The sequence below is a fragment of the Cryptomeria japonica genome, chromosome 8 (assembly GCF_030272615.1).
Source record: "Cryptomeria japonica chromosome 8, Sugi_1.0, whole genome shotgun sequence".
NCBI classification, from domain to species: domain Eukaryota; kingdom Viridiplantae; phylum Streptophyta; class Pinopsida; order Cupressales; family Cupressaceae; genus Cryptomeria; species Cryptomeria japonica.
Window position 1 is genome coordinate 417,201,577 of NC_081412.1, and position 72,089 is coordinate 417,273,665.

Sequence of the window (72,089 nt, forward strand, 5' to 3'; positions counted from 1 at the left end):
TTGATTACATCATTCCTCCCCAAGGAGAGATAGTATATGAACAAATGCAAAGAGTGGAAGTAGGATCTAACATAGAATCAGAGAAAGCTATCAAACTTGTCTCAAATATCAAAGACATGTTCTCACCCTAAAACATACCAGTTCACAGCACTGCTAGAATCTGGGACAATACCTTTGAGACTAATTCCAATGAATATGAATGGGGCAGTTGTTCTAATGTTACTGAAGATATTTGTGCAAATTACAGTAATACACCCATCTCTCAAGAAGAACGCGACACAGAATCTAGACCACTTGAATTTGGTCCACAAAATATCTATGACGCCAAGGAAAACGAGCAGCGACATTACGAGCAAGTCTATACGAAAAATGATACCATCGAAGACCTCGACGAAATCCTTAACATATTTAACACCCAGGCCAATCACAATCATACCTCTATCCTGACACTTATAGTAGCAGAACTTGATCCACCAAACGACTCCTTACCACTTGTCTTTCCTGACCTCATAAATTGGGACAAGCCTGAAACTCATGATATACCAATTTTTCCAAATGACGAATCCATTATCCATTACTTATGTACCGTTAACTCAGAGATAGACTCTACCAGTGAACAAAATAACAACATCTATAATCAGGGGAATGCCAAGTCCCTCAGTCACAAAAATGAATGAAATAAAGGATCTATTACTAAAAACCAGTCAATGGCAGAAATAGATCACAAAAAAGTAAAAATAAAGGACGCATCTGAGGGTGAAAACCTTTTTAAGGCACCTAAGGATGGGAGACTTGACACTCTTCCTGAGCATTATCATGAGCGATCACCCATATTGGTTGAGCCCACTCAATCAATCAACATTGGTACTACAGAAGCAGCCAAAACTATACACCTTGCAGAATCTTTGACAGAAGAAGAAAAATCAGAGTTTATCAATTTTTTTGAAGAAAAGCAAATCAACTTCGCTTGGTCATATGCAGATATGCCTAGGATTAATCCATAATTGATCATGCATCACCTATCCATTACTCCAGGAGCTAAGCCAGTCAAGCAAAAACTGCGAAAGATGAATCCACATGTGGCACTCATGGTTAAAGCTGAATTGAAGAAACTATTAGATGTCGGGTTCATTTGACCCATCAACTATGCTGAATGGATTTCCAACATTGTATCAGTATCAAAACTAGATGGCATTATTAGAATATGCACTAATTTTAGAGATGTCAACAAAGTTTGTCCCAAGGATGACTTTCCTTTACCCAGTATCAACATAATTTTAGACCTCACAGCAGGCCATGCAATGCTATCACTAATGCACAATTTTTCAGGCTATAATCAAATCAAGATAGCCCTAGAGGATCAAGATAGAACAGCATTTACCTGTCCCTGGGGAACATACTATTGGAATGTCATGCCTTTTGGCTTAAAGAATGCAGGAGCAACTTATCAACGAGCTATGATGATAATATTTCATGACATGATGCATACCTTCATGGAAGACTATGTAGATGATTTACTAGCTAAATCATTCTCCAGAGAAGATCATTTAAACATCTTAGAAAAGATTTTTGATAGATTGGAGAAATTCCAAGTTAGGCTCAACCCTAAGAAGTGTGTCTTCGGGGTTACATCAGGCAAGTTACTAGGTTATATAGTTTCAACTAAGGGTATTGAAGTGGATCTAGCAAAGGTACAAGCCATTATGGAGATGCCACCACCAAAGAACATCAGTCAGCTTAGATCTCTACACAGACGGCTCCAATCAATCAGGCAATTCATCACTCAATTAGTAGATAAAGTTCTCCCGTTCAATCATTCGCTACATAAAAATGTACCATTCGGATGGGAAGCCAAATGTGTAGAATCATTTTATCAAATCAAGCAGTATTTAATTAACCCACCAGTTCTAGTACCACCAATAGCAGGGAAGCCACTTATTCTCTACATTTCAACAACAGACATATCATTGGGGGCATTGTTAGCACAAGAAGATCAATAGGGCAAAGAACGAGCTATCTACTACATCAGCAGGACATTGAACGAATATGAACTCAACTATACATTCATTGAGAAGGCTTGTCTAACAGTGGTATTTGCCTCTCAAAAGTTTTGGCACTACATGCTAGCACACACAATTAAGCTAGTTACAAAAATTGATCCTCTCAAATATTTACTCAACAAGGTAGCTCTTACAGGCAGATTGGCTAAATGGGTCATGATTCTTAGTGAGTTTGATATCCACTACACAAAATGATGAGCTATCAAAGGACAAGCAATTACAGATCAACTAGTTGAAGCACCCCTGCCTAGAAAATAACCTATGGAGATCAAATTTCTAGACAAAGATGTTCTTACTATCTCTACCAAACAATGGACCCTATACTTTGATGGATCCTATACTCAACATGGCTCAGGTGTTGGCATTTTGTTCATCACTCCTGAAGGGCACACCATACCAAGATCATATCGGCTTATATTTCCATGCACAAATAATGTTGTTGAATATGATGCACTGGTTATAGGCATCAAAATGGACGTAGAATGGAAAATCACATAATTAAAAGTTGCTATCAACAATGACTATCAGACAAAGGACGACAAGTTGTTACCATACAAGTGAATGGTGGATGATTTTAAACAATATTTTGTACACATCACCTTCGAGCAAATACCAAGGTTGGATAACAGAGCAGTTGATGCAATGGCTACTATCACTTCACTATTGCAAATTCCAGAGCAATAGAATCGTTATGAGTTTCTAGTAGAGCAATTGTTCTCCCCAACCTATGACCATTCTAATTCCCACGTTATCTATGCCTTGACCAGTTCGGACTCTCCATTATATGGACCGATATATGACTATCTTAAGAGTAATATCCTACCCATTGACCTATCCCAAAACCAAAAATGCAAATTTATCTGGCAAGCCGCCCATTATACTCTTACTGCTGATACTTTGTACCATCGAGGTTTAGATGGTACTCTTCTTCATTGCCTCGATCGTAATGAATCTGACTCCGCTTTACAAGAGCTTCACAAAGGTATCTGTGGCACACATTCAAGTGGTCCTACTCTTACTAAAAAGCTTCTAAGAATGGGATATTACTGGCCGACAATGGAAAAAGACTCTTACCACTTTTCAAAAAAGTGTCCTAAATGCCAAATCCATGGAAATCTTATACATGCACTAGCACAGGAACTGCAACCATTCACAACATCATGGCCCTTTTGCCAATGGGGACTAGACTTGGTTGGAAAAATCCGTCCTTCATCTTCAAATGGACACAAGTTCATTATAACTGCAACAAAATACTTTACCAAGTGGATTGAAGCGGTCCCCATGACCATAGTAACTAGGAAACAAATAGCCTCTTTTATCCTTAATTATTTGATCTGTAGATATGGCATTCCAAGCTCCATCATCACAGATAATGGATGAACTTTCAAGAACCAAGATGTGTGAGAACTATGTGAAAAATTCAAAATCCAACATCATTTTTCTATACCTTACTACCCATAGGGAAATGGTCAAGCAGAAGCATCCAACAAGACAATATTGAAAATCCTAAAGAAAATAGTGAATGATGTTGGCAAAGATTGGTATGTACAACTCAATCTAGCACTTTGGGTATACAGAACTAGCATCCACACACCAACGGGAGCTACACCATATTCATTGGTATATCGATCCAAAGCAATTTTACCCCTAGAGGTAGAAATTCCATCTCTCAGAGTCTCTTTAAAAGGCCTAATTTCATATGAAGAGTATCAAGTTAACCGACTGCAAGAGCTTGAACTTCTAGATGAAAAACATTGACGTGCCTACACTCATCTCAAAGCATATCAGCAATGTATGTGTAGGAGCTACAACCACAAGGTCATTCCCAAAATTTTTTAAATTGGTGACCTAGTACTCAAGGAAAATCCTAGGAATCAGCAAGATTGGGAAAAGAAAGGGAAATTTGAACCTAATTGGTTAGGTCCCTATGTCATCATATCAGCCTATGGATCAGGCACCTATCAGCTAACAACTTCAAAGGGAGATGTGCTCGATGAACCAACTAATAGCATCCATCTGAAGAAATACTACACTTGAGTAATCTAATGCACGAAAAAGTCAAAAAATCAAAAACATATCAAAAAATCAGGAAAAGGCAAATAAAAAGGTACAATAAAAGCAACTATTGAAAACCTGGAAAATAGGTGCTATTATGAGAGGATGGCTCCTCTATCTATATCCATACCATTATATCCATAGTAAAGTACTATCGGCCATCGCCTGACATTTTTATCATAATATCCATCCAGGACATACTTAGCGTAGTCACTATATTGGTTTATCATCATATCCTTTCACTGCATATCACCATGGCTTGGTAATCCTTGTACATATCCGCATTAAGAGGAACACCCAGCTAGGGGCAGTATTAATCAGAACTTGCAGCACACTCAAGCCGTCAAAAACTTGTCGCAAACTCAGAACATCATATCCAACAAACAAAACTCAAGCAATCACAAACACCACACATTGATCACTTAACGAGATTCACAAAATATGATGGATGATTTTCTGAAGTATGAAATGTTGCATCTTGCATAACATTTTGACTATTCTTGCACTTAAACTTTTTGAACTATTGGATCTTCTACATTCTCTCAATGATGCATCAAGCTAGAGAAAGTCGTGGGGACTCCAATATTTTTTTAGTTTTTTGTCTGTGAGGCAATCATTTGTACTGTGTAAATACTTTTCTTGAGATGTGATTCACAATATATCACTGAAGACGTGATTCCACTTTATGCATACAAATGGTTTAATCTTGTCTGTTTATACGCAATCCGCACTCAGGTCATCCTGGTTCAATTATACCTTGACGCTTGTGCTATCTTGTAAAATCAAAAATCATGTAAATTTTTCTCAAGTCGTTATGGTTCAAATATACCATTATGCTTGTATAAATTTTCAACATATCCCAAAACAAATCAATGCTCAATGATGATACCTATAAAGAAAGCAAACAACATGTGGCTATACAAGGATGACAAATGCAGAATGGGGATGCTCAAAACAATTAGTTGCATATCATTTTACAATTAGTTGCATATCATTTTACAATTAGTCACATATCATTTTAAAATCTTAATCTCACATAATATCATTATCATACATCTCATTTTCAAGATACATCTCACAGCATATCATTATCATACATCTCATTTTCAAGATACATCTCACAACATCATGCACTATCACATCATATTCATCACATATCACATCACATAAATCCATCTAAGCATTGAATCATAAAATAATCACATGCATATAGAAATCACCATCCATAACACATCACATGAGGATCAAAGAAAATGGTGTCATATATATATATATATATATATATATATATATATATATATATATCAAAGAATGATCAATGTCCAAATAATGTCATGTCTGTGCCAATACAACAAAATGATCAAAATACAATAGAGACAACGTCTCTCAGGTATGACTATCTCCTGAGGGAGATGGTCTCGCTACAGATGTCCCAGCACCTAGATCTTCAAGTGGTTCATGTCTAGGAGGTGCTATCACACCTCTGCTCTCTATCCTCGACCCAGTCTCTCAAGATCGACTAGATCTCGATGCTATAAAACTCTGCACTTGACGCTCCCTGGGCATCGCATCCTCATAATGACATCGGTAGTACTCCGCCTCCTTGGCTCTCAAAGCCAACTCTCTCAAGGTGTCTCTCTTCAGGCCACCTGTTGCAGCTCTCTGCAAACTTGTTGCGAGCTCCACTGCTCGACCCCAACGCTCTATCTCAGTATCATGCTTTGTGGTCAGCTAAGTAATCTAACGCTGATGCACCAACAATTGTGTCTGCAACTGTTGCACTGACAGCTGTAGAGATCTAATATGTGCATCCTCCAGATGCGTCAGAATCCACATCTGTAGGGGTACCTATGAAGGGGTACCCCTGTCACTCTGCCTACTCTCGGTGCTAGTGGAGGTAGCACATCTGACCTCCTCCTCTAGGCCTATTGTCTAACGTCATCATACCCTCCCACTACCACTATCACCTCACCAACCCTCTCCTCACCCCCAACTCTAATAGCCAAGCCTCCTCTCCCTCTATCCATCGCAACCCACCGCACTACTCTCTCCACCCCTATCTCCTCTCCTCCCTTGATCCAATCTCCCCCTATCCCCTCACTGACCTCGGCCTCCTCCTCCACCATCTCTGCCATCATCTCCTCCTCCATCATCACCTCCCTCATCTACCTCCTCACCCACCTCTCCTTGTCTCCCTAGCCTCTCAAGCTAATCATCCTCATCATCATCAAAAGCGGGAATCATCTCCGTTGGATCCGATATCCTAGCCACTGCACATGTTGCAAAAAGTCCTGCAAACTTGTTAGTCATCCCTGCATCCACTATCTCAAGGGCATAATCCCAAATTTGGTCGGCTAAATGAAAGAACTCCTCCACAACTTCTGTGCTATCAATCGTAGGTCCCCAATCTGGAATGTCCTATCTCTATCGAGCATATAGGCATGCTCCCTGTGGAATCCCCTATTGTCGACCATACTGCCACAGCACCCGGCTATGTAGAAACCTCTCAATAACAAAGGGCGTCTACCCTATCAGATACCTGGACATGTAAACATAAGGCATCTCCATCCCATCCTCTGCCCATACCTCGCAACCTGTATATGGTCACCAAATGACCGTATCAATATCATCCAACACTCTCCTCCAGTGCTCTAGCTTGCCTAGCTTACACTGGACAACTATCCCTCAGTATTCATATACGTACGCACACCCAACAGGCCTATCTCTATCCGCCAGTGGCCTCGCTGCGGGAATATACTCCCATGCCCATACCTGTAGCAGTGTCACTCTAGCTGATAAACTGCTATAGCCCAGGTATACTACCTAATGCAAATCCATGTATAAGTGGGCCAGCATAGTCGACCCCCATGCAAAGCGGCGACCCTGCGTCACCGTGTCCTCCAAAAATAACCCCCATCCCACTGCTAGTCCCTTTGACCTACGGTAGGCACATAAGAAACCACCTATGAAACCTACTAGCACTAATAGTAGGGGAGCATAATCCAAATCTAAGAAAACCTGTCAAGGGATCTCGTATCCACAAATTGTGTCATCCTGCAGAATCCAGCGAAGTGCCTCTATACTACCCTCCTTAGTCTGCTCATAGGGTAATAGCACCCCTACCACAAGAATCTGCAAAATTTGGTAGCAATCCTCAGGCATGACTATGATCTCTCCTGTCGCCAAATGAAAGATGTTTGTATCACTGTGCCACCTCTCAGCTAATGCTGTCAATAAACCCCAGTTCATGATAAACTGAGGCATCTCTAACAATGAGGACAGACCACACCTCTCAATGATATCTTTGTCTGCTTGTGTCAATCGTGGTATCAATGACCACAGTCTCAAAAATCACTCTCGTGACTAAACCACTCCAATGCGCTCCTGTCACGTAGCAAAACAAGTCCAATATCAGTTTCCTCATCAAAACATAGATATCAAAATCAAATTCATATCAAAACTTGAAACTTTGAAAATCTAATCAAGTTCCACATCATATCAATCCATTTTCATATCAACTCATATCAGCTTGTAACATGACTCAAGTTTCACAATCATATCAGCTTGTAACACAAATCAAGTTTCACATTCATTGCAGCTTGTAAAACAACTCAAGTTTCACATCGATATCAACTTGTAACACAACTCAAGTTCCACAATCATTGTAGCTTGTAAAACAACTCAAGTTCAACATATATATCAACTTGAAACAATTCCTATCAAATCAAGTTCATATTCACCATCCCTATCAAAAACCACATCATATCAATTCAGCATCAAATCAATATTAACTTGAAACATTGCAAAACAAATCAAGTTATATCAAAACTCCTATTGGACAAACTTATCAAAACAAAGACAGCAGGCACGCAGACTGACAATTTTCACCTATCTCGGTAGAACTGGCATCAACACTACTTATTTTCTTCATCCAAAAATCACCCTTTACCAAAAAATTGTCCCCATGCGCTAAACAAGCTTGTCTACGTGCTAAATTGCTTACTATGCGCTACCTTGTCCTCTCAAAGTGCTACCCAATCAATCCTATGCACTAGCCAGCACCTACGCAATATCCTATCCTATTTTTGTGCCACCTAACCTACCCCAAGTGCTAAAACTACCCTATGCACTATCCTACTTGGCTCTTGTGCTATAACCCTTCTCCACTGCACTAGGGTATAACTACACGCTACCTAAGCCTACCAATGTGACACCCTAGAAACCCTATGCGCTAGGGTATACCTACGTGCTACCCATTTTTCCCTCTGCGCTACCCTATCATCCCAGTGCGCTAAACTTATCCTAAGCACTACCCTAATTAACTGCTACGCTACCCTAAACTTTTCAGACACCACCTATTTTATTAAAACCTATCGTATGCGGTGCGCTTTGACCCTGACATGCTAAACTGACAAATCCGCATGACAAAATTAAAAACATGATCAAAAATGACAAAATAAAAAATCCAAAAGGGGTCAAAAAGGTTGACTTACTGGTGGTCCATGCGCAACAGGCCTCTGATACCTCTGAACGCGCTCGAATCGATGAGAAGCATAAGGAACCAGCATGTTGACTTCTCTCCAAAAATCACTTTCTCCAAGGTCAACAAGCACAAATGAGACAAAAGAGATCAGTTTTTCCCTTTATATAGGGTAAATCAAAATTAGGGTTACATGGAGGGACGTGTAAATTACTTGCGGTGTCTCCTACAACCCTACCAAATGTCAATATCGGGAGATGAATCAAATTACCGCATTCAACATAGACAAAATTTTACAATGCAATGAAATTTATCAAATTTATCTAAATCAAATCAAATTTTCAAATTTTTTTGATTCATCTCTCGAGGGGGCATTATCAACATCATTTATCAAATCTGGGGCACGACATGAAAATCTCAAAATGACATAAAAATTGATCATAACTAAATCATGACGACACATCATTTTCTTTGAATCAACATGTGCACACACGTCACTTCAAAGAGGGGTAAAATGTAGACGTATAAAAATGATCATATTCCCTAATGAATAGTTAATGTTCATTTTATTCTCATTCCTCCATTTAGTTAAATTCAATTTAACTAAATAACCCACATTCTTCTATTTAAATAAATAAATTATTCAATTTATTTAGGTAAATTCACTAAAGCCCTTTGCATCATTTAATTAATAGTTTGTCCCAAATTGAATAAATCTAATTTATTCAAATTCCCAAATTGCAACCAAATTAAAATAAAGCAATTTATTTTAATTAAATCTATTTTCCCTCGCCCACTTGCAAAATCCTACATCTCCCACTTGCATCCTAAACCCTATTCCTAATTTCTTCTAGAATCCATCTAATCCTAGTCAATTAGCCCAAACCCATTCATTATCCCCTTTCCCTAAATTTGAGGAGGTCACTTCTCAAATTTGGAGTAAAGTCTTCAAAAGGCATTAAAGCCTTTATCCATTCAACAAGCTAACTTGTTGAATACCCCCAAATTTGGAAGGACTCTTACAAATTTATCCCCAAAGTCTTCAAACCATTAATGGTTAACTAACCCTTAGTGGCATGGTTAGAGACTTTTTGACTAACTTAACCTCCATCTAACCCAAGGGTCTCATCAAGCATTCATTGCTTTGACCATGGTTATCCCTTTAACCTTTGCACAAGAGTTTACCCCTTGAATAAAAGCTTTATCCATTGGATAACCCTAACCTAACCTTAACCCTTTCCTCCTAAGGTAACCATAAGGTCTTCTCAAGCATTTAATGCTTCTTTCATCTCCTCTCAACCAGTCTTATGTTGACAATTGTCACCATTTCATTGGTGAAATTTGTAAACATGGATTGATAACTTTCAATCCTGACCCTTGATTAACTCCTTCAATCTTGACCATCCATTTCCCTATTTTCACTATAAATAGAGCTCCCATTCCTTCATTTTAAGGATCCATGCAAGCTTTTAGTATCTCATTTATGCTCAAATTATCAATACATCTAGCTTCTCTTTGTAATAGGAATTAATTGAATAAGCACTTTAGAGTATTTCCTTTATCATTAGCTTAAATCATTAACTAGTATATCATGTTAGGATAGTATTGCTACTAATCTTGTCATCTTATAATCTAGTTTATTGCATTTTTAGGATCATGCATAGATAGGATGCATTTCATAATTTAAATCAATCATAAGCATCCCTCGTTCTTGCATTCGTCATCCCTAAGCCACTTTGCTCAATGATCTAAGAGAAAAGGCATTGGCTTGAGGGACTTTGTGAGATAGAGAACCATGGAACCAACCTTGGGAAGTTGAGTCATTCTTCATGACTCCATAACTTGCACCAAGAAGTCTCGTGGGTGTCTGAACAAGCCTCTTTGAGACCGCGTTTTGGCATTTTGAGTTTCATCGCCCTACTTTTCCCGCACACAAAACTTATCTCTCAAACATAGTTTCTCATCAAGATCTATCATCCTTTATCACGAAACTACAACGCTTGATCAGACTAACCTCATTCTCTACATAGGATATATCATTCCTATTGAACTTGGTCATATCAAAATCACAAAAAATGCACTCCAAACAAGGATCAAAAAATTGCGCACTCTCAAAATACTTACATGACCATTTCATGTCATTTGAAAAAGAGGAAGCTTAGTCAGAAAGCGATCTTGAGAAAGAGAAGATTTCTCTATATAAACTGCAAACTCTTATTGAAACATCACATATTCTTACACTACTATCATGATTATCTGTGCAATTGTGGAAACGAGTTTGACAATGAACCTCTAAGAATGTGGGCCTTGCAACAAAGATCGGGGTTATCTCAATCTCTGAATAGAGGTGGTCGAATCAATTTATCATATTTGCCTCAACAATTTATCACTTATTGAGACACATTTTAGAAAATCAAAACCTTGCAAAACATTCAAATCACTTGTATGCCCATTTTAACTAGGGCTTAGAGATGAAAATTCAAAGAAAAGGAAATAGAAACACCTAAAATGATAGAAGATAATACTTCCTTCGATACATTTGTACAAGAAGATGAAGTGGAGGAAGAGATAGCTAAAGAATGCATTAGAGAAATCCAAAAAGATCCTAAATTTGATAAATTTATGAAGAAAATATTGGAGTGTGAAAAGAAGAAATACTTCCTAATGTTAGCAAAATCTGGTGCTAAACGTCCTCGAGATTTTGACATAAACAACTTAAGACAAAGGGAAGGATCAAACGGTACTTGCAATAACAATGATAAAAATGATGAAACTCTCAATTGCATCAATAGTGACACAAGGAGGAATCATGATGACATAAGAACTCATGATGATAGGAGAAGAAATTATGTTAATGATCCTCTTTTAAATCTCACCCAATAGATACAAACTCTACAACTCTACAACAACAAATTCAAGATATGCAGAACATAACAAGTGCCAAAAGATATTCATTAGAAGACATTTATCCATATACTTTTGATAGGATTTTGAACATGGTGCCATTTCCACAACATTGCAAAATCCCAAAATATGATAAATATGATGGAAAAACTGATCCACAAGATCACATCAGAGAGTTCTGCACAATGAGCATGAAATTCTCTCATAATGGAACATATCTCATGCAATTATTCCCCAGAAGTTTGAGTAGACAATCAATGGAGTGGTTCTCTAAATTACCACCCGGGATTAGATCATTGTAAGAGCTTGTGAACAAATTCATTTCACAATAATCATATAACATACACCATAAGATAACTATGTTGGATTTGTGCAACATTAAACAAAAGAATGGGGTGTCTTCCATGATCTTCTTACAGAGATGGAGATGTAAATTCAACAAATATCCTAGACCAGTGCCAAATCATGAAAAGATGGACATTCATTGATAATCTCACAAGTGAAATGAGTTATAGGCTCAAATTACAATGTCCTCCTAGTTTGGCAAAGATGATTGGAAATGGTCTCAAAATAGAGGATGCTATGGTTAAGAAAGGAGTATTGAAACTCTACAAAGAAGGAAATAATTCCTCCAACTCCTCCAACAACAACAATCACAATAATGATAAACCAAAATTTTGGACAAGAAATAGAAATGTTGTGAATGATGGAGTAGTTGATGCCAACAATGTTAAACCACAACAACCTATTTTCAATCTATCAAGTCAGGCACCAGTGACTAATCAAGACAATAATGCTAAATCAAAACCATTCTTCCCCACTGCTCGCTAAAAATTTACCAACATTGGTGAACCATTGCAATCAGCTTTAAAAACTCTTCTTGTGAACAAATTAATCACACTGCCAGAAGAAAGAGATTTTGAGCCCAAAGTTAAACCAACTTGGTGGAATGATAATCATTTTTTTGATTTTCATCAAAATCAAGGGTATCAAACCAATGATTGTCAAAGACTTAAACATATTAGTCAAGATTTAATTAACAATGAGGTCATCATAGTCAAGGGGCACAAAACAAATGAATCTCATATGGCCTTCAAAACTCCACTGCCCAACTATGAAAAAGGTGAACCATCAAATACTCAAGATGGCAAAAGGAAAGAAAAGGTTAACTATGCTAACGCCTATGACAACATGGTAAATGTCATTATCGTCAAAGAGAAAACACTAGCAAAACCAGCACACACCATTATTCGAAGTAAGGCTAAGGTAACATTCCCAGGTGTGATAAATAATACAACATCTACCTTGAGGAAGTATCACATAGTGGATCAGTTACAGAAAACCCACGCGTAGATATCGATCCTAGACCTCCTAAAACTCTCACCAATGCATAAGGAAATATTAGAAAAAGATCTAGTTGAAACCACAGTCTCTAAAGACTTTGATGTTGATCAATTCCAAACCATGGTGGGACACCTTATAGCTCCTCATTGCCTTTCATTCATATAACATGATGGCGTGTTATTGCATTATCCCCACAATGCTCCACTACATATTGAAGTGCTTATTCACAAAATGCACGTCAAACATGTTCTCATAGAGAGAGGAGCGAGCTTAAATATTTGTGCATTGATTTTAGTGTGTGCCTTAGGTTTTTCAAAAGAAGTAGTGGATCCCAGAAAGAAAATAACAATCAAAGCATATGGTGAAGAAGAGCAATCCTCTAAAGGAAAACTGGTATTACCATTTAAAAAAGGACCAGTTAAAAGAGATACAATCTATCAAGTCCTAGACATGAATCTATTCTATAACATTCGTCTAGGCAAGTCATGGATCCATGATATGGAGGCAGTCCCTTTGACATATCACCAATGTGTTAAATTCCCCCATAACGGACAAGAGGTAACAATTTCAGCAGATTCAACTCTGTATTGCAGCAATTTAAGGCCAACTCAAGATGCCATAGTTCCTCACAACAGAGAAGCATTCTCTCCTATCACATCATCCTAGGAGAAATTATTGACATCAACCTTAGAAAGTTTTGATAATAAGTTGAAACTGAATGACAAGGGAATGGGAGAGTATTCTCTACAAGCTTTGCCACTTTGCCTAAGATCTTATGGAAAACCAACAATTTCACAACTGCAACTCCCAAAAAAACCTCTTCAAATATTTGATGGAGCATTTGTTAGAGTTGGGACATTATCTGAAGAAACTAAGGACAAAGATGTGCTACAATTTCTATATAAGGATGAATAAGTTCAACAAAAAATAAATAATATCACTACACCCACAAAAAAAATATTGAAAAGGATTCAGCATCCACTAGAAAATGGGATACACTGGAACGGGTCCTATGGGAAAAAGAAAAGAAGGTGTTATAGGACCTATAAAACCTAAATCTCAATGTGCTAAAGACAAATCAGGCTTAGGGTATGGACAAGTTACTCCAAAAGAAGAAACACCTTCTACACGAGAAAAATAGGAACATGATAGAAGACAAGAGGAACTTGCAATCCAAAGAGAGGAAGCATCTGCTAAAAAACAAGAAGCGGAGAACAAGAGAAAACAAGAATAAGAGAACAAGAGAAAACAAGAAGAGGAGAACAAGAGAAAACAAGAAGAGCTGAAAATCCAAAGGGCGGAAGCAGTCATTAATCAACAACAAGAACAAAAGGACATAAGACCACAAGAAGAGAGAATATCTAGTCAGCAAGCAAAACAAAATGATAGAAAATCTCAAGAAGAGTCAGCTTCTAATCAACAAAGACAAGAAATTGGTGTAAGGCAAGAAGACCTGGTAGCAAGACTAGTAGAAGTAACCATCAATCCAGAAGAAGAAGAAGAATGTGAGAGAAGAAAAGCAATGGAAAATAAAACAAAAGAAGCAACTCACAATCTATATGAACAAATATTTAGACTACAAGCTAGTAGTGAAACAGACTCGCATGAGTGGGAATTTGATACATGTTCTGAGACATCTTCTAAAGAGGCTTGTGATGTAAAAGATGTAGATTGTGATGTAGTCCATTTGTATGGGGGGAAAATGTCAGAATATAGGCCACTTGAATGGGGATCACAAATAATCGATTCTAACTTCACTAGGGTTAATCGAAGAGCGATCGAGAGAGTCTATCCTGAGGAGAGTGATATCCTTAAGTCAACTGAAATAACCATAAACTTTGACAAATTTGTCATGACCGTTGAAGTTTTTGAAACCAATCAACCAGACAACCCTTTACCCTTAATGTACCCAGAACTTATTAGCTGGGAGAACATTGGAATCATTGAGATAGATACCTTCCCAAATGACCATGCTATAGCCATATATCTCAATGTCATTGAACCCATAACACCCAAAAGAGCTTCCACTAGTGAATCTAATAACACGTTTTCTATTCAATGGGGTGCCAAATCTTCTAGTCACAAAAGTGAAATTAAAGAATCAAAAAGAAGGTCTAATTCTTAAAACCTAGTGCAGCCATAATCTAGTGGGTCCTCAAAGAGAACTGACCAGATCATGCAGCAAGAGTAACACAATGGAAGCAACAACAAAACATAGATAAAATGCAAAATTAGATATCTACATCATCATATTATCACCATAGAACATTCAGTAATCATCCAGTTACATGTAGGCTAGCATGCCCTATTTTAAACTATATGCCAGATTACAATCCATTCGGACCTCCAAGAGGCATATGAATTACAATTCTAGAAACTAGATACTCATCACCTTCGAACTGCTTCCTAAGTATCATATATAGCAATATATATACCCTCGGGAACAAATCCAAGTTGGCCTTAATAGATTACATTTACCAAGAAAGGAAAATGAAATGTGCAAATAGGTCGGGCACAAGAATGAAAGGAAAATCCTAAGGAAAAGAAAAACCAAGAAGCGTGGATCGAATAGAAGGTTGGCCAAGGACTAAATAATATCAAAAAAGGCACCAAATAGATCCGCAAGCCAAGAAATTGCTCTGCACCAGAAGAAATCACCAACTGGTCATTAAGCTCAAAACTACTCCGACAACCAAGAACAACCAATCTAATAGCAATAACTCACAGGAAAAGAATCCAAATGGACTGAAAGTATGGAATGATGAACAAAAGAAATCCTGAAAACCAAAAATTTGATCCATAATGAAAAAGAACCAACAACCAGAACACGGTGAAAGAGCACAGAAACTGCAATACTAAACTGAACAAGAACAAAGTTGAAAGAAAACATTTTTGGTTGATGCATGATTCCTCATAGACCGGGGATACTCTTGCATCAAAACCATTCTATGGAAATATTAGATCAATCAAAAGATAAAATAAAGGTCATGTCTGAGGGTGAAAATATCCTTGAGGCACCTGAAGATGGAAGATTTGACACCTCCCCCGAAACACTCTCAAGAGAGATCGGCTATCCTGATTGAACCTACAGAAGCAGTCAACATCGATACTCTAGAGAATCCTAAGATTATCCACCCTACAACATCTTTATCAAAACAAGAGAGAAAAGACTACAATGACTTCTTCAAGAGAAGGCAAATAAACTTGCTTGGTCATACGTAGATATATCAGGACTAGATCCAGATCTTTTCATGCATCATCTGAATGTCACTCTAGGAGCTAAGACAGACAAGAAGAAATTTAGGAAGATGCATCCTCACATTGCTCTTTTTGTCAAATCAGAGTTGAAGAAACTATTGGATGGAGGATTCATAAGACTAGTTGCATATCCAGATTGGGTGTCAAATATTGTACATGTGTCAAAACCAGATAAAAGTATCAAAGTGTGCATGGACTTCAGGGACCTGAACAAAGCATTCCCATAGGATTATTTTCCACTTACAAGAATTGATATCATTGTAGATTTAATAGTTGGACATTAAATGTTTTCTATAATGGATGGTTTCTTGGGATATAACCAAATCAAGATCGCCCCTAAGGATCAGGAGAAAACAGCATTCATGTGCCCTTGGGGTACTTTCTATTGGAACGTCATGCCTCTTGGGCTCAAGAATTTTGGGGCTACTTATTAGAGAGCTATGACCACCATTTTCCATGATATGATGCATACCTACATGGAAGATTATGTGGATGATATGTTAGCAAAATCGCACACTAGAGAAGGACACCTAGAAATTCTAGACAAAATATTTGAAAAGTTAGAGAAATACAAGTTGAGACTAAACCCAGAGAAGTGTTATTTTGGGGTTACATTAGGAAAGCTTTGGGGATATATCATTTATACTCACTGAATAGATGTTGATCTAGCAAAGGTAAAATTTATAATGGAAATGGAATCACCAAAGAACATCAGCCAGATGTGTTCTCTACAAGGGAGATCGCAGTCAATAAGAAGGTTCATAGCACAATTGGTTGATTGTTGTCATCCATTCACTCACTTATTGCACAAGAATGTTTCATTCAAATGGGATGAAAAATGTGAGGAAGAATTCACTCAAATCAAGAAATATTTGGTAACTCCACCAGTACTAAAATTGTCGATTGAAGGTAAACCATTGTTGCTTTACTTCTCATCAATAGAAGTATCACTAGGAGCTCTCCTGGCACAACATGACAATGAAGGAAAAGAATGAGCAATCTACTATATCAGTACCACTCTAGTTGGATATGACTTGAACTACACCGCAGTGGAGAAAACATACCTATCAGTAGTGTTCGCATCCCAAAATTTGTGACATTATATGCTCACACACTCAATTAAGTTGATGCAAAGATTGATCATTTGAAGTATCTCCTAAGCAAGGCAACACTGATAGGCCGACTAGCTAAATGGGTCATGGTGTTGAGTGAATTTGGCATTGAGTATGTTGATCGAAAAGCAATTAAAAGGACAAGTAATTGCGGATAAACTAGCTGAAGCATTCCTGCACAATGATACTCCATTACACATTAAATTTCCTAATGCAGATGTTCTCACCGTCAGCAAGAAGAATTGGGATATGTATTTTGATGGCTCTTACACACATGGATCAAGTGTATGAATCCTATTCATAACGCCTCAGGGACACACTATCCCTAAATCATACAGGTTGAGCTTCCCATTTACAAATAATATTGCAGAGTATGAAGCACTAGTCATTGGCCTCAAGATGGCCATTGAATGGAATATCATAAAGTTTCATATCTATGGTGATTCTCAACTAGTTATCAACCAAATAAATGATGAGTACTAAACAAAATATGATAAACTCATGCCCTATAAGAAACTGGTGGATGATTTCAAATAGTACTTTGCTAAGATCACTTTTGCACAGATCCCACAAAATGAGAACAAGGCAGCTGACTCCAAGGCAACAATAGTGTCTCTCCTACAAACTCAAGAGAATCAAGAGTGCAATGAATTCTTGGTGGAAGAACTATTTTCCCCTCTTATGATTCCCTTCACACACAAATCATCTGCAATTATCCGGAACTGATTCCTCATGCTATGACCAAACATATTTTTACTTAAAAGATAATATCCTTCCCCCAGACCTCTCACAAAACCAAAAATGAAAATTTATCTGTCAATCCTCTCGTTATGCCATTATCGTTGATACCCTTTACAGACAAGGTCTGGATAGCACTCTCCTCAGGTGCCTCAAACATTAAGAATTTGATAAATCTCTAAACAAAGTCCATGAAGGTATTTGTGGCACACATTCAAGTGGTCTTATGTTGGCCAAGAAACTCATATGTTTTTCTTATTATTGACCCACTATTGAAAGAGATTCCTTCACATATGCCAAGAAATATAAATAATGTCAAATTCATGGTAATCGGATACATGCACCAGCGCAAGAGTTGCATCCTTTGGTAGGATCATGGTCGTTTTCTCAATGGGGTCTAGACCTGGTAGGAAAGATGCACCCTTCATCTTCAAATGGACACAAGTTCATTTTGACTGCTATAGAGTACTTTACTAAATGGATTGAGGTAGTGCCTCTAACAAAAGTGACAAGAAAGCAAATAGCTTCCTTTATCCTCAACTATATCATCTATCGCTATGATATTCCAATCTCCATTATCATTGATAATGAAAGACCTTTTAAGAATCAAGATGTGCAAGAACTATGTGAGTGATTCTAAATCCAACAAAGATTCTCAACACCCTACTATCCTCAAGGGAATGGTCAAGTTGAGGCATCCAACAAAACAATCCTGAATTTTTGTGAAGAAGACAGTCAATGAAGCTGGTATGGACTAGCACATTCAGTTGAATCTCTCTCTATGGGCTTATCACACTAGCATCTGTACACCCACTAGGGAAACTTTGTATTGCCTTGTGTATGGGTCAGAAGCAATCTTTCCAATTGAAGTAGAGATACCTTCTCTACAGGTATCCTTAAAGGGACTCATTCTAGATGAGGAGCAGAGAGTATCCAAGTTACAAGAACTAGAGTAGCTACAAAAGCGTCACCAAAATGCTTCTGATCACTTAAAATCATATCAACAAAGGATAGAAAGAAGCTACAATGATCAATTCAAGACGAGAGTATTTCAAGTGGGAGATATTGTCTTGAGAGAAAATCCACACAACCAACAAGATAGAGACAAAAAGAGGAAGTTGAACCAAATTGGTTGGGTCCTTTTGTCGTGGTTATTGCATATGGATCTGGAGTCTACAAATTGTCAATGCCAGAAGGCGAGTGGTTTGAAGAACCTATCAACACAATGCATCTAAAAAAAATTTATGTCTGAAAAAGCAGAAAATCTCAAAAAAAAAGTGAAAAGGCATAAGATACAAAAACAACAAAAAACAGTGAAATTTTTTTTTTTTAAATCAAATATGGGAAAAATGCAATAAAAACAGATGGTGAAAACCTAGCAACAGGTGCTATCTATCATCTCAGCTCTTCTATCTATGATTTCATGCTTTCTTTCCACATCCATTCATCACATTTGTATATATCCATCATAAAGCCTTTTTGTACATAATCAGGCACTGTCATCTTACCATGGCTTGGATCATTGTGTGTATCCATAATAAATTTATTTCTATATTGGGGGCAAAATCCTGAACCTAGCTAGGAGCAAAATCCACATTTGATCTTAAACAAAGCAAACAACAAAAACAACACTTGTACAACAAAAACTAAGATACATCCAACGTTTAAGACAAGATCGTAAACTAGCAACATTAACCATCAAACGCAACATTGCAAAACAAATATCAATGGATGATATCTTTTGAATAATGGTTTAAATACTTTAGCATGATTGTTCAACTGTGGTATTCTTGATTTTCATTATCATGTTTCCTGAATGCCTCAAGAATGTCTTGACTAGAGGAACAAGGACGGAATGTGATATTTTATTGTCTGTTTTTTTAAATTAATCATTAATATGTGTAAGTCTGTCTCAAGAAATTATCCACAAGGCATCATCGAGGACATTTCGGATTTAAACATAGAAATGATTAATTCTTGTATGTTTTACACAAGCAACACTCAAGTCATCTTGGTTCAATTATACCAAGATGCTTGTGCTAACTTACAATATCAAAATCCAGGGAAGCGATGCTCAAGTAATCATGGTTGAATTATACCATCAATGTTTGCACTCGCTTGCCATATTTCAAAGGCTCAATGATGATAAAAAGCATGATCAAATAACTGGTCTGATCATAGCATTGCATTCAATAAGTATTTACATATTTAGAATAGCTTGCATTTCATATTGCATTTTGCATAAGCATCTTGCACATCCACTTTTTCAAGGTTGAAGACTTCTAAATGGTGTTATCTCTCTTATTAAGAGATTGTGTACATGTGTACATCAACATAATCAAAGCCTATGAATCTATGCAGTGCTAACCCCCTAGATGAATCAATACATTTAAATCTTCCTCCAACGTGATATCAACAAAATATCAGTTCTTTATTTAATTAGTTGCATTGATCAATCAATCATCTATCCTATTTTCTCACTTGAGATTTCCATCAATCACTTTGAGAGCCCATCAATGATGTTCATTCATCATGAGGTCGTGCATCTAGTAAATCCAATCTTGAGTTTATTTCATTGATGCTCATCAATCATGAAGTCAATCAAACTCATTCTATCAGATCATCAAAGATTCGAGTTTATATCATTGGCCCTCATTGATCAGGAGGTCAATCAAAATCTATCAATCATCACATCAAGCAAAACATCAAAAAAATCAGAGAACTGACACTTTCATCAACCAAAGTTATATAAACCAAATAATTTTATCGAGAAATCAATTTTGCAAAATCCAAACAACCCAAAAAATCGCAAAAATCCTCAATTCTCTCAATTGATCTCCTAAGGGGGCTTCCTCGCATCGTCAATCTATCAATCAGCATCTGAAAAATCATATCGAAACTGAATCCACATCAAATCAAAATTTTCTTTGAATCAATGCACCATCATACATCACTTCAAAGAGGGGCAAAATGTATACACCTAAAAATGGTCTGGGGATAATTGATTAAATACGCAGTTATTTAATTAATATACCCTTCCCTAATAGATTAAATACACAAGTGATTTAATTAATTCCCCTTTTTGTCTACTTGTAAATAAATCTAAGTGATTTATTTATATAGTTAATTCATATCTCCCCTTTGATTAATTATTCTAAATTGATTAATTATTCCCCCCATTAAATTCAATCCTTCTAATCCTATCATTAATTAAATAAATTTAAAGATTTGTTGAAATTAATTTTCCATTTTCCAATTTATTTGAAGTTTTAAATTCAAATGAGCACATGGCTCCTAACTTCTAACCACCTTCTAACCTAACCCATTCATTCTAATCCTAGGTCTAACAAACCCTATCCCTTATTGCATATCCTAACCTCATGTGAGTTGGATATTCCCACTTGAGGATACAAGGCACTTTGGCCACATGTTATCTCCCCTTGGACACTTGCCCTCTCATGAGTAGGATTCCTTGACACTTGTCACCACAGAGATGACATGTGTCCCTCCCTCCAACCTCTTCTCCAACTTCCTCAATCCTAACCCTTGATATCTCTAGATTGAATCCTGACCGTCAATTCCTGCCACCTCGGCCTTGACCTAGGAATTCCTATAATTATCCCTCATTTTGGAGCAATAACATCCATTGCATTCTATCTTTTTGCACTATTATTATAGTCAATTACATCTCTTGAGCACTTTAGCATAGCTAATAATTAGAGCAATTTTTAGCATGTTTAGCATAGTTTTCATAATCATGATAATCTAGCATCTCTTTGATCATTTTTAGCATAATCATCTTAGTTTTAATCTTGCATCAAATCATCCTAGTCTTGAGCATTTGTATAATCATGATCAAATAGCTACTCAACTTTTGAGTTTCCACTTTGGAGGTCATTTCTTGTTGAAAGCCACCTACATATCACCTTCAAGGTCCTCAAAAATAGAGGAGGATGGGACATCTTAAATGAAGCCTTAGTTTGCATTTATTTAGTCTTTTATATGCTTCCTAGTTTGTATTGTTGTCTCATTTATGTGTTTGTTTATTACTAACACTAATTTTAGCAGCACATTTATTGGCGCCCACTATAGGGCCTAGCCACTTTGATCTTTAACAAGTTTTCTAGCAGGAAATTTTCTTGATAGGTTTTCACATAGAGTAGCGTTTCGAAAGCACAGACTGGCTCTTTTGGACTGAAGTTTTGCATTTTTGGTCTCCATTTTAGCATCTCGTCACCTCAAATGGCATTCACATGATTCCCAACAACTAAACACACGGGATTTGGCTCTATTTTTTCCTTTTTCCCTGTTTTAGCATTTTCAGTATATCTTTCAGCATTTTCAGTCTATCTTTCAGCGATTCTCGTTCCCAGAATAGTGTTTTTGGTTCCCAGATAAATGTTTCTAGTTCCTAGAACAGAGTTTATGGTACATAGAATAGTGCTTCTAGTTGATAGAACAGTGTTTTTAGTAGTTATTTCACCATTCTAGGTTTTTAATTATGCTTTTCCATGTATCTTCTGAATTTTTCAATTCTACTTCTAAACTGTCATTTTCCCGAATCTAATTTGCAAATTGTTGATTTGTAGGTACCTATTATGTTGTCAAAGACCAAAGTTATAAACCCTTTTGCCATCAAAGAATGCATGATAAACTACTAACTCTTGGTGCAGCCACGAGATTTTGCATTTACTTTTGATAAATTAGACACATAGACTGATTACAAAGGAAAGAACAAATATGTCTTCTTTTGATAGGCGAGTATTCTCTCACCTTTATTAGGTGATCAAAAATCTAGACTCATATTTTATTTTCAATAGTGCATTTCCTTAGAGGGCCTGCCTCTCGAGTAGCCTAAAAGGTCGGGTGAGAGGGAACGACCCAAGTGGCTAACAACTAACGCTAAGCAATCTGAGACACTATAATCAAAAGTGTTTATGATGAAATTCATAGGCGACGACTGTTACATGTTGTCATAATGGTGTCATGTTTCCCTTAGTACCTTTGTGGTGTGTAAAAACCTGTAGAGCGTAACCTCTACAGGTTGGGAAACCTCGTTTAACAGAGTAGAAAACATTGTTGATTATGACTACTCGAATGGTACCCTTACTATTACCACTTTTTAACTAGAAGCTACCTGGTTCACCTCTGAACAATATTATTCTCTTAGTGTAGAGAGGGGGAAGAATATCTCTCGAAGACACTCACCATATGTCCCTCTTGAAAGTATGTGCAAACTCCCCTTTTGAGTGCTAATTGCTAGGCTCATAACAAGACTCCACTAACTCTCGCAAAGGCAAAAACATGGGCACCCTTTAGTGGGTGACAAATTTGTGTGAGATGATAAGGTACCAAGTTGTGGGCTAAGAAATAATAATGAAACCAATTTCCTTCGAATAGAATTGATTGGTGTGTCTTTTATGTTATATACTCGTGAAAACTTGGGCTTTCTTCAAAGTCTCGAGCATACACTTTATGTGGTCCTTTGAAATGAGGACAACCTTTTGGCAGTGTGTATTATGTGTTTTGAATCAAGTCGAGATATCATCCATTGAAAAATTCAACAAAAATTGCAAACTTAAACTTCAAAACTGTCGAATTTACACTTTTCACAACAGATTAGCTCTTTCGGTCTAAAATTTAGAGTTCCTAGTCTAAACATCAAAGTTCTTGGTCTAAACATTAGAGTTCCTTGTCTAAACATCATATTTCTTGGTCTAAACATCAAAGTTCCTGGTCTAAAATTCAGAGTTCTTGGCCTAAACATCAAAGTTCTTGGTCTAAACTTCAGTGTTCTTGGTCTAAACATTAGAGTTCCTAGTCAAAACATCAGAGTTCTTGGTCTAAACATCAAATTTATTGGTTTAAACATTAGAGTTCCTGGTCTAAACTTCAGAGTTCCTGGTCTAAGCTACAGAGTTCTTGGTCTAAACATTAGAGTTCCTAGTCTAAACAACGGCATTCTTGGTATAAGCATTAGAGTTTTTGTTTTGCAAGTCAGCGTTTTTAGTCTATCAAGTTATCAATATTATCAAAATTTATCTGAGGAGGATGGGACATCTTAAAGGAAGCCTTGGTTTGCATTTATTTAGTCTTTTATATGCTTCCTAGTTTTTATTGTTGTCTCATCTATGTGTTTGTTTATGATTGACACTATTTTTAATAGCACATATCTCTTATAACTAGGGAAAAGGAGATATACCATCATGGGAAAAAACTCCTCTTCAAAAGATAGAAATACAAGATTAAGGACTAAGAAGCCTCTAAAAAAAAATCTCAAAAAGAGTAGGAATGTGAAGTATATCACTAAAGCGCAAAGAATCTAGAAAAAACTATTGAATGATGACTACTATAGTGATAAAATGAAGAACCTACTTTAAAACTAGATCGTGATTAGTATTGAAAAAATAAAAATTTGTATTGGTTCCCCTAATGACACTATTCGAAAAAAGATCGGATGACAAACAAGCCAAAGTATATAAAATTCAAAGATATAGATGGCACATAAATTTTCTCAAGTGGCCCAAATGACACTACTTAACCAATTACAAGCAAAAAATGCAGGTGCTGACAGTCTAAAGAATTGATTAACTAAGGATGAAAGGTCACATCCATAAAACAAAAATACAAGGTTTTATACATGTTAAGTGCTCCATAACACAAAAATTCATGGTTAACTATTCATTGCATCTTCCTAGAACATAAGAACAAAAACTAGATACATATCTCACTCCAAACAGAAATCAAGGAATCATTAGTACCAATAGCAGAAAACCCCCATAATATTTACAAGGAAGGGCCCTGACAACTCCATTAAATGTATGTGTCACTATGTAGTGCATGAAGGCAAATAAAGATCATTTATTTGTGTACTAGAAAGTACCCACAACTAAGAAAGGGTGTGAAAACTAGGGCATGCGTGCATGAGGCGAGAATCACAAGGATTCAACATTGTCATGGAGGGACACTCAATTGAAATAGGTGTGATAAAAAGAACAAAGGCATTACAAAACCCCCATGACACTTTATAACACAATGCGAGAATAAAATATACCACAATATGATGTGAAAAATCTAAAAAATGCATACACAACAATGATATTTTATCTCATTGTGTCTATAAATGAAGAAGTGCATCCACATCATACAAAAATCTATAAATACATGTAGAACACCCCAAATAAAGTCATCTCACACAAAAAAAAGGTTTATAGGTGCTTACAAATCTAAATAATAAACTAAAATGTGAAAACACAAAAAAATGTACCCAAAGAAAAAATTGGAAACTTGTACGGCTAGCCCAGAAAGCTCTGAAATTCTTTTCCAATGCTACAAGAATCATGAAAAATAGAGGAATTGTCAAAAGATACAAACTCAAGAGTGAGAATAGTACATATAACTTAAATAAGAAATAAAATGTACCAATAACAAAATCCAATAAAACCACTAGCACCACTAGAAAGAACATAGAACAAACTTTCTAACAATATCTTGTTCGCAAAAAATTGACACCATATGCCCAAGTTATGGTAAGAAAAAAAATTAAAGTGGCAATATTGAAATGGTTAAGGGGTCAAGTAGGGTACACTGTTGGTGTTAACATGACATTAGTAGATGGAATACTCTCTTCCCCACTAGAATATTCTCTCAAGAAAAAAAAATTATTTAAATTTATCAATTTGTCAGATAATGCATTGAGAAAACTAAAACTCATTAAGGACACAAAAATAGGTCAAAAAATCTATGAATGACAAAAGATGCATGCAAAAGCCAATCAATAAAGAAACTCTTAGTGGTGGAAAAAACCATGGGCTCAAAAAAAAGAATCCCTAATTAAAAACCCAACCAATTGAAATTGTTACCTAGGTTTAAAAAGGCTATCAAGCTAAAATAAAACCGCAAAGTTTAATAGACATCACTAGTAGATATAAATGGTTGGTGATTGGAAAACACTTGCTATGATGAATAATTCATGTGCATGTCAAAAATAAAAGGATTTGATTACAAAATATCAAAAAAAACTATTAGAAAGGATCTCAAGGTGGGAAAAATTTAAGCCTGAAGGGTTTTTGTTAACAAGATTGTACGTGGTCTCTTGAGAGGCATAATAACTAGTGAATTAAAATCACCACAATAACAAAAATCCTTCACCAAATCTAATATCGAACATAGTCAAAAAATAAAACCATCCTACAAAAAATTGGTCATTAATTATAAGTAAATAGTCGCATCAATAAAATGGACAGTGCTAACAATTAAGTCTTCCCAAAAGAATGAAGGCCCACAAGGAAAAGGAGCCTAGTTGGAAGAAATCAATGTCACTCACTACCAAAAAATTGATTCCACATAGAAAAATTAGCCCACCATACAATATATCCTCGTAAACCAAAAAGAAAATATAAGTTTTCGATGATAGATCCAAATATGAATGCACATGTTAAAGACCTACATACTAAATAAATTTTACATATCCAAAATAAACTCCCTAAAAATTGTAAAGTAGGCAGTATAATGGCAATGCCACAAAGATATCAAAATAAGAGCGTGCTCAAGAAAATAAAATCATGTGCATATAAATTAGGTCTTGTAAGAAAACACATGATAAAACAAATGCAAGTTGAAATTCTTATAATCTTTCTGCACCTAGAAAGGCTTATCCAACTTTGAGTTCAAGCTCACCCTCATGCCATGCATCAAATAGGAGCTTGAGCAATTAGTTGGTCATATACCAATAATTCATACAATCAATTCAAAGATAAGTTAGCAAAGCAAGAGGTGGAGTCTCAAATGAAAAGATCAATTTGAGGCCTGAAAAAGAGGAACTTAGAAGGCAAACACATGAGTTAGACCTCAATTAAGGACCCCACATAGGTTGCACATGAGTTGGGACAAATCTAGGACCATTTCAACATGATTTTGCAATAGTTTTAACTCTTGTTTTGAATGATTTTTATCACATCTGACCTAAAATGCAAAATTCATACAAATCAGAGGAAGAACCAAAGGTTAAAGACCAAGTTAGAAGACCAATTGGAGTGGAATTAAAAGATTGAAATTCAAGTTTAAGATCAGTTCAACCCTTTAGTTGAGCAAAGCATCTTCCTATAAATCTTCTTCTAAATCTTCTTTATTCTAGTTCTTTCTCATGGCTTCCATACACAATAACAAAGAGTAATTGTATCTCGTTTAATTTCAGTTTATAGAGAATTTATCAAAATTGTAGTAACAATTCCTTTATTTTTCAATAAAGAAACAGTGTTTCCTTCTCAAAATTTAATTGTTTTGGTGTTATGGATGAGTGATTCGATGAAACTTTTGTGTTTTTATCTACAAATCCCTCAAACAAAAATTAAAATCTAAATCCTTTTTATGAAAAATTAATGTGTTCCATGATTCCAACCAAATTTTGAAAGATTAAACCTTCTTTTGAGTGATATTGTGAGTTAGGCCTGCAAGAAATTCTTAATATTTTAGGTGCATCACCTCCTGATAGTTGTAGTTTTTAGCTTAAGAAATATTTATATCTCCTTTCCCAAGAAAATTCTAGTAGTCTTAGGAGGTATTATAAGGGAATCAACCCATAATCGAGAGATTCACCTTCGTTGTGAGAAACCCACAGGCTCAAAGGTGTTTCCATGTTGCACAAGATTGTTGAGCTTCAAAGCTTGAGCAATTGGGTGAAGTCCTTCATGACAATAATTGTTTTGCCAATTTTCTCCTTCAGGTCAAAATGGCTTACATGAAATGATTTGTATTTGAATTAAATGTAAGGAGATTTTTAATTTTGTTGAAAGAGGAAAAATTTACTTAAAAACCCTTTGAATATGTTTAAATGAGTATAAGATAAATAATACTTTATTTATCAATAGAAACTCTAAAAAAGATAGCCAAATATTCAAAAAATTAAAACTCTCTCACGTGGATAAAGTCAAAGTGAGACTCCTCTTTCAAAAGGAGGGAATTAGAAGCTTTAAATAGCAGTTCTACATGGCATTAGAGCTCTCTTTTAGTTTACACGTTGAGTTTATCCTTTCATCTTGTTGTTCCATGGTGGAAATACAGCTTTTCTATGGAGTGAGCTGCATGCAAACCCTCATACACTTATATTGCATCATCAAGGAGCCATCAATGATCAATCATCTATATCATGCAAAATTTCACACATGATAGGATCATTCCTACAACTACACACTACAGTCAAAAACAAGAAAAGAGGTTTCAGACAAGTTACACGGGGAGAGGTAGGGACCCAATCCAAATCAATGCCCTACATTGAGTTGAAGTGATTCTTTTGTATGCTATTCATTGAATCCTCTTATATTAATGCTTAAAGAAGGACTTGTGGTAATAGACATACAAGGAAATAGAGAGTAATATCATTCATGTTAAGGTCGCATAAAAATCAAGAACATTAAAAAACATAATTTTTGTCAAAAAAGAAAAAACAAAGTTTGAAACAAACTAAAGAAAAGCAATGGTTGAATAGGGACAGTGAGCAATCATAAATGCAGAGGAAAAGGATAGTCCATAGCCATTCAAATTAGAGAATACAGTCCTCCATGTCCTATATGCCATAGTTAGTAGGGTTTCATGGTAATATGAAAACCAAGACTTTTAAAGAGCCTATGTAAAGAAAGGTCATGATCAATCTAGCCCATGAATATTATGGCTAGAACATAAGATCTTGAAAAGATTTTTAGGCTTAGCACATCACAACCTCTTCTTTTGTAGGGTTTTTATAGTTAAATAGGATAGCGATGAAGGTTACTCAAGACAGAGAGCTAATAAGAAGAGTCAAAGAGTTAGGTTTCTCATAGGTGCAAGCATTAAGGGAATATAAAGAGATCAAAATGAAATCATTGTTAAGGTATAACTTAGGCTATTAAAAAGGTTTGAAGATCATTATCTTGTTGTCCTGAGGTTTGGCTCAAATATAGAAGTATGATCAAACCCTAGGTGAATAGAGGTACAAAATAGCAATCATGTTATCCGCAATTTAGAAAAATTGGGGTAACCCTACAAATTTTGTCCAATTTGTTGCTTATATGCTTTATGCATGCCTCTCAAGGTAATCTGTGTCACTTTCCATGTATGATTGCAACCTTCATTTGGAATTTCCTGGTCTTTTGTGTGTCTTGTAAATTCTAAGTGTCTAGGTACAATTTGGGTTTATAAACCCAAATTACACCATTTCTAGTGCAAATCAGATTTACAACCCTGAATTGCACCTCCTTTCTTTTCCCTATGCGTTGAACCATAGTGGATTTCGAGATTGTGAACCCGAAATACAACAAACTTTGGTGGAGTTCGGGTTCACCAACTGGCACTCCACCTCCCTTGTCATCTTGCCTTTCCTTGTGTGGGTGATCCATGTTGGGGTCATAGGCCCGCCATGCATTGAAAGCCATTTATTGGTGCATAGGGGGTCTACAACCATGCCCTGCACTTCTCAGCCCTTTGTGCCATAGCCTTTGTGTATGGCGAGTTTATAAACCCGCCTTACACCAAGTTTGAGTTCTTCCCTTTTCAAGTGCATGGCGAGTTTATAAACCCGCCATACACTTTGATCCTTCCACTTAGGTGTAGATCGGACCTATAGGTCTGACTTACGCCTAGTTTTGATATGCACTCAATTAGTGCAGTTTGGACCTATAGGTCTGATTTACACCAATCACATGTTTCTCCCCAAGGTGTAGTTTGGGTCTATAGGTCTGAGCTACACCTAGCCTTAATTCCAAGTGTAGTCTGGGTCTACAAACCCGAATTACACCTTTTAACCATACTTAGCCTTAAGTATAAATCAGGCCTACGAGCTTGAATTACACCAAATGCAAACACATAAATTGAAGTCATAGACCCGATTTAAACTTATTCTACCATGATACAATGGGGGTTTTGGAAACCCTAATGGCACCAAATTCAGCACATACATGATCCTACTCAGTTCAAATGGTCAATATGGTTGCTGATTGTTCTTCACAAATGTTGATGTTTTCCCAATGTTGTAGTGTCATTCTTGTACAAATGTCAAAATCATCTCCAGGGAAAAGACAATGAAGTTCAAGAAGCAAGACTTATATCTACTCTTCCTTTCATCCTCAGTGGCATCAAACATTGCAAACACCAAATTATTTTGAAATATAGGTTACCTGACAACAATATGAAGATTTTCTAAAGAAGGATGATCATAATAAAGATGTGTCTCAAGATACTTAGTCATTTTTATGCATCTTTAGTGCAATGGCATTTTGTAATTTCAATTGACACTTCAAGTGTCATTTTGTAATTCCAATTAACACCTCGAGTGTCATTCTATGTATACTCTAGTACACATGTACAAATGCACGTGTCGTAATTCAAATAGGACTCTACCTTTGACTTGGTCACAAATTAGTTGTAAGTTTCCTAGTTTCATGTTGCACCTCTCCTCTATATATATATGAGGATTCTCATTGTAATATGGATCTTTTTGAAAAAAAATCCATCATTGTTTATGCAACAAAACTCTGCCAAAGTGAAGAGCAAATTGAGACTTGGGGTTCATTTTGTAAAATTTGCAATTTAATCAAAGAGGAGATAAGCTTGGCATTCAAAATTTATTTTGAGAACAAACTTATGTATGGTATGAATGTTCTTATGTCATTGGTATCATGTTTTCTTGAATGATTAAAATTGAGTAAAGTTTTTGGTGCTAGATATTGAAGAGTTTTTGAGTCTTTGCAAGTCATCTTTGAGTTACTTTGAAAATTCAAGAATTGGAAATTTGTTTAAGAGAGGGTTATTTTAAGTCTTTGAGCTTTTGTAAGTTATCTCTGGAATGTGTATTGGAAAGATAAAAGTAAAGTCTTTTTGTTGTACAGATTATCTCGTTAGAGTAAAATATCTTTTAATATATTTGTAAGTCTTTGAGTTCACAATATATTTGGGTTGTAGTGGTTGATAGGGATTAGGTATTTAAAAGAATCTTTGAGTTCTTAGTGTGCATAATTCCCATCCCCAGGTAATTTTTTCAGAAAAAGGGAAGTAATGAAAGCTTTTGTTCTTTCATTTTTAATTAAGAAAATATGTTCTTAAAATAGAATTAGATATAACTGGTTTTGAAAAAAGAGAACTAAGTTGTTGTTTCACCCTGGAATAGTGTAAAGTTAGTAGGTAAATAGGATAGAAAATAATTGCAATAGAAAGGGGGAGCTTTCCTTACAATTAGGAGAGATCATATCTTGCCTTTTGAGAGATATTATCTCATGTACTATCGTGAATCTCACATTTTGTAAACCTTCATTAGTTTAAAAAAATTTCACCCAACAAGTCAAAAGAGAGAGTATTTGTGTTTTCTTGGTTTACAGTGCTCTATTCAAGTGGATATTAATAGTGGACCTCAAAGATTCTACATAAAAAATGTTCAAGGTTTTGATGTTCAGATTTTATAAGACCAACATAATTTCAATGATAAGCATTGATTCCTATACCAGTGATGTTAAGAAATGGGCCATTCAAGACAAAAGCAAGGATTTTTTAACAAGATTTATTGTCGCATTTAAGAGGAGAGAATTTTTTATAGTTCAAAAGGATCAAGGTTCGGGATAGTGTTTGTAAGAACAAAAAGAGTTGTTACCTTGAATATGTCAAGAAACAAACCCTAGCTTGAACTGGATAGAGATTATAGTGAGAGCTATGCCAGTCTTATTGTCAAAGTCTTAGAAGTGTAGGAGGTATTTGAAGAAGATCAAGGTAAGTAAGATTTGATTTGATAGGACATAAATGCAATCTTAGAATACCCCTAATAGATTCCCAAGGTGCCAAGTGCCAAATTGATAAGATAAAATTAATTGGCAATGATAGGGGTCTATAACAATCATTACAAAAATTGAGCAAGTAAGGTCATGAGATCACTGTCAGAATACCCAAAATGAGAACATTGAACAAGAGATCTGGTACAAACAAGAAAACAAAAAAACACAATCAAAAATCTGAAACCAAAACTAGTGAACAAGACATGAAGAGAGCAAAATAACGATAGTCAAGGTAATTAACTATGTAAAACTACAAAAGACAGACCTAAGCACAATGAGAAACAAAGATCAAATTTATTGTCTAAACATTTGCATCTGAGACAACAACACAGTCAAAACTCATATTTACAGTCCCAAATGATAGCAAAAGAGGATAGAAATAGTGACAGAGCAATAATGGTTATGACATAATATATTAGCAATGTCTAAAGAGAAGGAGAACAACCAGGTTCTAAGTACAAAGTCCTGGTAACAAGACATGCTTCACAATTTTGTCATGGTAAAAAAATTCATGGGTTTGGGATTGATTTTTACACAAAAGAATTCATGGTTATAGTAGTCAAATGATGAGCAACGGAGGTATTAATAAAAACATAATTGTTTTCATAACTTGAGAGGCATGTACAAAGGTCAAAGACTATCAAATCATGGTATAACAACAATGTAAGATAGCTTAGAACCTAAGAGACAATCAAAGAGTAGCAAATTGATAGTATAGGGTAGATCAGAAAAAGTAAACAAAGAATTTGATGTAGTGATGGAGCAAATTTAAAGGGTTTGCCAAAGATGATACATGAAAGAGCAATGGTGCAAGTATTTGAGGATCTAGACCAACAAGATATGATGAAAGAAATAAATAAAAAGTGAATTCCTTTAAAAACTCAATATATCAGTCAAGGGACAGTCATAAAGAAACTAGCAAAAAGTTTGTTTAACATTTTGTAAGTTTTCGTTAAAGAACCTTGAAAATCTTCCCCAAGGTTCAATAAAAGAAAATACTTAATGACAATCCTCTACATGAGAATTTAGTCATGAACAAACATTTCAAGACATCAAAGAGCCCAAGTTGCAAAAGTTAGATCACAATAAAGCAATGGATGGTAAAGAATAATGATAAGCCTCATAGTTGTAGGCTCAACGCTAAAGCACAAAGAGCTTTGTCAAGACTTATGTGAGAAGCATTAAGAATAATGAGCAAGAGCAATACAATGGACTGTGTCTAATAGTGATCAATGAATTGATTTCTATGAAGAGAAAAGAGGACTTAGAGCGTAACACTAAGGACTGTAAGCATTCAAATGCAAGACACATAGACCTAGCATTGAGAAAACAAAGTAATATACTTCAAGGGGAAGCTTTGTCACAAAAAAAAAACTCTAAGATACAAGAAGAGAGAGTAGCAATAAGTTGTCGTCAAAGCAGGTTTCTAATGATTGTTTGACAGTAGGTTTATAGAAACAAATGAAGGTCATTATTTGACAATCTAGAAGAAAAGACAGTGATCAAAAAGTCTAAAGAGAAATGGTAGCCTTATCTAAAGCTTGTAATAGTCCATAACAGTCTAATAATGAAGGTATAAGAAAATACATGATGAAACAAATACAAGTTGAAATCCTTATAGGCTTTCTATTTTTAGAAAGGCTTATCAAACTTTGAGTTCAAGCTCCCCCTCATGCCATGCATAAAATAGGAGTTTGAGAAATCAATTGGTCAGATTCCAGGAGTTCATCAAATGAGTTCAAAGACAAGTTGGCAAAGCAAGAGGTGAAGTCTCAAATGCAAAGATCAATTCGAGGCCTAAAAAAGAGGAATTTTGAAGGAAAAGACATGAGTTAGATCTCAATTGGGGACCCCACATAGGTTGCACATGATTTGGGACAAGTCTGAGACCAGTGCAATATGAGTTTGCAACAATTTTAACTTTCTTTTTGCATGATGTTTATCACATCTGACCTGAAATGCTAAAGTCATGCAAATTGGAGGAAAAATCAAAGGTTAAAGACCAAGTTAGAAAACTAGTTGGAGTTGAATTAAAAGATTCAAGTTCAAGTTCATGATCGGTTCATGCCTTCAATTGAGCAAAGCTTACTTTTATAAATCTTCTTTTGAATCTTCTTTCTGCTAGTTCTTTCTCTTGGCTTGCACACATAGTAGTAAAGAGTAATTCTAGCTCATATGTTTTTTGTTTACAAAGCATTTCTTAGTATTGTAGCAGCAATTCCTTTATTTTACAATAAAGAAATAGTGTTTCCTTCTCAGCATTTTCTTGTTTCGGTTTTGTGGATGAGTGATTTGATGAAACTCTTATGATTTTTTCTACAAATATTTGATTTCATCTCATTCAAAATAGTGTTAAAACAAAAAAAATTATGTTTCATACAAGTTATAAGTTGTGATATTTGATTTTGGTGAATTGAAAGTTGTGAAAGCAAATGGTTTCCCTTCAAACAAACATTAAAATCTAAATCCTTTTTATAAAATATTAATGTTTCATGATTCCAACTGAATTGTGAAATATTAAAACTTCTTTTGAGTGATATTGTGAGTTAGGGCTGCAAGCAAGTCTTATTATTTTAGGTGCATCACCTCCTGATAGTTGTAGTTTTTGTTGGCATTATGGATGAATTGATTATGTTTTGCATTGATTTTTTGTCATTGATTGCAACACTAGTTGTTATGGTTAATTACTAGCAAACAGGTTTTGGATATCGGTAGAAGATCTAGTGTTACCGGCAGAAGAGACTATTTGTTGGACACTTCTGGCATGCTTGGATCTATGAAGTATGTTTGATTTTATGTGTTACATGCTTCTAGAGCATGTTTTGGTCAATTGTTATTGACTTGGTAATCAGATGCTATCATACACTCTTGTAAAAACTTACTGGCATTAGTTTAAGGTCTAACCAATAGAGCTTTCACTGAGGAATCTTGACAGTATGCATAAGTGGTGTTGATGTGGTTTCTACATGGATTTCAGGATGTTGAAGATGTTCTTTGATCGTGCTTCAAATGCTCGAAGACATTGTTTTGGCGTGGTGGACTCAGAATTGGTCTGGTACCTATCTAGGTTATGGACCGGTATTATGTTAACCTGTACTCTACACATTACCAGGATGTTTCCAGATGTTCTATGGATTGGTTATTGTTGTTTTGGTCTTAAGATGACATGGCATATCATTGTAATATGGATTTATGTAATGATCTTATTGTAATATATTTTGGGTGGCCGACCTAATTGGTTTAGGCCTTAGGGTTTGTATAAATAAGAGGTAGAAACTCTTTCTAGAGTATCATGGTTATTGATAAGGTCATGGTCAAGGAATGTAATGTGTGAATATTGTAATATCATTCAAGCAGAGGAGTTGGTCAATCATTGGTGATCAAATTGGATTCAGAAGATGATTTAGTCCTTCGGCATTGAGCTTAAGTGGGACTATAATCAAGCATGGTAGATGTTATCCTTGGCAGTTCATTCTCTTGGATTATTGTCCAATCATCTTGAGGTGGTTTTAACCTCTGTAGTCAGTGAGACTCTTTTGTAATGAGTAGTATGCTCTAGGCTGTTGGCCTTGCTGCATGTGTAGGCCCCTCATTGTATCACATACTTTCTCCAAAAGTATTATATGACTGTGGGTAGCCTTCCCATAGTGGTTTTTCTCTTTTCAGGTTTTTCACATACAAATCATGGTGTTATGTGGTATGGTTTCATTGTGTTTATTCTCTGTTTCATTATTAAGTTTTAATGCTTACCGGTATCTATTTCTGTTATTCTAGTATTTAAGTTATGTGCTCCGGTTTATGGTTATTAAGTGGTTGGATTTGTATAATCTATTAACAACTGATTCACCCCCCCCCCCCTTAGTTCACCGGTTATCCTAACAATTGGTATCAGAGCTCTGGTCCTCTTTTGCAGAAGCTTAACTGCTTGAGGTAGATCATATAGCAGATAACACTTCAAATCCATCGGTAACCATTTTCAGAAGAGAAATCCCTAAGCTTGATGGAACAAACTATGGAATATGGAAGATCAAGATAGAGACTCATCTTAGATGTCTTGGCAAGAATATTTGGGAGATCACAAAGAAAGGATATATACCTTATGATCTGGCATCTAGCAATCCTATTCTGACAAAGTTGGATAAGAATATTGTCAATGATTACAGAGAAAGAGAAGCCCTCTTGTGTGCACTCACTAATCAGCAAATCATAGGATTGACTGACAAATCATCAGCAAAGGTTATGTGGGATAAATTGGAAACTTTATATGAAGGTGACCCTACTGTTAAAATTGATAAAATTGATGGTTACCAGGAAAGATATGAGAACTTGAAGATGGAAGATAATGAAAGAATTATTGCGTTTATGGAAAGAGTAAATGAGATTGTTATGGGAATTCAATGTTGTGGAGGATCTCTGAGTGAAGATGAAATAGTTTCCAAAGTCTTGAGAGCCCTTCCACCGGCTTACAAGATGAAGGCAACTGCAATTAATGAGTTGAGATCAATGGCAAACACTTATGTTAACAGAGACATTCTGATTGGGAAATTATCTACTTTTGAACTTGAAGAATTTGGATCTTCTGGAGCTGCAAAGTTTGAACTTGCTTTTCATGCATCATCATCTACTAGCAAAAATGATTGGAAAGCCTTATATGCAAAAGAATTGGAAGATATGAGGAAAGAAGATGAAGAATTTGAGCAACTTGAAGCCTTATTTGTTAGAAGAGTACCTAAAGGACCAACCGAAAGTAAGTATGAAGGAAAAGCACCTTTAAAATGTTTTGCATGTCATAAGATTGGTAATTTTGCTTCTAGATGTCCTGAAAGGAATGCAAGATTTAAGGAAAGAGTTAAGAAATCATTTAAGCCTAACTAGAATAGATATAGATTCAAGAAAAGTAAACAATTCTACATAGCAGATGAGGAAGGAGTAAGTGATGACTCTGGGGATGAACTGACAGAAGACTTTGCTAGTGCATCCAGCAATGGAAAGGAATGGGTATTCTATGCTTTAAAGGAAGATGAACCAGAACTGGATATCATGAATGAAGAAAAGGCCCTGGTAGCAAAAGTTGAAGATAAGGATGAATGGGTAATTGATAGTGGATGCTCACATCATATGATTGGAGATAAAAGAAAATTTATGTCCCTGCAAGAATACAATGGCGATCAAGTTAGATTTGGAGATGACAAAGCATGTATGATCAAAGGTAGAGGTATTATTTCTTTGGATGGCAAGCATAATACTGATAATGTCTATTATGTAGAAGGTTTAAAGCATAATATTTTAAGTGTTGGTCAATTGGTGGACAAGGGTTTCCAACTTCAGTTTAAAGATAGAAAATGCAAAATCATTAACAAGATTGGTTTAGAGATTGAAACCAGTATTCAGACTAGAGGTAATATCTTTCACTTGAACACTAGTAATAAGAAATGTTTGATTGCTCGTATTTATGAGAGTTGGTTATGGTATAAGAGGTTGTGTCATGTTAATTTTGATTGTATTGTTAAGATCAATTCAACTAAGGCAATTAGAGATATACCTAGGATTGTGAAACCTCATAATCCGGTATGTAAGGAATGTCAATTGGGGAAGCAAGTTCGAAGTTCTTTTAAGAGCATACAAGATAAAGCTAATGATTTACATTATTTGATTCACACTAACTTATGTGGTCCCACAAGGATCAGAAGCTTTCAAGGTGATAGGTATTTTATGCTGATTATTGATGACTATTCTTGAATAATGTGGGTGACTTTTCTTAAGGAAAAGTCTGAAGCCTTTGAGAAATTCAAGATCTTTAAAGCAAAGGTTGAAACAGAAACTGGATTGAAAATCAAATGTCTAAGATCATATCAAGGCGGTGAATTCACATCTCATGAGTTTAACAATTTTTGTGAAACAAATGGGATAAGGAGATAGTTATCTGCACCCTAGACTCCTCAGCAGAATGGAGTAGTGGAAAGAAAGAATAGAACCATTTTGGATGCAGCAAGATATATGATGATGGAAGTCAAATTGCCTCACATCTACTGGAGAGAAGCAGTGAGTATAGGATTCTACACATTTAATAGAGTTCATATCAAAGGTGAAACCGGTAAGACCCCTTATGAATTATGGTTTGGACATACACCTAATGTTAAATATTTTAGAATTTTAGGAAGTAAATGCTATATCAAAAGAGATGATTCAATTGGAAAATTTGATCCTAGATGTGATGAAGGGATATTTCTTGGTTATTCAATTCAAAGCAAAGCATATAGATATTATAACAAAAGATTACAAAAAATTATGGACAGTGTTAATGTGAAAGTGGATTAGTAGTACAAAAATCAATCTATATCATATGACAAGGAACCGACAGTGGAAATGATCATAACAGAACCGACAAAGCCTCAACTGGTACAAGAAATTGAGACAATTACACCGGCACAATCAAAAATTTCAATTGTGACTAATGATCAAAGCAGTGAACCTGAAGTTCAAAAGACACCAAGATATGTAAGATTAAATCATTCTGAAGATCAAATCATTGGAGATAGGAATAAGCGAGTTATGACAAGAGGGAAACTGACAAATGAAGAGGTATGTTTTATTTCTTAGATTGAACTAGCATCTTCTATCGAAGCTTGTAAGGATAAACATTGGTTAAAGGCTATGGAAGATGAATTAGATCAGATAGAGAAGAATGAGACTTGGACTTTAGTTCCCCAGCCTAAAAATAAGAATGTTATTGGAACTAAATGGGTTTTTAGGAATAAACTGAATGAGGATGGTCAAGTTGTAAGAAACAAGGCTCGATTGGTTTGTAAAGGATATTCTCAAATGGAAGGAATTGATTATGGTGAAACATTTGCACCTGTGGCTATAATTGAAGCTGTTAGACTATTTCTTGCCTATGCAACTTATAAGAACTATAAAGTTTATCAAACGGATGTAAAATATACATTTTTGAATGGTGAACTTGAGGAAGAAGTATATATTGAGAAACCTAATGGATTTTCATTGACAAATGATAAAGATATGGTTTGTAGATTGAAGAAAGCTTTATATGGATTGAAACAAGCTCATAGAGCTTGGTATGCAAGGTTAGATAAATATCTTCTAAAGCTTGGTTTTACTAAAGGCAGTGTTGATAGTAATTTATATTACAAGATCACTGATGATGATATTTTGATTATTGAAGTATTTGTTGATGATATCATTTTTGGAGGAGAAGATAAATTGTGCACGAAATTTTCTAATAATATGAAGAATGAATTTGAAATGTCCATGATTGGTGAGATGAGATTTTTCTTAGATTTGCAGATTACTCAAACTGATAAAGGCATTTTTATCTGTCAAACTAAGTATCTAAGGGAATTGTTTAAAAAGTTTGGTATGGATAATTCCAAACCGGTAAGTACTCTTATGGTGACAAGTGAGAAATTATCTATCAAGAATACTTCTACACCGGTAAATCCGACAAGATATAAGTCTATGTGTATACACCTAAAAATTGTCTGAAGATAATTAATTAAATAAGCAATTATTTAATTAATACCCCTTCCTAATTTAATTGAATTCATTAGGCAATTTGATTAAAATCTCCCTTTCATCTACTTATTAATAAATCTAAGGATTTATTTAATAGGTTCATTTCATGGTCCCCTTTGATTAATTAATTCAAATTAATTAATCTTTCTCCCTCATTTCAATTCAATTCTTCTAATCCCCTAATTAATTAAAACAAATCAATTTATGAGTTGTTCAGAATTAATTAGTCTTTTCCTATTATTTGAATTTTTAAATTCAAATTACTCACATGCCTCTTAACTTCTAACCACCTAACCTAATAATCCCTCTAACCTAACCCATTCCACCTAACCTTGGGTTTAACCAACCCTATCCTATCTTGCACATCCTAACCTCCTTATCCTAACCTCCTATGATGTGGATATTTTCTTCTTGAGACACATGGCACTTTGGCCACATGTCTCCTCTCTTAGACACTTGCCCTTTTATGAGCAACGCTCCTTGACACTTGTCACCACAGAGATGACAAGTGTCTCTTCCTCCAACCTCCTCCAATTTCACCTTGATATCTTCAAACTCAATCTTGATTGTTGATTCCTGCCAACTCACCCCTAGCCTTGGAAATACTATAAATATCCCCCATTTTGGATCACAAAGGATCCCATCTCATTTTCATCTTATGCATTGTTATTATAGGCATATCATTTGAGCATCATTTTTATAGGCAATTGCATCTTGGATTTAGCTTAATTTGATCATTTTCTAGCATAATTGTTTAATCGTGTAGATTAATCAATCTCTTTTCTAGCTTAATTGCATCATCATCATAGCTTAATCGTGCATATCATTAGCTTAATTATCCTCTTGGATCAATCTAGCATAATCAATCTCATCTTTGCATATCATCATCATTTCAAATCCTCTGTCTAGGTGTAGTCATGTCATTGGGATTGCTTATCCAGATCTGAGAGCAAATCCATACTCGCATCTCTTAGGAGGCGATAGGTCCCTTTGTCATGGTTCATCTTTGTTTGCTTATTATTTTCCAACCATGCTTGTAATGATCTATTGAGTGTTTTGTGTTGCAGCTGCAGGTATCAAACTTCACAGGCACGACATTTTGGCGCCCACCGTGGGGCCGAAAATCTCATTTTTTTCCTCTCAAGAATCATCAAATCTTCATTTTTGGTCGGGTCTGAATTAGAATCTCGTACGAGTCCCTTTTCAATCTCGTACGAGCTCCTTTGTGCATTGATATGATAGTTCTTTCTTACTCGTACGAGCTTTTAAGGATACTGAATTGTCGTACAAGCTCCATTTTGCACTCGAACGGTCCTAGAAGGATACTCATACGATCAGGTAAATAGTGTCATACGAAATTTTGCTTCTGTGTTTTTAAACAGATTGCATTTTAGGGTTTTCATGCTTCAATTTGATTATTACTAATGCTAACCCTGGTCTATTTGTGAGTTTTTCGGTAGCCTAACTAGTTTTTGCAGAATGATTGTCAAATATTACGCATGTCAAAGCTTCATTTCATCCAAACATCATGACTACTAATGCATCTATTTTGCAGGTTGCCTAGGAGGACTCAACCAAACTTTATGTCTTCTTTAAATTTTCTAGACACACTTATTTTTTGCTAATGGAATCAAACAATCATGTATTATGTGTTTTGATGATAGGCGAGTATGCTCTCACCTTTCTTAGGTGATCAGAAAGCTAGACTCGTCCTTTGCTTTCATTAGTGCATATCTTTAGCGGGCATGTCCTCCCGAGGAGCTAATAACTCTTAGCCATTAAGGTTGGTGAGAGGGGAACGATCCAAGTGGGAATGGCTAATGCCAAGTAATCTAACCCACTATTAAATAAACATGATTTGATGAAAATCAAGTCAATAACAGTGCTCGAGAATAGCTCTCCTCTGTACCTTTGGGTATATCAAACCTTGGTTTTCAAGACTGGGAGACCTCTTAATTGACTTTATACCCTGATGCATCGAATGGATCCCTAAGTAGTTCCAATTAAATTAGAAGCTACCTAATTCACCTCTGAAAGGGTGATAATCTTTGTGCAACAGAGATAGTAACTCTCCCAAGACACTTGCCATATCATTCCCCCATTAGCGTTTGGAGTTAGATAATACAGTGTTGAGAATCCATTGTGTGAGACTTAGCAGCCGTATTCTAATTAGCTATTGGGTGTCTACCTAAGTTTGCAAGCAAAGGTTTTCTCTCTCGGCCAACTTCCTTAGGTAGCGTAATGTGCTTGAGGTCATTTATCATATCATGTGTTTGTTTTGTCTTCATCCTTGAAACAAGAAAATCAAACATTTAAAACTGGAAAACATAAGCAAAACATCAAACTTCAATGATCAAAAATCTATCCAAACAACACTTTTTACCTCTGTTCTATCTTGAGTCATATGAGCTTGTGTTTTGTCATATGAGTCTTCTTGTTTGTCGTATGGTTTAGAAAGTTTTGTCGTACGAGCCTTCTTGTTTGTCGTATGGTTTAAAAAGTTTCGTCGTACAAGGCCTCCGGTTTATCATTTTTCTCAATGGGAATTATCGTACAAGCTTGTGCTTTGTCATATGAGATTCCTAATTTATCCTGTGGGCCTGTATGTATTGTCATCTGGAGCTGCTTAAACTGTCGTACGAATTTTTGTCTTTGTTGGTCTAAAGTTGTCTTCTTGCACATCTTTTTCAGGTTTGTCATATTTTCTCGGTCAATTTATAGTAATCATAAACACCTGTTATCTGTCATTTTATGCTTGGATTCTCTTCTTGGTTAGCTTGGTCAAGTTATCATTTGTCAAATTGGATTCTGATGCTCTGCAAAAAGGATTAGAAAATCTGTTTGATGGCAACACACACAAGAGCACAAGAAACAAACGTTAGTGTTAGCAACAAAAGATTATCCTAAACAGGCATATCAAGAGAGATATTAAGCATGAAATAGAAAGCATATAAACATAGAATGAAATAGCTAATCAAGATGCTCATAGTTGCTCCTCCCTTGTTCCTCTCCTCTCCAAGTCCCAAATGAGTGTAGCTCTCAGCTTTTAGCACTAGCCATGGATGCCATATGGAGATTCAAGATGGTTGAATATGATAAGCAAATACTATGCAAGAGTAGATAGTGATGCTATGAAAAAGCTCTATGCTAATGCCAGTATAACAACAATACTCTAAAATGCTTCCCTTTTTTTGCTTGAGGAGAAGGGTTCTATTTATAGAAGAAATGGGGAAATGAAGGGTTAAGATTGAATGGTTTAATCAAGGGCCAAGTTTGAAAGTTGGGGATCCATGTGCACAATTGGCACCAATAAAATGGTGACAAGTGTCAACATAGGATTGGGTTGAGAGAAGAGGTTGGAGGCATTAAAGGCCTGAGAAGACCTCATGGTTATCTAGAAGGTAAGGGTCAAGTCTAAATTAAGATTACCCATTGGATTAAGAGTTAATCCAAGGATAAACCTTTGTGCAAATGTTTAAGAGATAATCATGGTCAAAGCATTAATGGCCTGATGAGACCTTTGGGTTGGGTAGAGGTTGAGTCAAAACAAATGTTTTAACCATGTGGAAGGGTTTGAGGTAACCATTAATGGTTATTGGAGACTTTGGGGATTAAGTGGTTGAAGGTTGAAAGCCTTCAATGGTTATCAAAGACTTTGAGCCATTTAGTGGTTGAAGGTTGGAAGCTTTCAAAGGTTATCCAAGACTTTGAGGGTTAATTTGTTGAACACACAAAGCATTAATTGCTTTTCAAAGACTTTGGAGTCTTTGAGAAGTGACTCCAATTTGCTTAGGAATGTGACAATATTTAAGGGATGGATTTAGGCTAATTAGGAAGGGTTTAGAAGAATCTAGAAGGGGTTTAGGCATACAAGTGGATTTTGTAGGAAAATGTAAGTGGGAGAAATTTTGGTATTTTCAATTAAAATAAAATCATTTATTTCAATTAAATGGTGTAAGTTGCATTTGGATAAATATTCAAATAAATATTAATTTATTTAAATGAGAAAAATGAAGATAAAGCATTAAAATGCTTGAAGACTTTGAGGGAAACCATTAAAGGCTTGAAGACTTTAAGGAAAACCATTAAAGTCTTAAGAAGACTATAGAAGGAAGCCATCAAGTTTGAAGACTTTAAAGCCATCAAGTTTGAATACTTTAAGGGAAACCATTAAAGGTTTCAAGTGGGTGAGGATAAATAGGATTTTAAATAAATAATTTATTTAAAATAGTTGTGCAACTTGCTTTTGTAGGAAAATACAAGTGGGTGGAGGATAAAGGTGATTTAAATAAATAATTTATTTAAAATAATTGTGCAACTTGCTTTTGTAGGAAAATACAAGTGGGTGGAGGATAAAGGTGATTTAAATAAATGATTTATTTATTTAAATGTGAGAGGTGGGATTTTGGGGGATTTAAATAAATATTAATTTATTTAAATGTGAGAGGTGGGATTTTGGGGGTTTTAAATAAATATTAATTTATTTAAATGTGAGAGAAGATTTAATTAAATAAATATGATTTATTTATTTAATTAATGGTCTGAATTTGGTTAAGTGAATTAAATCAAATAAATTGAATAATTTATTTAATTAATAGGAGAATAGGGTTAAGATGAATTAATTAAATATTAATTTAATTAATTATTAATTGATGGTTAAATAATCAAATAAATACTAAGTATTCATTTAATTAAGTGGACAGATTTATGTGACTACATTTGCCCCTCTTTGAGACGGTGCGGTTTATCGCGTCGTTTCAAAGAAAGAAAAATAGGTGTGAAGAAATGCCCCATAAAATGTAAATTTAATGGGTGGTATGCCCCCTCGAGAGATGGGCCGAATGTTTTTTTTTTTTTTTTTTTTTTTTTAAATCGGGCGATCTCTCGAAAAAGAATGAAAAGTGGAGGGGAGGTAGAATAGAAGAAATTAGAACTAATGATGAAAGAATGGGAGAAAATGGAGTGAATATGAAGAAACAACAAGCCAGCGAGTACCCTGAGGTCATGCAAGAGATACATAGCAGATGTAGTGTGGGGTTTTGATTGATGCTATACAATTGATCAAAATTGGTTGGACAATCTGGTGCAATCGGTTGAATTGCCCCGGTCAAGTCAAAGCGTGACAGTTGATGTCAGTTGGTCGCTTGGACATGATAAAGTCTGAGTAAGTGAATCAAAGTGACCTGATGGTGACTTAGACAATTGATGTAATTGCCCGATGAAGTCAAGGTATATGAAGCAAAATACTCGTTGAGACGTAGACAATTGATGTAATTGTCCATTGGATTGTGTTTGATTGGTTGATCAATTGATAGTATGTGCGTGTGATGGATGGTTGTGGGGAATCATGGCAGCCCCGTTGAGACTAGGTCATTATGATAAATGCCTGATGTAGTCTAGGATTACCATAATCGATTACCTGTTGAGACCCGAAGATACTTGATCAGAGTATCTGTTGATAGTCTAGGTGTGTGGGAGTCGATGTATCTGTGTAGACAGAGTAACTGGCTTGACTTATTGGATGACTTAGGATAGGAAACACAATCCCTCCTATTTAGAGATGGATGGTGATGAACGTGGCTTGATTAGGTTGATGGGGACACGATGTATGGTATGTGATGGTGATTATCGAGATGGGGAGGGTGGGGAGGGGTTCAATGTTAGATAGAAGAAATGGAGGACCTATTACATTCCTATGGAAGAAGAGGAAAATAGAGTATCCATTGTCATTACTATGTATGAATGATATGCAGCTATTTATGAATGTATGGATGGATGGAATGCAACGGAATGCAATATATACATATGAGATGAAATGACGATCCATGGTGCTTTATTTTTCATCATTGAGCTTTAAAATGTTGTAAGAAAATACAAGCAACTTGACATAAAGATTCAAGATGACCAGAGTATTTCTTACATGGATTTTGATATAGCAAGTTAATACAAGCAACTTGATATAATGGATCAAGTTGACCTGAGTATTGCTTGCGGAACAGATAAGGATTATCTCCTTTCATGCATGACTTGGATCGTCCTCCTTGATCTTAGGCTGATCATATCCTGAGACAAGTGCATACCGTACAAAGAAATAAAACCTTTATCCAGTTTGGACGAGGTAGGAGGAACCAAAGGAAGAGCATTGTACCTGCAAACAAACAGTATATACATAAAGAATAAAAGAATATGGATCCTTGGTAATGGTTCATGCTCATATGGTTGAGGTATACGCTGTAGTCAGCAAGCCGTAGGGATCTATGATTGCATTTGGCATAAGATCACATAGCCTAGTGAACTTCCCACGTAGACACCATTAGTACATGCCCCAGAACTTCATCGGAAATAATGCCTGCTGAAAGATCCTGATACAGATAAACGAACGATTTGTACTCACAAATCAACCAAGTATTTGATAGCTTAACATAATTTTCTTGTCAAAGAAAACGTCATCTTGTCTTTGTTTTTGATAAGGAAGGATGCATCCTTGTTTAAGACAGTTTGGATTGTTGATGTTGATTGTGTTGGTCGAGTGATAAGTGGTCATTTGTGTGAGTATTTTGTATCTGATCGGATGAATATGTACAAGGTGTTGTCATGTTTTTTTTGGGTGATTTTCGATGGTTTTTTGATGTTTTTGGATTTTGTGTAATAGTTTTTGAATGTTTGTGGATTTTGTGAGTCATTTTTGAATGTTTTTGTATTTTGCGAGACATTTTTGAATGTTTTTGTATTTTGCGAGACATTTTTGAATGTTTTTGCCAATGAATCACCAGTAATGTAGAATCCACTTCCATCAATAGGTTAAGGGTATTTCCCCCAGTTTGTAGACCTGACTATGAAAAGGTGGGATGCTAGACGCATGGAGTACTTTCTTAATGGCAGATCAAATAACAAGCCATGGTTGGGATGGATGGATGTGTATATGAATGTAAATGTGATCGCAACAAGTCTGAAAAGATAATGGAGCCATTGCCTTTATGAGTGGCGCCTGTTTGCCAGGTTTTCACCATCGCACTTACCCAAGGTGCCACCGGAGTGGTTGTTCACCGTTTGGATGCATGATTTTTCTTTACTTTTTGAATGTTTTTGTATTTCTTCATGGACATTTTTCTGAATGTTTTTGGTATTTTCTGGTATGTAGGGGAGCCGGATGCTCTGTACAGCTTAGGTATAAAACCGTTTGAGGTGCATGCTATTGATTGGATCTGCGAGCGGTTCTCCATCTAATGTAGCCAACTGATATGCCCCGGACCCGAATACAGCAGTGACAACATATGGGCCCAACCAGTTTGATTCAAACTTGCCTTGATGTTCTCTGTTTGGTTGGTTGCGAGGATTTTCTCGAAGAACAAGATTACCTACCTCAAATGTACGAGATCTAACTCGGTGATTGTAGCTTCTACTCATGCGCTGCTGATAGGCTTTGAGGTGATTGTATGCAGCTTGTCGCTTCTCATCTAGTAACTCTAAGTCTTGAAGACGGGATACTCTGTATGCTTCATCATCGATGAGATTATGCAAGGAAACTCGTAATGATGGTATCTCGACCTCAATAGGCAAGATAGCTTCTGCACCATAGACCAATGAATAAGGAGTTGCACCTGTAGGGGTCCGAATGCTAGTTCGATATGCCCATAGCGCTGGATTCAATTGAACATGCCAATCACGGCCGGCATCATTGACTGTCTTCTTTAGGATTCTCAATATGTTTTTATTGGATGCTTCGGCCTGACCATTGCCTTGTGGGTAATAGGGAGTGGAAAAGCGGTGTTGGATATGAAATTTCTCACAAAGCTCACGGACATCCTGATTTTTGAAAGGAAGACCGTTATCTGTGACGATGGACATGGGTACACCATACCGGCAGATGATGTAATTGAGGATGAATGAGGCGATCTGCTTGCCGGTGACTTGGGTAAGTGGAACAGCTTCGATCCACTTGGTGAAATATTCGGTGGCGGTAATAATGAATTTATGGCCATTGGATGAAGATGGATGGATTTTACCCACAAGGTCAAGGCCCCATTGACAAAAAGGCCATGGTGTTGTGATTGGTTGCAGTTCTTGTGCTGGTGCATGTATCAGGTCGCCATGAACTTGACATTTCTTGCATTTCCTGACAAAGTAGTAGGAATCCTTTTCTATAGATGGCCAATAGTATCCAGCTCGCATGAGTTTCTTGGCTAGTGACGGACCACTTGAGTGAGTCCCGCAAATTCCTTCATGTACCTCTTCCAAAGCCTTTGTTATCTCACCTTGTTCCAGACATCGAAGGAGAGTACCATCAAGACCGCGTCGGTATAGGGTTTCGGCAATAATGGTATATCGAGCAGTTTGGCGAATGAAGGTTTTACGTTGGTTATTTGATTGGTTGGGAGGAAGGGTGTGATCGCGGAGATAGGTGTAGAACTCACCGTACCATGGGGATTCAGAACCAACAAGGCAACATATCATTTCAGATTCGGGGATATCATAAGTCGGGATCCAAAGTTGTTCTACCAAGAACTCGTAGCATGTTGAATTCTGTGGAAGATCTAGTAGAGATGCGATGGTAGCCATAGCGTCAGCAGCTCGATTCTGATCTCTTGGTATCTGCTCGAAAGTGATAGTAGTAAATGATGTCTTTAGATTGTCCACCATTTGCTTGTATGGCATGAGTTTATCATCTTTGGTCTGATACTCATCTGTTGCTTGTCGAATGACTAGTTGGGAATCGCCATATACTTGCAGTTCTTTTAATTTCCATTGTATGGCTAATCTGAGTCCTGTGATCAAGGCCTCATACTCTGCTACGTTGTTTGTGCATGGAAATGTGAGCCTGTAAGACTTCGGGATGCTATCACCTTGAGGTGTGATAAACAGAATGCCTGCCCCCGAGCCGTGCCTAGTGTATGAACCATCAAAATATAGTTTCCATGGCTGTGCTTCTGTGATCATGAATATCTCTTCATCTGGAAAATTGGAAATGAGAGGATGATCGCCTATGAGTGGTGCATCGGCCAACTGATCTGCAATAACTTGACCTTTGATAGCTTTACGGTCCACGTACTCGATGTCAAATTCACTTAGAATCATCACCCATTTGGCCAAGCGGCCTGTCAATGCTGCTTTGTTAAGTAAGTACTTGACTGGATCAATCTTTGCGATGAGTTGCACCTTGTGTGTTAACAGATAGTGCCTCAGTTTAGTGGCTGCCAAGATTACTGCTAGGCAAGCTCGCTCAATAGGTGTGTAATTGAGTTCATAGCCCACCAGTGTGCGAGAGATGTAGTAAATAGCACACTCTTTTCCTTCTGCATTATGTTGTGCCAGTAGTACACCCAATGCTGTACTTGTTGCTGAGATATAGAGCAATAATGGTCTACTTGGATCTGGTGGCATCAGCAATGGTGGATTCATGAGATAGTCTTTAAGCGCCTGAAATGCTTGCTGGCATCTGTCATCCCACTGAAAGCGGATGTTCTTGTGTAGCAGGTGTGTGAATGGGTGACACTTATCAGCCAATTGTGCAATGAATCTGCGGATAGATTGAAGCCGTCCTTGTAGTGTTCTTAGCTGACTGATATTCCTTGGTGGTGGCATGTCCATGATAGCTTTTACCTTTGCTGGATCGACCTCAATGCCTTTGCTTGAGACAATGTATCCTAGAAGCTTCCCGGAGGTCACTCCGAAGACACATTTCTTTGGGTTGAGTCGAACATGGTACTGTTCCAGTCTATCAAAGATTTTATCTAAGATGTGAAGATGTCCTTCTCTAGTAAGTGATTTTGCTAGTAAATCATCCACATAATCTTCCATTATAGTATGCATCATGTCATGGAAGATGGTGGTCATTGCTCTTTGATAGGTCGCTCCTGCATTCTTTAGACCAAAAGGCATTACATTCCAGCAGTATGTGCCCCATGGACATGTGAAGGCTGTCTTATGTTGGTCCTCTGGTGCGATCTTTATTTGATTGTATCCTGAAAAGCCATCCATGAGTGAAAGCATGGCATGTCCTGCTGTCAAATCCACTATGATGTCGATATTTGGTAGAGGGAAATCATCCTTAGGACATGCCTTATTTAGATCTCTGAAGTCAGTACAAATGCGGATGCCCCCTTTTGGTTTGCCAACTGGTACAATGTTGGAGATCCATTCTGCATAATCAATTGGTCTAATGAAACCAACATCCAGGAGTTTCTTGAGTTCTGTTTTGACTAGCACGGCAATCTGAGGATGCATCTTACGAAGCTTCTGCTTGACAGGTTTGGCTCCTTTTGCTACTGTGAGATGATGCATGACTAAATCAGGATCAAGCCCAGGCATGTCTGCATATGACCATGCAAAGTTGATCTGACGCTGTTGGAAGAACTCTATAAATTGAGGTTGTTCCTCTGGAGTGAGAAGAGATGCCAGATGTATGATATGAGGATTTTCAGGAGTCCCCACATTGTATTCTTTGGTTTCCTCGATAAGAATCGTTGATCGTTCCTGTTGTGTACTAGCAGGGAGGATGTCAAACCCTTCATCCTCAGGCGCCTCAGAGAGGTTTTCACCATTGGATACGCTCTTTCTTTTTACTTTTGTCGGATCAAATAGTGCCACAGTGTGGTTTTCACTGGAAGATCCATGTTTTATTGTTATATTTTTGCAGCTGAAGGATTTGGCATCCGCCCCGAAGTATGCTGCGCTATTAAGTTCAATGGCGAATCCAGCTTTGTGATCCCCGCTTGGTAGATTATCCCTTAATTCCAAAAAGTCAATGATAGCCTCATCGTTTTGGAAGAGGTCAAGACATGGGGGATTTGGTTGGTTCCATTCGATGAGTTCAGGGTGGACAATGGGCATTACATCATCGATTAGGTTAAGTGCGGGAGATGTATCAGTGAGGGTTAAGACAGTGTGGTGAAGGTCGTTGATGGTACTCTCCCTGTCAGAATCAGGCGTAGGATGAGACGTAGGGTCTATGGAAGATGTTTCCAGCTCAGGTACCCAAGTGGTCTTTATCTGTGCTTCTCCGTAAACAGGGATGTCTTTGCGGGGTGGAGGTGGTGATGTGTCTTCCTCATCTGAAGTGTTAAGTTGCACTGAATCGAATTCCCACTCATGTGAGTCGGTCTCTGAATCACTCTCCAGCATCCGATTGCTATACCATACTGGGATGTCTTTGGAGTTAAACACGGCAGGTGTGATTGGTTTATGTATCCTTGTAGTGATGGGTGTTGCAGGAATTGTGATGGGGTTTAATGGATTTGTCACTGGAAGTATCGGTAATGGTGACTCAGTGGCTTCTGCTGGAATTACTGGTGCCATAGATGTTGCTGCGGGTTCCAATATAGTTGCTGCTACAAATGGTGTTGCTGATAGGATTACTGGTTCGTTTGATGGGATGAGTGACATTGGTGATGGTGGAGTTGTGAGCCTTGAGGGGGCAGTGGGGATAGTGCTTGATGGTGCTTTGATTATGAAAGGTATCCTCTTTGCAGTAGGTGGGCAAAATGGTTTGCTGGGTTTTCCTTTGAATCTGAGTTTAGGAAGGATCTCTTTTTCAAAGCCAAGGCCTGTATTACCTTTGGGCTTGAACTCTGGCAGCAGCGGTTCATGTCGTCCTTGTTTGCAGGATCCCAAAGCACTCTGACCATCATATCCCATTCTTTGCATAATGAGGAGGCCTTTGCCATATTGTTCCGTAGGAAGTGTAACTCGCGGTTTGTCAGTGGTGATGGGATCTTTATAGATCCAGTCCGCCAGGTCCTCATCTTGTGTCTCTTCCTCTTGACTCTTTCCAAGAATGAAAGGCGTTAAGGCACATGGAGGCGTGATTAGTGGTTGCTGGAGCAACTGCTGTGGTTTACCATGTGTTCTAGGAGAAGTGGGCATTTGTCCCACACAAAAGAGCTGACTCAAGTTGTATTCTCCAGGACCTTCCTCTGCGATTTTCATCTTAAGCTTTTCTTGCTTGGGTATAGGGGTGTTTGAACTGGCAAGAGAGGTGGGATTTACATATGATGTGGAGGAAATGGCTTCCCTATTATTAGGAACGGTAATCTCTGGTTGATGGCTGATATTATGGCAAAATGCAAAGGGATTTGCATCGCCCAGGATTGTGATCTCGACCCCGTTATGTGGGAACTTGATACATTGATGGTAGGTAGATGGAACAGCTTGCATGGCATGTATCCAAGGTCTCCCTAATAATAGATTATATGGCAGAGGAAGGTCCAGAACCTGACAAATTATGTGTTTTACCACAGGGCCCACTCGGATGGGTAGTACCACAGCTCCTTTGGATGAACGCTCTGCATCATCATAGGCCTTGATGGTGATCTTCTTGCGAGGATCCACTGATTCTAGTGCATATCCCAATGCTGTGACCAACTGTAGTGTACAAATGTTTAGGCCTGCTCCATTATCTATCAAGACTCGCTTGATCCTGTGTTGGTTGACAAATCCTTCAATGTGTAGCGAAGCGTTATGAGGTTGTTGGAAGGAAGAGTTGTCACTTTCGGAAAAAGTGAGACAAGGTGATGACTTTAGATTTCCAACCATGGCTTGAAATTGGTCTGTGTTCAGGTTTGTAGGGACTGACGCCTCTTGGAGTGCTTGATCCAAGATTGTTTTATGAGATGGCGATAGGCGTAATAGTTCTAAAATGGATATGAGCGCAGGCGTTTTGTCTAATTGTTCCACAAGATTGTACTGCTTTGGATTGGAGGTGGTGCCCTGTGGAGCTGCCTTTATGGTAACTTTGCCGCGACGTGTAACAACATTGCAATTTGAGGTGGGATTTTTGAAGGTTATAGTTGCAATTTGTTCACTGGCATCATATAGGTGATTTACAGTGTAGTTATACGCAGCCTGCGTATAGTCAGTGGTATCGGTGCCTCGCCTGGAAGTGGAAGGACCCCTTTGATCTTGTGATGGAAGTGGATTCTTGAACATCAGGTGATCATTATTGGTTGTTTTTGGGTCATGCCCTTCAATTTCAATTTCTCCTCGGTCAATAAGATCCTGAATGAGATCTTTCAATCGGTGACAATTACTTGTCTTGTGTCCTCTTCCTTGATGGAACTCACAATGTTCAGTATCTCTCCACCATGCCGGTTTGACTTGAGGCTCATAATTTGATAACTTAGGTAGAGTGATCAAATTCTGAGAAATGAGTTGTCGCATCACTGTTTCAATGGGTTCCCCTAAGGGAGTGTATGTGCGTTTTTGTTTTTGTGGACGAGGTCTTGGTTCATCATGAGATGTGATGCGACCTTGATTAAGAGGAACATTTGTGTTATTTTGAGGTGGAGGATTTTGTCCTGCAAACCGAACCACAGGTTGTGCATTTTGGACAGTCCGAGCATCCACAACCCCATCGTTGACGATATTTTTATTCTTGTTCCAGAAGTTTGGTTTGTCACTATTGAAGCGCGGGCGAGGACCATCTTTTGGTTCATTAAAGATTTTGATGAGCCCTTTCTTGATGAGTGCCCTTTCACATTTTATACCCTTGGTGATCATATCGTTAAAGGAGTCTGTATCTTTGACATCCAGGTGAAATTCCATTTCTTCGTTTAAGTTGGAAATGAAAATTTCCACTAGTTCTTGTTCAGGTAACTGAAGAGAACGTCTGCTAGACATTTGGCGCCATCGTTGCAAGAATACTGAGAATAATTCCCCTGGTTTTTGTTTGGTGTTGCATAGATCAGCCATGGTGATGTCGCGTTCAATGTTATGAGAGTAATGAGATAGGAACTTCTGGATGAGTTCCTCAAATGTTCTAATGCCACCTGGTAGTCGGGAAAACCATGATGTGGTGGTTCCTCCCAAGCTTTGGGGAAAAAGGCGCATTAGGTATGTGTCCTCATAAGCTACTTCAAGACAAGCAGAATGAAATTCTCGGACATGATCACGGGGATCCCCCTTTCCTCTATATTTTTCAAATTTGGGTGTTTCAAACCCGCGTGGAAAGGGTGGCATATAAAGATTCCTATCAAACGGATAGGGACAGATGTCGTTAAGTGAAAATTGATTGGTCTTAACACCACTATGAAGTTGTTGGGCGAGATTCGCGACTTGTTGCCGCAACATCTCCATTTCATTTGGAGGAGGAGGTGGTGGGTTACCTCGAGGGATGTTATATCTGATGGGATCTCTACGCCTTTCCTCCTCATGGTGACTTTGTCTTTCTGATGCTTGTCTTAATTGAGCAAGATCAAAGTCTGAGGGGAGTTTGGCTCCTTCTTGAGCAAGTCTTAAGAAGTGAGCATCCGCATTGCTCCTGAGAATTTCATCAAATAATCTATTAAAGTGAGGGTTATGCTGAACCCTTTCGATTGTTGAAGGAGTGGGACTACTTGGGTTTTCATCATTTACATTTCCTCCAAGTGCTTCTTGAAATTCATTGAGGTTGTCCTCTTCTTCCTCAATTTCTATTTCTCGTTGCCTTGATCGCGATCGGGTTTGAGCCATTTTGTTTGCAAGTTTGTGTTGAAGTTGATTGAAGATGATGATGAGTTGTTCAATGAAAGATGGATGATTAGTGGATTGTAGATCTCTAGCACTCTAAAGGTAAATGTAACCAGAATTCTTTCTTTGAATTGCTTGTTTGTTTTGATGAGTTTGGATGTGATAAGGTGTAGAGAAATCTGAGATGTGTTACAGATTTTGACTACCTAGTAATGAGAGGATTCACTCATGAACTAGTTTTAACCTGCGTAGATGTGTCTCTTAGGATGAGCTTATCCTAGATGTAGAAACAATCTAAAAGTGATGTGATGTGTTTGATTTCAAGCAATATCTAAAAAGGAATCGTGGGACAATAACCTCTTAATGTTTTGAGAGTTGGGATGGATTGATGATGAAGTGATGATGTATGAGTGGGATGATGGATGAAAATGTTTTCAACTTTCAATAAAAACTGTTTGATGGCAACACACACAAGAGCACAAGAAACAAACGTTAGTGTTAGCAACAAAAGATTATCCTAAACAGGCATATCAAGAGAGATATTAAGCATGAAATAGAAAGCATATAAACATAGAATGAAATAGCTAATCAAGATGCTCATAGTTGCTCCTCCCTTGTTCCTCTCCTCTCCAAGTCCCAAATGAGTGTAGCTCTCAGCTTTTAGCACTAGCCATGGATGCCATATGGAGATTCAAGATGGTTGAATATGATAAGCAAATACTATGCAAGAGTAGATAGTGATGCTATGAAAAAGCTCTATGCTAATGCCAGTATAACAACAATACTCTAAAATGCTTCCCTTTTTTTGCTTGAGGAGAAGGGTTCTATTTATAGAAGAAATGGGGAAATGAAGGGTTAAGATTGAATGGTTTAATCAAGGGCCAAGTTTGAAAGTTGGGGATCCATGTGCACAATTGGCACCAATAAAATGGTGACAAGTGTCAACATAGGATTGGGTTGAGAGAAGAGGTTGGAGGCATTAAAGGCCTGAGAAGACCTCATGGTTATCTAGAAGGTAAGGGTCAAGTCTAAATTAAGATTACCCATTGGATTAAGAGTTAATCCAAGGATAAACCTTTGTGCAAATGTTTAAGAGATAATCATGGTCAAAGCATTAATGGCCTGATGAGACCTTTGGGTTGGGTAGAGGTTGAGTCAAAACAAATGTTTTAACCATGTGGAAGGGTTTGAGGTAACCATTAATGGTTATTGGAGACTTTGGGGATTAAGTGGTTGAAGGTTGAAAGCCTTCAATGGTTATCAAAGACTTTGAGCCATTTAGTGGTTGAAGGTTGGAAGCTTTCAAAGGTTATCCAAGACTTTGAGAGTTAATTTGTTGAACACACAAAGCATTAATTGCTTTTCAAAGACTTTGGAGTCTTTGAGAAGTGACTCCAATTTGCTTAGGAATGTGACAATATTTAAGGGATGGATTTAGGCTAATTAGGAAGGGTTTAGAAGAATCTAGAAGGGGTTTAGGCATACAAGTGGATTTTGTAGGAAAATGTAAGTGGGAGAAATTTTGGTATTTTCAATTAAAATAAAATCATTTATTTCAATTAAATGGTGTAAGTTGCATTTGGATAAATATTCAAATAAATATTAATTTATTTAAATGAGAAAAATGAAGATAAAGCATTAAAATGCTTGAAGACTTTGAGGGAAACCATTAAAGGCTTGAAGACTTTAAGGAAAACCATTAAAGTCTTAAGAAGACTATAGAAGGAAGCCATCAAGTTTGAAGACTTTAAAGCCATCAAGTTTGAATACTTTAAGGGAAACCATTAAAGGTTTCAAGTGGGTGAGGATAAATAGGATTTTAAATAAATAATTTATTTAAAATAGTTGTGCAACTTGCTTTTGTAGGAAAATACAAGTGGGTGGAGGATAAAGGTGATTTAAATAAATAATTTATTTAAAATAATTGTGCAACTTGCTTTTGTAGGAAAATACAAGTGGGTGGAGGATAAAGGTGATTTAAATAAATGATTTATTTATTTAAATGTGAGAGGTGGGATTTTGGGGGATTTAAATAAATATTAATTTATTTAAATGTGAGAGGTGGGATTTTGGGGGTTTTAAATAAATATTAATTTATTTAAATGTGAGAGAAGATTTAATTAAATAAATATGATTTATTTATTTAATTAATGGTCTGAATTTGGTTAAGTGAATTAAATCAAATAAATTGAATAATTTATTTAATTAATAGGAGAATAGGGTTAAGATGAATTAATTAAATATTAATTTAATTAATTATTAATTGATGGTTAAATAATCAAATAAATACTAAGTATTCATTTAATTAAGTGGACAGATTTATGTGACTACAGATTCTAAAGCTAAACACCTCAAGATTTTCAAGTACTCACCCTCAATAAGTTCAAGATCTAAACATCTCAAAGTGCATCATCACCCTCTTTGATAAACTGATCACTCAAAACATAGTTTCTCATCAGGATCTATCATCCTTTATCATGAAACTACAACGTTTGGTCAGGACAATCTTGTCCCACATCATAGGATATATCATTCTTATTGGACTTGGTTTTTATCAAATCAACATAATTGCACTCCAAAATCGAAGATCGACAAACTTGCAAACTTTTAAACACTTGAATCATCTTTTCATGTCATATCAGTTTATCACATTTACATTGACAATTGATCACTTATCAAAACAACTTTTGGACAATCGAATCCTAGCGCAATATCTAACACATGTGTATCCCCATTCTAACCAGGGCTCAGAGACGAAAGATCGCAGAGACAAAAATCGAAACATTGCAAATAACTAAAGATTATAGAACCATGAAACACGAGATGAAATACAAGTTGAAGAAGAAATAACAGAACAAAATATCAAAGACATCAAAAAAGATCCTCAATTTGATAAATTTATGCAGAAATTATTGGAGGGAGAAAAAGAAAAATATTTCCTAATGTTAGCAAAATCTGGTGCTACACTCCCCCAATATTTTGATGTGAACAAATTGACACAAAATAAAAGTGACCCTCCCCCTAATAGCAAACAATATGAGGATATCTTTGGTCTCAAAATGAATGACACGTCAATTCCTAGTAACACCAGAACCAATGAGGAAACTTACATTCCCAAAAGAGATGACGTAGAAATTCTAAATAACTTTCAATCCAATGAAGATACAAGAAGGAGTAGAGATGATACAACAAGAGATCCAGATCCTCCTAGAATGTTAAATCATGGTTGTGCAAGAACAAATCATGTTGATAGTCCTATCACAATTCTCACACAACAAATACAAACACTGCAAACACAAATTCAAGATATGCGGAGAGGAAATGTTAGAAGATACTCACTTAAGAAATTTGTCCTTATCCATTTGACATAAATCTAAACATGATACCATTTCCTATAGGATGTGAAACTCCCAGATAAGAAAAATATGATGGAAGTATTGATCCCCAAGATCATATACGATAATTTTGCACAATGAGTATGGAGTTTGCACATGAGGATACCTACTTGATGAGATTATTTCCAAAAAGCTTAACTGGACTGGCTATGGAATGGTTCTCCAAACTTCCACCTGGAATCATATCATTCTCGGAATTGTTGGATAAGTTTGTTTCACAATACTCTTACAACATACAATATGAAGTAACAATGCTAGACCTATGTAATGCCAAACAAAAGAGTGGAGTACCTTTCATGACATTTTTATAGCGATGGAGACAGTTAGCTTCACGATATCCTCATACAGTGCCAGAGTATGAAAAAATGGACATATTCATCAACAAACTAAATGATCAAATGAGTTATTATCTAAAAATGCAAGGAAATCAAAGTTTTGGAAAGATGATTGATAATGGAATCAGAATAGAGGAAGCCATGATAAAGAAAGGTAAGTTGAAATATACAAAGAAGGAGTCCATCCTCCTAGCAACAACAATAACAAAAATCACAATGATAAGCCAAAGTTTTGGAATAAAAATCGTAATGTCATCAACAATGGAATAGTGGATAACAACAATGTGAAACCAAAGCAACCAGTTTTTAATTTATCCACTCACTCAGCAGCGGCTCAGCAAAACAACCATCACCAAAAAGAAACTATCAAAAATTTCTTTCGAAGGCAATTTACAAACATTGGTGAACCCCTTGGGTCAGAACTAAAGACACTTCTCACAAATAAATTGATTACTTTGCCAGAAGAAAGGAACTATGAACCTCAAGATAACCATTATTGCGATTTCCATCAAAACAAGGGACATCACATAGATAATTGTTAGCGTTTGAAACATGTCATCCAAGATTTGATTGATAATGGAGTAATAAATATGGATGGACATACAACAAATGAATCTCATACAACTTTTAAAACTTCGCTTCCAAACTATGAGAAAGGTGAATCATCAACAACAAATAATGGTAAGGGTAAAGCAAAGGTAAACTATGCTCATACATATGATAATGTGGTAAATGTGATTGTAGTCAAAGAAAAGAAAAATCAAGAACTACTCATGCTATCACAAGAAGCAAGGCTAAAGTTGTTTTGTTGGGTCCTACAACAAACACATCATGCACTGCAAAACAATACAATCTAGTGGATCAATTGCAGAAAACACCTACACAAATATCCATCTTAGAACTTTTAAAGCTTTCACCTGCACACAAAGAAATTCTTGAACGAGCATTAGTAGATACAACAGTGTCTAAAGATCTGGATATAGATCAATTCCAAACCATGGTGGGACACCTCACAACCCCTCACTGCTTATCATTCACTGAAGAAGATGACATGTCCTTGCAACAACCCCATCATACTCCCTTGCATATTGAAGTCATTATTCATAAGACATGAGTTAAACGTATCTGAATAGATGGAGGAGATGGCTTAAACATTTGTTCTTTGAGTCTTGTTCGTGCTCTAGGTTATTCAGAAGATGTAGTTGATCCCTAGAAAAAGATCACCATTAAAACCTATGATGAAGAAGAACGTTCCTCTAAAGGAATTGTGATGTTACCCATCATAGTGGGACCTTTACAGAAAGACACAGCATTACAAGTTCTAGACTTGGACTTATCATACAACATACTCTTGGGAAGACCCTAGATACATGACATACAAGTTGTTCCATCAACATATAATCAGTGCTTAAAGTTTCCCTACAATGGGCAGGAAATCACGATCTCAGCAGATTCAAATCCATTTCTGTATTGTAGTAATCTCAATCCAGCTCAAGAAGTTATTGTTCCTCATAATAGGGAGGCATCATCTTCAAACACACAATCCAAAGAAAAATCATTTGCCTCAATTTTGTCATGGAAAAACAAATGCAACTAAGAGATCGAGGGAATGGAGAATATTCAATATCACAATTACCGCTTTCTCCTAAATCCTTTGGAAAACCATCAAACTCTAAACAACAACCAATTGTAAAACATCTTCTAATATTTAGTGTTGAGACCTTATTAGAGGAAACAGGAGACATAGATATACTATAGTGGCTATACAAGGATGAAGAATTTAAACAAAAGATCAACAATGTCCGCATACCTACAGAAAAGTATGGAAAAGGATTTAACATTCTCATAAAAATGGGATACATTGGAACAGGTCCTATAGGAAAAAGAAAAGAAGGTATCCCAGAACCTATTCAACCTCATACTCAGTAGGCTATAGACAAAACAGGCTTAGGGTATGGACAAGTCACTCTACTAGAAGACACATCTTTTAGCCAACAACAAGAGGAATATGAAAACAAACAAAAACAACTGGAAATTGAAAGAGAAGAAACATCAACTAAGCAGCAAGCACAAGCAAACGTGAAATGGGAAAAGAAGCAAGCTTCAAATCAACAGGAAAAGCAAACTAAAAACACCTCCCAAGCAGCCTTAAATCTCAATCAAAAAAAACATGAACCTGGTACTAATCAAGGAGAGCTCATAGCTAGGTTGACAGAATTCAATCTCAGTCCTGGAGAGGTTGAATATGAAAGAAGAAAACATATAGAAACAAAAGTTGAAGAAACAAATCAAATACTATATGAACAAATCTGTAGATTGCAAGCTGCAAGTGATACAGATTCTAATGAATGGGAATGGGATTCCTATCACTCTGAAGAATCGACTGAAGAAAATTGCTTTGAAGAAGATGTCGGAGTCGATGAAGTTCACATGTATGCAAGGAAAACATTAGGAACTAGTTCACTTGAATTAGAATCACATTCAACTGACTTGGACTTAATCGAGGACGATCATGAGCCTCTTGTGCAAGGTCATTCTGATGAGAGTACCATTCTAGACATCCACATACATATTGAAAACTTTGACATGTTTCTCATGACCCTTAATACCCTCGAAACATCCCAACCTGAGGACCCCTTACCTCTAATCCACCCCGAACTTATTGATTGGTAAAATGAAGGACATACTGCCATTGATACCTTTCTGAATGACCATGCCATATCTGTATATCTTAATGCAATCAAACCCGCAACAACTCTCACCAGGAATTTCAGCAACACATCTTCTAGTCAAGTGGGTGCCAAATCTCCTAGTCGCAAAAAGGAAAATAAAGAAAACAATATCAGGTCTAATATTGAAAACCATTTCTTGGCAACATTAGATTGGGAAAAAGTAAAAAGAAAGGACGCATCTAACAATGAAAACCTCCTTGAGGCACCGGAAGATGGGAGATTTGACACTTTACCTGAGTACTATCAAGAAAGGTCATCAATTTTGATCGAACCAATAGAGGCAGTTAACATTGGAACAACAGAGCAACGAAAGATCCTACATCCAGCAACTTCTCTATCAGAACAAGAAATGCAACAATATATGGAACTCTTCAAATGATGGCAAATCAATTTCGCCTGGTCATATGCAGACATGCAAGGATTGAATCCAGAGCTTATTATGCATCACTTAAATGTCAGTCCAGGAACTAAACCAATCAAACAGAAATTAAGGAAGATGCATCCACATATTGCCCTCCTAGTCAAAGCAGAACTAAAGAAATTATTGGATGTAGGATTCATCAGACCTGTAGCATTTCCTCAATGGGTATCAAACATCATTCCTATTTCAAAACTAGACAAAAGTATCAGAATATGCACAGACTTCAAAGATTTTAATAATGCATGTCCAAAGGATGACTTTCCTTTGCCTAACATTGACATCATTGTAGATTTAATAGCTGGACACTCCATGTTTTCTCTAATGGATGGTTTCTCTGGATACAATCAGATTAAAATAGCACTTGAAGATCAAGAAAAGACAATTTTCACATGCCCATGGGGTACTTTCTACTGGAACATCATGCCTTTTGGACTAAAGAACGCAGGTGCTACATATCAGAGAGCTATGACAAGATGCATACATTCATGGAAGACTATGTCGATGACATCTTGGCCAAATCATATAACAAAGAAGAACATATAGGAATACTAGAAAAGATCTTTGACAGGTTAGAACAGTATAAGCTATGACTCAATCCTAAGAAATGTGCCTTTGGTGTCACTTCAGGCAAGCTATTGGGATACATTATTTCAGCTAGAGGTATCAAAGTAGATCCAACTAAGTTCAAAGCAATCATGGAAATGGCATCTCCCAAGAATATAAGTCAACTAAGATCACTCCAAGGAAGACTCCAGTCAATCAGAAGATTCGTTGCTCAACTAGCAAATAAATGTCAACCATTTACTCATCTATTGCATAAAAATGTTCATTTCAAGTGGGACCATCAATGTGAGGACACATTCAACAAGATCAAGGCATATCTCATGCAACCACTTGTCCTAATGTCACCAATTCCAGGAAAGTCATTATTACTCTATGTATTGACCACTGAAGAATCATTAGGAGTTTTGCTTGCACAATAAGATAATGAAGAAAAATAATGAGCCATCTACTACATCAGTAGAACACTAGTTGAATATGAGCTCAACTATTCACCAGTAGAAAAAGCATGGTAAGCGGTTGTTTTTGCTTCTCAAAAATTAAGACACTATCTATTATCTCACTCCATCAAGTTGATAGCTAAAATCGATCTATTGAAATATTTACTCAGCAAGGCAACATTAACAGGATGACTAGCAAAATGGATCATGATCCTGAGTGAGTTTGATATTGAGTATGTTGACAAAAAAGCTATAAAGGGACAAGTCATTGCAGACCAACTAGCTGAGGCACCACTTCAAGATGATCATCCTTTACACATTGAGTTTCTTGATGTTGATATCCTAACAGTCACAACAAAAACATGGCATTTATACTTTGATGGTTCATATACACAGCACAGATCAGGAGCAGGTATTCTATTCATCACACCACAGGGTCATACAATTCCAAAAGCATACAAATTAAGCTTTCCATGCACCAACAATTTAGCAGAATATGAAGCTTTGGTTACAGGCATCAAAATGGCTATAGAATGGAACATTACACAACTTCAAGTCTTTGGAGACTCTCAACTTATCATCAATCAAATTAATGACGATTATCAAAAAAAGGATGAAAAGTTAATGCCTTATAAAAAGATGGTTGATGATATCAAGAAATACTTTGTAGAAATAACTTTTCAACAGATTCCAAGGAATGACAACAAAGCAGTAGATGCCATGGCTACACTTGCTTCTCTCCTTCAGACACAGGAAAATCAACAGTGTTATGAATTTCTGGTGGAAGAGTTGTTTTACCCTGCTCATAATTGTCCTGATTCCCAAACTATTTGTCACCTTGTTGGGCATGATTCCTCTCGTTATGGCCAAACTTAAACATACCTGAAAGATAATACCCTACCTCCCGATTTATCAAATAACCAAAAGAGAAACTTTATTCGCCAATCCTCCCATTTTACTCTTTTCATGGATACCCTTTTTAAACAAGGTCTGGATGGTACTCTTTTAAGATGTCTCAAACAAGAAGAATCTGAGAAGGCCTTACATGAAGTCCATAACATCATTTGTCGCACTAGTTCAAGTGGTCTTACCCTTTCGAAAAAACTCATACGCTTGGGCTATTATTGGCCAACTATGGAATGAGATTCTTTTCAGATAGCTCGAACATGCAAACAATGTCAGATTCGTGGTAATTTGATTCATGCACCAGCACAAGAACTTCATGCTTTGGCAACATCTTGGCCTTTTTGTGAATAGGATCTTGATTTAGTAGGAAAGATAAATCCTTCTTCATCTAATGGTCACAAATTCATCCTTGTAGCTAGAGAATATTTCACAAAATGGATTGAGGCAGTACCTCTCACAAATATCACATGAAAACAAATTGTTGCATTTATCTTGAATTACATCATCTGTCGCTATGGAATACCCATGACCATTATCACTGATAATGGGTGACCGTTCAAGAATCAGGATGTACAAGAACTATGTGAGAAATTCAGGATCCAACACAGATTTTCCACACCCTACTATCCACAAGGGAATGGGCAAGCAGAAGCATCAAACAAAACTATTTTGAAAATCCTCAAAAAGATAGTGAACGATGCTGGAAGAGGTTGGCATATTCAATTGAACCCTGCTCTATGGGCCTACCGTAATAGTATTCACACACCAATAGGTGCCACACCTTTCTCTCTTGTTTTGGGTCAAAAGAAATACTGCCAATAGAAGTAGAGATACCTTCTCTATGAGTATCATTAAAAGGTCATATCCTAGATGAAGAACAATGAGTATCTAGATTACAAGAGTTAGAATTAATCCATGAACGAAGACAAAATGCCTTTGATCATTTAAAGGTATATCAACAAAGAATGTGCCAGAGTTTTAATCACAGGGTCAAACCACGAGTCTTTCAAGTTGGGGAACTAGTGCTAAAGGAAAATCCACGCAGCCAATTAGATCGAGAAAAGAAAGGAAAGTTTGAACCAAACTAGTTAGGTTTGTTTGTGGTCACATTAGTATTTGGGTTAGGAGCATATCAGCTATCAACAGAGGATGGAGATCAGCTCAAAGAACCCATCAATAGCATGCATCTGAAGAAGTTTTATGTCTTAAAAAAGCAGAAAAATCCAAAAATAGTGAAAAAGCAGAAAATCCAAAAAAAATAAATATGAGAAAAAGTGCAATAAAAACAGATGGTGAAAACCTGGCTAACAGGCGCTATCTTTCTACTAGCTCTTCCATCTATTAGTTCATGCATCCTTTCATCAGTGCTATTCATATTCATAATAAAGCCTTTGTACATACGTAGGCATCCCGAGTGGCTTCTCACCATGGTTTGGATCATTGGGTATATCATAATGAATTTGTTTCTAGGCTTGGGGAAAAATCCTACACCTAGTTGGGGGCAAAAAAAATTGATCATTTTGAGCTTAATCAAATAGAAAAAACAATAGTTAGACAACTCTTATCAAGCGAACACTGAGACACATCCAATGTTGAACACGAGATCAAATTATCAACCATCAAACTATCACAAAGTTAGTCTAAGCACATCACAACTTTTCAATGAATGGTATCTTTCGGGTAATGATTTTAACATGATTGTTCAACTATTCTATCTTGATTTTCGCTATCATGATTTCTGAGTGACTCCAGGATGTCTTTGACTAGAGGAACAAGGAAGGAACGTGATATTTTTCTTGCCTCTTGTTTGTACATTAATCATTAATATGTGCAAATTTGTCTAGGGACATGATCATCTGAGTATCATCGAAGACATTTTCGATTTGTGTATTGAAATGATTAATACTGTCTGTTTTACGCAAGCAATACTCAGGTCATCTCGGTTCAATTATACCTTGATGCTTGTGCTAACTTTCCATATCAAAATCCAGGAAAATAGTGCTCAATTCATCATGGTTTAATTATACCATTGATGTTTGCACTCACTTCCCACATTTTAAAAAATCTCAATGATGACAAAACGCAATAACCCAGTGACTAGTCCGGTCATAGCTTTGCATGTAGCTTGCATTTCATTCTTGCATGGGATCCCACATGCTCATTTATCCAAGGTTAAATCTATCACAGGAATCATAAAGGTATCATCACAAGTGTATACGCAATCAGACTGATGACTCATCTCTCTCCAGATATTGTCAACCCAGTGAAAATCTTATGCTACCCTCTCAGTAGAACCAACATCAGCATATCTGAATCTTCCTTCAACTTGATATCAACAAACTGTCAATTCTTTATCTAATCAACCTTATCAATTCCATCAATCAATCACATCTAATCGATTCTATCATGTCTTATACAGGATGTATCTTTCCTGAAACCAGACGTTCTAATCATGTCTTATACAGGATATATCATTCCTGAAACTAGAGGCTTTGATCATCTTTGTCTTATACAGGAGGTGTTATTCCTGAAACCAGACTGAATCTTGATCTTATCAATCTAACCAATCAAGCTTTATTAATAATCAAGAACCACCTCACCATGATCGTAGAACTCGCATTTTCATCAACCATAGTTGCAGAAATTAATCATTTCTAATCGGGATATCAATTTCGCAAAAATTCACAAAACTCCAAAGGTCAATTATCTCAATTGATCTCTCGAGGGGGCATCATCATACCGCAATTTATCAATCAATAGCTGGAGCATCCTATCGAACCAATATCATCATCAAAATGAGATTATTCTTTGAATCAACGCATCATCACACCTCACTTCAAAGAGGGGCAAAATGTATACACCTAAAAATGGTCTAAAGATAATTAATTAAATAAGCAATTATTTAATTAATACCCCTTCCTAATTTAATTGAATTCATTAGGCAATTTGATTAAAATCTCCCTTTCATCTACTTATTAATAAATCTAAGGATTTATTTAATAGGTTCATTTCATGGTCCCCTTTGATTAATTAATTCAAATTAATTTATCTATCTCCCCCATTTCATTTCAATTCTTATAATCCCCTAATTAATTAAAACAAATCAATTTATGAGTTGTTGAGAATTAATTAGTCTTTTCCCATTATTTGAATTTTTAAATTCAAATTACCCACATGCCTCCTAACTTCTAACCACCTAACCTAATCATCCCTCTAACCTAACCCATTCCACCTAACCTTGGGTTTAACCAACCCTATCCTATCTTGCACATCCTAACCTCCTATGGTGTGGATATTTTCTTCTTGAGATACATGCCACTTTGGCTACATGTCTCCTCTCTTGGACACTTGCCCTTTTATGAGCAAGGCTCCTTGACACTTGTCATCACAGAGATGGCAAGTGTCTCTTCCTCCAACCTCTTCTCCAACCTCCTCCAATTTCACCCTTGATATCTTCAGACTCAATCTTGACCGTTGATTCCTGCCACCTTACCCCTGGCCTTGGAAATCCTATAAATATCCCCCATTTTGGAGCACAAAGGATCCCATCTCATTTTCATCTTATGAATTGTTATTATAGGCATATCATTTGAGCATCATTGCTATAGGCAATTGCTTCTTAGATTTAGCTAAATTTGATCATTTTATAGCATATTTGTTGAATCATGTAGATTAATCAATCTCTTTTCTAGCTTAATTGCATCATCATCATAGCTTAATCATGCATATCATTAGCTTAATTAGCCTCTTGGATCAATCTAGCATAATCAATCTCATCTTTGCATATCATCATCATTTCGAATCATTTCTCTAGGTGTAGTCAAGTCACTAGGATTGCTTATCCAGATCTGAGAGCAAATCCATACTCGCATCTCTTAGGAGGCGATAGGTCACTTTGTCATGGTTCATCTTTGTTTGCTTATTATTTGTTAACCATGCTTGTAATGATCTATTGAGTGTTTTGTGTTGTAGCTGGAGGTATCACACTTCATAGGCATGACACTATGATTGGTGGCTTGCTACATCTAACTCATACTAGATCAGATATTATGAATGCAGTAAGTATTGTTTCAAGATATCAAAGTAATCCTAAAGAAAATCATGAATGTGCAGTAAAGAGGATATTCTGGTATTTGCGAGGAACAATAGAATATGGCTTATGGTATTCTAAAAATGATGATTTCACTTTATGTGCATATACTAACTCAGATTGGACAGGAGACACTGATGACAGGAAGAGCACTTCTGGTGGAGCTTTCTTTCTTGAAAATAAATTGGCTTCATGGATCAGCAAAAAATAGTCATGCATTTCTTTATCTACTGTAGAAGCTGAATATGTTGCAGCAGCAACTAATTGCACTCAAATCTTGTGGATGGAGCAAATGTTGAAGGATATCAAGGTAAATTGTAGTGAACCAATAGTTATTTACTGTGATAACTCTACAACTACTGATATGTCTAATAATCTAGTATTTCACTCTAAGACTAAGCATATATCAATAAAGTATAACTTTTTGAAGGACAAGGTAGAAGGAAAGGAAGTCAAATTGGTTTGTATGAACACTAAAGAACGGATTGCAGATATATTCACTAAACCACTATCTAAGGAATCATTTGATTATTTGAGAGACAGGTTAGGGGTTTCTACCCCTATGGAAAAGACTTGATTGATGCAGTTTGTCATCAAATCGGCATGCATTATCAGAGATATTATTCATTCTGACACTGATGAGTGGTGCTACTACTCAGGGGGAGTAGTCAGCTTTGAGATTCAGAGGTTTACATTCTTTCTTTGATATTTGTGTCATATTTCTGGCATTGATGTGAAAGGGGGAGAGATAGTAATGTGAAAAATAAATAAATTCAAAACCTTACAGAGATATCATTCACAGGGGGAGAGTTATTCAGGAGATTGTTGGTTGTCTTCCACAGGGGGAGACTTGTTTGGCATTTCTTGGTACTTAGATGTTTTTCACATCTAGTGTTGCCATCAATGCCAAAGGGGGAGATTGTTAGCATTATGGATCAATTGACTATGTGTTGCATTGATGTTTTGTCATTGATGTCAACACTAGCTGTTATGGTTGGTTACCGGCAGACAGTTTTTGTTTACCAGTAGAAGATCTAGTGTTACCGGCAAAAAGACTATCTGTTGGACACTTCCGGCATGTTTGGATCTATGGAGTATGTTTGATTTTATGTGTTACATGCTTCTGGAGCATGTTTTGGTCAGTTGGTATTGACTTGGTAATCGAATGCTATCATACACTCTTGTAAACCCTTATCGTCATTGGTTTAAGGTCTAACCGACAGAGCTTTCACTGAGGAATTTTGATAGTATGCATAAGTGGTGTTGGTGCAGTTTCTGGATGGATTTCAGGATGTTGAAGATGTTCTTTGATCGTGCTTCAAATGCTTGAAGACATTGCTTTGGCATGGTGGACTCAGAATTGGTCTGGTACCTATCTAGGTTATGGATCAGTATCATGTTAATGTGTACTCTACACGTTACCAAGATGTTTCTGGATGTTCTATGGATTAGTTATTGTTGTTTTGGTCTTAAGCCGACATGGCATATCATTGTAATATGGATTTATGTAATTATTTTATTGTAATATCTTTTGGGTGGCCGACCTAATTGGTTTAGGCCTTAGGGTTTGTATAAATAAGAGGTAGAAACTCTTTGTAGAGTATCATGGTTGTTGAAAAGGTCATGGTCAAGGACTATAATGTGCGAATATTGTAATATCATTCAAGCAGAGGAGTTGGTTAATCATTGGTGATCGAATTGGATTCAGAAGAGGATTTAGTCCTCTGGCATTGAGCTTAACTGGGACTGTAATCAGGCATGGTAGATGCTATCCTTGGCAGTTCATTCTCTTGGATTATTGTCCAATCATCTTGAGGTGGTTTTAACCTTTGTAGTCAGTGAGACTCTTTTGTAATGAGCAATATTCTCTAGGTTGTTGGCCTTCCTACATGTCCAGGCCCCTTATTGTATCGCATACTTTCTAGAGAAATATTATTTGACTATGGGTAGGCTTCCCACCATGGTTTTTTCCTTTTCGGGTTTTCCATGTACAAATCATGGTGTTATGTGGTATGGTTGCATTGTGTTGATTCTTTGTTTCATTATTAAGTTTTAATGCTTACCGGTATTTGTTTCTGCTATTCCGGTATTTAAGTTTATGTGCTCCAGTTTATGGTTATTAAGTGCTTGGATTTGTATAATCTATTAACAACTGATTCATCCCCCCCCCCCTCTCAGTTGTTCACCGGTTATCCTAACAATTTTCTATTTAAGCAATCTGTCTATCTTTTTTCCCAAGCAAATTTTATTAGTTTCAAGAGGTATTATAAGGGAACCAACCCATAATTTGGATATTCACCTTCGTTTTGAGCAACCCACATGCTTGAAGGTGTTTCCATGTTGCACGAGATTACTGAGCTTTTGAGCTTGAGAAATTGGGCACAATCCTTTGTGACAATAAGTCTCTAGAGAGAAAATAAAATGCCTAGGTAGAAATGAACATCAGGATCATGAAAATATTATCATCCACAAATAACACAATGCCAATAAAAGAATAACCAATGCTTATTACATGAGGCTGCCATAAAAAAAATATTTTACCACCACGAGCTAAACCAACGACAAAGGGCATACACAAATAGGGCATGATATTTCATATGGTTGTACGAATTCATATAATGTATGGAATTTTTCCTTATGATCTATGCATCCTTTAAAAAAGTTTTGTAAAACTTCATCTTCACTATTTTCTTTGTTTAGATAGTTGATATATAGGTTTTGGGCCCTTTTAGATGCAATGATGAGATCAATTTGACCCCACGATGCATAAAAAAATTGGGTAAGACTATTTTTTTCTAAAAACAAAGAGGGAGTTAAAAATTTGGAGATCTAATACTATGTTGTAGTTGGTCCCTCAACTCCATATCTCCCAAGGATAACTTGCAATCAAACAATTGTCAAACACATATATAAAATGGCTATGGAGGGCTAAATGATCTGGAAATATGAATCAAATTGATTATGCAAACATCCTAAATATCAAAATGATACTATAGACACCTAAAATTTTCCTAGCCTGATTAGATAAATATTTTATTTATTTAATTATTTTATCTTAATCCTTTTTATTAATCAAATAGATTTTTATGTATTTAATTCATTAATCCTCTTCTATCCTTTCCCCATTTAAATAAATATTTTATTTATTTAATTGGCCCAACCTCTTTTATTCATTAAATAAGTTCATTAATTTATTTAATTTAGCTTTTTTCCCCCATGACAAGTGGCAATTATCTCTTCCTTTTATCTTAACCACTCTAATATTTTCCTATTTCTTATACCTACCTTCTAATCTAAGCCAACCATTTATCCCTCCGCCTCTTAATCTTAGCCCTCCATTTCTAGGGCATTCTCTATAAAAGAGATTTATTTCCTTCTGCTTTCATATGAATCAACCAAGTGAAGTACCTACACTCTACTGAATTGCATACACAACCACATACATTCTCTATTTAGCTCTTGTGCACACAAAATCTGAGAGTAACCATAATATCAAGCAAGATCAATGGAGATAATGTTAAATATTAGAGTTGTTGCAATGTGTTGTTGTCATTGATGTCAACATATTCTTGTGTTGCAAAGAATTGGTTTGTTGCAAAGAGTTGTTTTGGGTGATCTGTTGTAGATGTGTTGATGAGGATTACTGGGTTTTGAGATATTTATCTCTAGTTGATTCAATATGAGTTTCAATGTTCTGGAAGGAGATTTGGTTGAGTTGTGTGATCTGGTGTAGTGGTTGACTTTTCCGTTGGTTTGGTGTTGTAGAGTTATGTGGTGCATATTTTGGAGAGTGTTTGGGACGTTCATGTGTGTCCTTAGATCAAATGGTTCATGATTTGGAACTTCGCAAGCATATCTTTCAGTTTGTCAATTGGTGTTCTTGAGCTCCAGTGATGAAATAATGATTCTTCTTATTAATCGAGTTGTTGCGGTGATTATGATGAAATTCACGTTGCTTGTTGATGTTCTCTGATCGTGTCCTATGAATTTTGGTGCTCTACATTGATCATGGTGAACGTTATTAAGATTTCATTATTCTAGTGGTATTCTTCGTGTTATGCGACATATTCAATAGTTTAGCATGTTGTGGATGATCTTGGTGAATTATTTGATGTTGTTGCATGTTTGTGGATTTTCTTTGGGTCCTTGCTATTCTTGGAAATTGATATTGATTTTATTTGTTTCCATATGTTGTCATTGATGGCAACATGTTCTGGCTTTCACATTTTGGTTTGGTTGATTACCAGCAGACACTTCACCCACACTGGCACTGGCATTGGCAGATATCTTCACAGGTTGGGATGAATTCTTTGGGTACCGGCATTGCAAGCTGACATGACTTCATTGGGTTATCGGTATTGGAGGCCGACATCATTTTGGGAGATCTAGCAATTAGCAATTGATTTTGATATTTATGTATATATGTTATTGAGTCGACATGTATATTCATTTTGTAATTATCTTTGTAAGCCGATATAAGGCATGATGGATTGTAAGGGTATATAGGTCAGTTGATTATATTATTTTGTAACAAGTAAGGATGGGGGAATGTGATAATGTTTTGTAATGTGAAGTTTATGTAAAAGGTTATTCTGGTAAGGGTTTAGAGTTTCAGACCAGAATAGACAGAGCTTAACCGGAACTGTATTTAGGCATAGGAGATGTTATCTTTGAAGTTCACTCATTTCTCTGGATTGTAGACTAGATTTGTATGTAGTCAGTGAGGCTCCTTTTGTGATTGAGCAGTGTTCTCTAGGCTGTAAGTCTTCTGCATGTGTAGGCCCCTATATTGTGTAATATATTTTCATATGGCTAATGGATTGATATTGTGGGTCACAAATCCCACCATGGTTTTTTCCTCTTTGAGGTTTTTCACGTATAATTCTCCGTGTTATGGTATTCATTTGTGTGATTGGCTTATTGGTTTCTTTAATTCTTTCAATCTTATATCTACTGGTATATCAGTTGATGAATGCATGTTTTAATAAGGTTAAAATTGATCATTCCAGTAGAACACTGATTCAGCACCCCCCCCCCTCTCAGTGTTCTTGGATTCCAACAGCTATGTCCTTGCCAACATAATATTGGTCTGGTTATGAATTTATGTATCATGTGGTGCAATTTTGTAATTAGGTCTTATGTGTTGAGCTAACCTTGAGGTTAAGGTTGATGATTTGTATAAATAAGTGTTGTAATCATGTAAGTTGTATGTTTATGTTTATTATATGAGAGAGTATTGTATATGCAAACAAGAGAATCTATCATTTGGAAGTATGGAAGAGTAGAGAAGTGTTGTTGTGCAGACAATGTGCTTAACTGGAACTGTAATCAGGCATTTGGAGATGCTATTCTTTCAGTTCATGTAATCCTGATTGTTGTCTGATCTTTATAAGGTAGTGAGCCTTCCCAAGGTTGTAGCCCTTTATTTTTTTGAGCAGAGATCTCTAGGCAGTGTGCCTGAATGCATGTGCATTCCCCATTGTAATATTT